The 72,089-nt window shown below is 40.3% G+C and overlaps 1 long non-coding RNA gene across 2 annotated transcripts; it reads left to right on the top strand.

The window, feature by feature from the left end:
- Positions 1-21,436: 21,436 nt before the first annotated feature.
- On the top strand, positions 21,437-37,266 carry LOC123652671. 2 transcript variants are annotated; one of them, XR_006742125.1, is made up of 3 exons: positions 21,437-23,509; positions 33,071-33,073; positions 37,253-37,266. It is a non-coding gene; the product is annotated as an uncharacterized LOC123652671 (long non-coding RNA). The 2 variants fall into 2 exon arrangements; XR_006742126.1 differs by lacking the exon at positions 33,071-33,073 and adding an exon at positions 27,864-27,867.
- Positions 37,267-72,089: the final 34,823 nt, after the last annotated feature.

The following is a 72,089-nucleotide window of genomic DNA, read 5'->3' as shown; positions in this document are numbered from 1 at the left end:
GAACTATATTAACCATCAATTCCACTTCCAGATATTTGTCCAAAGAAATCCAAAATACTAAATTGAAAATATATATGTACCCCTATGTTTATCGCAGCATCATTTACAATAGCCAAAATATGGAAAAAACCTAAGGGTCCATCAATAGACAAATGGATACAGAAGAGGAGGTACATACCCTGTTTCCCCGAAAATAAGACAGTGTCTTATATTAATTTTTGCTCCAAAGATGCACTAGGTCTTATTTTCAGGGGATGTCTTATTTTTTCCATGAAGAAGAATATGGTACACATTTATTGTTAAATGAAAATAAAGGAAATTTATTACCTGTATATGGTATGGTAGTACGGTAGTTGTCAACACAAACCAGACAAACTGTGAATCCTACAGTAACAAGGATTTACTCATTTATTCAATGACAATCATGTCATCATCTTCTGGAACATCATCATAACAATCCAATTCCTGAATTTTCTGGTGAATTTCTTGTGACTCCATTTCTTTCAGAATCAGTGGACCAAATCTCTTAAATTTAGCAATAGCATTCTGAGACAGAGTGTAGAGGGGGTCTTATTTTCGGGGGGCATGTCTTATATTTCACTCAGAAGGAAACTTGTAAGTTGGTCTTATTTTCGGAGGATGTCTTATTTTCGGGAAAGCACAGTATATACAATGGAATAATACTCAACTTTAAAAAAGGATGAAATCTTGCTATTTGTAAAAACACAGGTGGACCTAGAAGGTATTGTGCTAAGTGAAATGTCAGACAGAGAAAGACAAATACTATCTGCTTTTATTATATGTGAAATCTAAAAAACAAAATAAATGACCGAACAAAATAGACTCATAGATACAGTGAACAAATTGACACTTGTCAGATGGGAGGGTAGTTAGTGGGGGATGAGTGAAAATGGTGAAAAGGATTAAGAAGTACAAATTGCCAATTATTAAAAATAGTCATAGAATGTACAGTGTAGGAAATACAGTCAATAATCTATATGTATATAAAAGCCTAAGTGACCATGTTCTTGTGGACTTCACTGCATGTCATTTGCGGAATGATCTGAATGACCAAAACGACTGGAACAACTGGTCGACCAGTCACTATGATGTGCACTAACCACCAGGGGGCAGATGCTCAATGCAGGAGCTGAGTCCTGGTGGTCAGTGTGCTCCCACAGGGGAAGCACCACTCATCCAGAAGCTGGGCTCAAGGTTGGTGAGTGCAGCTGCAGTGGGGGGAGCCTCTCTCAACTCCACAGCAGCACTACCAAGCAGCAGCAACAGGCCAGGATGAATGCAAGCAGCGCAGCACCTAACCCCAGTTCTGATTCCTCCTTGGCTGCCTGCCACTTGGTGCACTACTACATCCCTCTTGCAATCCAGGACCTGTTGGGGGCCTAAACCAACAGTCGGACATCCCCTAAGGAGTTCCAGATTGCAAGAGGGCACAGGCTGGGCTGAGGGACACCAACCCCATGCACAAATTTGATGCACCAGGCCTCTAGTATTATAATAACTGTGTGGTGTCATATGGGCACCAGACTTACAGGGGTGATCACTTTGTAAGGTATATAAATGTTTAATCACTATGTTATACACTTGAAACTAACATAATATTGTAGGTCAACTGTAATTGAAAAATAATTAAAAAAAAAAAAAAGAACCTACCACTAAATGAACACAGATTCAAAGGGTTAGATAAAGCATTGGAAACTAAAAGGAAGTTTCTTAAGGAGAATTATAAAAACAGAGGACACTTTTGACTATCTCTTCCTGACCTTTTAATTGAGACTTTTGGGGAATACCTTTGGGAAGGTTTGATATGGGTTCTCAAATATTTGGAAGTGTATGTGAATTTAGAAACATGAAAATCTATGCCTCTTTTTGGCAGCAGGAGTATGAAGGCTGGAGCTAGTGAAGAAACTTGAACATTAGGGAAGAGAAAGTACTAATTTTAGAAGCTGTACATCTGACAGTTGATAAACCAAAGATACATCAGATCCCCGCACATCAATCAGATGCCAGATAGTATTGAGTTTGAGGTGTCTCAAAGGGACTCTACTTAAGAAGCTCTATGATGTATCTTCAGGAGTTGAAAGATGAAGAAAGGTAGCAAGAGGTTATCCTGTACACTAGCTCACAAGAGGAAACAGAAATTTCACTTAAGGATGGATTAAACAGCTCAATCAAGAAAGACTTTTCTGTCTTTCCTCTAATGCCTGCTCTGCCACTGGCAGTGAAAAGAGCAGAGAGAGGAGTAAGAGAAGGAAGATAAGACCAATTATTGTAATTGTTTACCCCTGTGGGGGGAGCTGCCTTAATTGAAGGAAGAGAAGAAACTTGAACTTGAATAAGATGGATGTTTAATTTATGACACTATCATATTTATTAATTTCTGAGTGGTGTCTAAATTGTGGAATCTTCCTGAGATTACAGGGAGAATAGATCTAAAACAGTATATTTTACAAAATAAATAAATAAAAGATATAAAATGAAAAAGTGATATGGTGGGATGACAGGCAAGAGTGGCTTCACCCACTCTGACCTGTAAATATTTCACAGTGGCATTTCTGAGGACCAGCTGGGCCAGGAGTTGGCCTGGGCTCTTGCGGATAATCTACCTGGAATCAGATGTGACTTCTCTGGCTAAGTCTTTCACTGACTAATTGAACAAATGTTTACTGGACTCTAGACAGTGAGGTTCTTTGTGATATGTTGAGGACAACTTCTCTTCTTCAGGCTGGGTTTTCTCCACAATATCCTACATAACCTAGTTCTGATATCTCTATGAACCCATGGCCTGCACTAATTACCAAAATCCCAGGACAAGAAAGTGTAAATGTCCATCACTCCAGTGCAGAATTTAGTTAGACGAGGACATACTCTGAAAGGACATTGCAATTGCCACAGGGAAGCTTAGAGTCACTATTTTTGCAGTTTCTTCTCAACACAACTCATGCTGGAGTCAATCCTGTTCCCAGAGTCTGGTCTATACTCTTCAAAAGGGAGTTAAACTAGATCCCACCAAGAAAATGAGGGTTGTCTGCTGGAGAAGTCAATCATTCTAGCTCTCGGTAGACAGCCCCAGAGGAGCCCTCCATGCCAAGACACCAGACCCTCTGAGAAAAGCCTTCTTGGATTCTTCAGACCAGCTGACCTCAGTGTGACCTCAGCTGGCACCAGCTGGACAGTTTTCCAGATATCAGTTTGTAATTGCGTCACCTTTTCCCTTATAACATAATCAATCAGGCACCAGACTGTGAGCTTCATCACCTCAAGAAAAGCAGAAATAACCCATAAGTCTTCCTGACTTTTGCTTTCAAAAGCCTAAGGCACAGAGAATAGAGTTTGAAAGAGAGAAGCCTGAATCACACCAGAAAGACATTCCCTGAGCCAAGGAGAGGAGGAGAACCAGGTCTTGCTCCATACACATGTGCATACTGCCCAAACATGCAACTCACCCATGAAATTTATAAGTGAATTCACAGAATGGTCAAATTCCAATATATATCAAACCATTAAAATATATTTCATTGAAAACAAAAGAAAATGAGGTTGTCCTTGGTGGGGTACAATGTTCTATGTAAATCACCCAAGAATTCAACCTCCCCTGTCCTATCCCAACATTTTCATTCTTATGAAATCATGTTAATATAGATATCCAGATTTAGGAAGAAGAGAAAATTACTGCTTCTTTAGTCTTTAATTGGTATCTGAGTGGCCTTGAATGCAAGCCTCAAATATAACAAGAAAAGATTTTCTTGTTCTTCTCATTATATGACATAATAGCATACATATAAAAAAAGATTCATATTTTTATTTTTAGTACCAATTAAACAATGGGACTTTGCCTATAGTTACATAGCAAGTGTCAGACTCAGGACTCAAACCTGGATCTTCTCATTCTAAGCCTGATAGAAAGACTGACTTTTTGAAATAAAATAGGTCCGAATATCATGGGCAAATCTCACACCTTGCAAAAGAGGACAAGTACTTGTGGAGAGGAACAGTGTGGTTTCCTGTTCTAGTATGATGCAATGAGGCTCAGGAGGTTGTTATCTTTGTATATTCCTATTGTTTTTTTAGGCCTTTGGAACAGGGGATTTCTAGGACATGCATTGTCAAATGTCAGGAAAAATTGCCTCATTCCTCAAGGGCTCAAGTCTGAAATGCATTCAAGACCTCAGCAATAACAGCCAAACAATTGGGGAAAACACACACCCTCAAAAGGAATAGTTTATCTGACAAACATCTTAATTTTTCCATAAAAATTGAAAGTGGATTGATTACAGCCAAACTAAAAATTATTTCAGGGAATTTCTTACCTACCTATGATAATCTAAAGCAAACAGAAAGCTGCTTAAATGAAATTCAGTTACCCAGGGCCACACAGTGACATTGTGTTATGGAACCAGCTTCATTGGCTGAGAGATGGACCTTCAATAATGCATTGTTTAAGCTAAATGCATCTGAAGGCCCTATTAAATTCTTGACAAATTTTTAATTGAGTGTGGAGATGATTAAATGGAAATTTGAAGTGGTCTAGAAATTATGATGCAGGGAAAATAGGACAGAACACATTGAGGTGCCCTCTTATTTCTGAAGCTGTTATTATCAGAACATACATAAGACTGTTAAGAGGAGACTAATTATCTTTGAAAGGATAAACAAGATTGATGAACCTTTCATCAGGCTCACCAAGAAGCAAAGAGAGAGAACCCAAATAAACAAAATCAGAAATGAAAGAAGAAAAATAATAACAGACCCCACAGAAATACAAAGGATTGTTTAAAAATATTATGAAAAACTCTATTCCAACAAACTGGAGAACCTGAAAGAAATGGACATATTCCTAGAAAAATACAACTTTCTAAAACTCAATCAGGAAAAACCTAAAAATCTCAATAGGCTAATAACTATGGAAGCAGTCATCAAAAGCCTCCAGCAAACAAAAGCCTGGTGCCACACTGCTTCACAGGGGAGTTTTACCAAACATTCAAGGAAGAACTAAAACCTATCCTCCTCAGACTATTCCAAAAAATTCATGAGGAAGGAACACTTCCAAGTTCATTCTATGAAGCTAGCATCTCCCTAATACCAAAACCAGACAAAGACAGCACAATGAAAGACAATTACAGGCCAATATCCCTCATGAACATAGATGCCAAAATCCTCAACAAAATTCTAGCAAAAAATCATCAATACATCATAAAGATCATACAACATAACCAAGTAGGATTTATCCCAGGGATGCAAGGATGGTACAATATCTGCAAATCAATAAATGTGATACAACACATAAACAAATTGAGAGATAAAAACCACAGTCATATCAATTGATGCAGAAAAGGCATTTGACAAAATCCAATATCCATTTTTTATTTTTAAAAAATTTCAACAAGATGGAAATAGAAGAATCATACCTTAATATAATAAAAGCCTTATATGACAAACCCACAGCCAACATTATACTCAATGGGCAAAAACTAAAATCATTTTCCTTAAGAACAGGAACAAAACAGGGATGCCCACTCTCACCACTCCTATTTGACATAGTTCTAGAAGTATTAGCCATTGTGATTAGACAAGAAGAAGAAATAAAAGGCACCCAAATTGGAAAAGAAGTAAAATTGTCCTTATTTGTACATGACATGATACTGTACATAGAAAACCCTAAAGACTCCATCAAAAAACTATTAGACTTAATAAATGAATTCAGCAATGTAGCAAGATACAAAATCAATGCCAAGAAATCATTGGCCTTTCTATATACCAATAGTGAACTTACAGAAAGAGAGACTAAAAAAGCAATACAATTTACCATCACACCAAAAAAATTAAGATACCTAGGAATAAGCTTAACTAAGAAAGTAAAAGACCTAGTCACGGAAAACTAGAGGACACTGAAAATAGAGATAGAGGAAGACATAAACAGGTGGAAGAATATACCATGTTCATGGATTGGTAGAATCAGTATCATTAAAATGTCCATACTACCCAAAGCAATCTATAGATTCAATGAACTCTCCATTAAAATACCAATAGCATATTTCACAGACCTAGAAAGAACTCTCCAAAAATTCTTCCAGAATAAAAAAAAAAATACCCCGAATAGCAGCAATAATCTTGAGAAAGAAGAACGAAGTAGATGGGACTTCAATACCCTATTTCAAGCTGTATTACAAAGCCACTATTCTCAAAACAAACTGATACTGACACAAGAACAGACATATAGACCAATGGAATAGAACAGAAAATCCAGATATCAACCCAATCAACTATGCTCAATTACTATTTGAGAAAGGAGGCATGAACATACAATGGAGACAAGACAGTCTCTTCAATAAATGGTGCTGGGAAAATTGGACAGATACATGCAAAAAAAATGGAACTAGACCATCAACTTACACCATACACAAAAATAAACTAAAAATGGATACAGGACTTAAACATAAAACAGGAAACCATAAAAATACTAGAGGAATTCACAGGCAGCAAAATCTCAGACATATGCCGAAGCAGTTTCTTCACCATTCTGAGGGCAATGAAAACTAAAGAGAAAATAAACAAATAGGACTACATCAAAATAAAAAGCTTTTGCACAGCAAAATAAACTGTCAACAAAACAATAAGAAAACCCACTATATGGGAGAACATATTTGCAAATGTTATCACTGATATTTAATCTTCAACATTTACAGGGAACTCATACAACTTAATGAAAGGAAGATAAACGAGCCAATCAAAAAGAGGCAATGGACCTAAATAGACCCACTTTTCAAAAAGAAGACATAAGGAAGGCCAAGAGACATATGAAAACATGCTCAAAATGACTAATTATTCCAGAGATACAAATCAAAATGACAATGCAGTACCATCTCACACCTGTCAGAATGGAAATCATCAACAAATCAACAAAGGACAAATGCTGGTGAGGATGTGGAGAAAAAGGAACCCTAGTGCACTGCTGGTAGGAATGCAGACTGGTGCAGCCATTGTGGAGAACAGTATGGAGCTTCTTCAAAAAACTAAAAATAGAACTCACATTTGACCCAGTAATTCTACTTCTAGGAATATGTCCCAAGGAACTAGAAACACAAATCAGAAAGGATATATACACCCCTATGTTCATAGCAACACAATTTACAATAGCTAAGATTTGGAAACAGCCTAAATGCCCATCAACAGATGAGTGGATTAGAAAACTATGGTACATCAACACAATGGAATACTACGCTGCTATAAAAAAGAAGAAGAAGAAGAAGAAGAAGAAGAAGAAGAAGAAGAAGAAGAAGGAGGAGGAGGAGGAGGAGGAGGAGGAGGAGGAGGAGGAGGAGAAGGAATTCTTACCATTTGCAGCAAAATGGATAGAATTGGAGAGCATTTTGCTAAGTAAAATAAACCAGGCAGTGAAATAAAAATACCACATGATCTCACTCATTTATGGAAAATAAAGAATATTATAACCTAATGAACAAAAAGATAGATACAGAGGCAGTAAAGCATCGAACAAACTGTAAATTACAGCAGGAAGGTTGAGAAGTGTTGGAGGTGAGGGGGGAAGAGATCAACTGAAGGACTTGTATGCATGCATATAAGTACAACCAATGGACACAGGACACTATGGGGGTGGGATGAGGGCATGTGACAAAGGCTAAGGGAGGCTGGGGGAAGGTCAATGGGGGGGGGGAGGAGATATATGTACTACTGTGTGTAATACTTTAAACAACAAAATAAAATTAAAAAAAATAAAAAAATAGAGGAGACTAATTAGTTTTTCCCCTGGAGAAAGAAGTGATAGCTATAAGCCAAATAGTGATACCTAAATCAAGACATTTAATTTTTTGTTTAATTTTACCTTCCCACAGCTAAGTTTAAAAAATATATATTATCTGAGAAAGATCAGAAGGCACAAAAATGGGGTGGGGGAGTAAGTTCCCAAATACACTGTTTTCACCATTTTTAATGTAAATATCTCTGTTCTATTTCCAGTTTTTCTTTTTTTTTAAATAAGTTTTTATTGTTCATATTATTACAAATGTTCCTCTCCAGCCCACCACCATTGCTCTCCACCACCAGGTTCCCACCCCACCCTCTGCCCTTTCCCCACTCCCCATTGTCCTCATCCATAGGTGCACAGTTTATGTTCAGTCTCTTCCCACATCCCTCTCTCCCCTTTTCCCCAAGAATCGTCAGTTCACTCCCCTTCCATACCTCTGATTCTATTATATTCAACAGTTAATATTGTTCATCAGATTTTTTTTTTAATTTCCTTGGTTTTTAGATTCACTTGTTGATAGTTACGTATTTGTTGTTCATAATTTTTATCTTTATTTACTTTCTCTTCTGAAAGAGCCCCCTTCAGCACTTCATATAATTCTGGTTTGGTGTTGATGAACTCCTTTAGCTTTTTTTTTTTATTATTAGTGAAGCTCTTTATCTGACCTTCGATTCTGAGTGATAGCTTTGTTGGATAGATTATCTTGGCTGTAGGTTCTTACTATTCATCACTTTGAATATTTCTTGCCATTCCCTTCTGGCCTGCATGGTTTCTGTTGAGAAGTCAGCTGACAATCGTATAGGTGCTCCTTTATAGGTAACTACCTTCTTTGCTCTTGCTGCTTTTAATATTTTCTCTTTGTCTTTTGCTCTTGGAATTTTAATTATGATTTGTCTTGGTGTGGTCCTCTTTGGATTCCTTTTGTTTGGAGTTCTGTGTGCTTCCTGGATTTGTAAGTCTAATTCTTTCACCAGGTGGGGGAAGTTTTCTGTCAGTATTTTTCAGTATGTTTTGCTCTCTCTCATTTTTTGGGACCCTCATAATTCTGATGTTGGTTTGCTTGAAGTTGTCCCAGAGGTTTCTTACATTATCTTCAATTTTCTGGATTCTCTTGCCTTCTAGCTTCTGTGGAGGAGTGTCTTCTAGCTCTTTATGTTCCAAATCTTTGTCTTGATTCTTGCGATCTTCCATTCTGTTTTTAGGACTCTGTATAATATTTTTTATTTCAGAGAATGTATTCTTTATTTCTTGTAGATCCCTTATCATTTCTTGTTGATCCCTTATCATTTCTTGTTGATTCCTTATTAATTCTAGTTGATCTCTTTTCAAATCCTCATAGGTCTTATCAATCTTTTCTAGGAAATTCTTGAAAAATCTTATAAGCGTAGATTTGAACTTTATATCCAGCCACTTTTTGTCCTCCATTTCTTTTGTTTGTGATCTATTTCATTGTCGCATTTCGCAGCTACAGATGGGGCAGAGTTTCATGGTGGAGCCTACAGCCTTGGCTTCCGTCAGCCCCGCCCTGTGTGGTCTCAGTAATCCCCAGGGTCCTTCAGTACTGGCTGCAAGCACCTCTGAGAGAAAGGTGCCTTCGATTTTCACCTGCTACCAAACAGTCTATGCTCTCCCCCAATGAGCCCGGTATTGGGGTTCAGTTCAGTTGGAAGTGGAGTTGGAGGTGGTGTTCAGAGCAGTCTGGAGCCCCAGTCTCCTTCCCCCCAGGGCAATTCCTTGGCACAGCCGACCGTCCCTTCCCTGCGCGTAATGTGTGCACCGCTGGGACCTCCTTTCGTCGCTTCCCCAGGGTTCCGCCTTACAGCCCAGCTCCCTATGGATGAGCCTGGGTCCCCGGGGTCTGGCCTAGAACTGGTGTTCAGAGCAGTCACAACTGGGGCCCAACGCAGTTGGAGTGTTTATCTCTTTCCCGCTAGGGAACGCCAGCCAGGCAATCAGCCGCCCTCCTCTCTGGCTCCGTCCTCTCCACGCGCCGCGTGTCTCTGTACTTCAGGCTTTTCCAGCTCCTCTGCGCTTCCTTCTGGTTTTCTCCTTGCTTCTCATTGTAGAATCTCCAGTCAGTGGACTTTCCTGTAGTTCTTGGTAATGTCCATTTTATATTTTAGTTGTATTTTATTGAAATTGTTGTCTGCGCTGCGGATAGGTGTTTACTTGGGCGCAGCCATCTTGGATTCTCCCTATTTCCAGTTTTTCTATCATGTCAATATAAGAGCATAGATATACTTTAACCCTTTTTTGACATCAGAGAGTCCTTATTAAAATAAGGACTTATTAAAATACTGAATTTGGGCACAAATGGGGAGGCAGCAGCCTTTCATTCTCAGGGCTGCATGCTGAAACCTGTTTGTGCCTTACAGATATTTTCCAAGTTTAAGCTAACCATCTATCTACACAGTATCCTCTCTTTTCTCTCTATGTCGTACATTTGCTTTGAAATATAATTGATTCTGTGTCCTGATATATCACATTGAACACATTACAAACACATGACCCAGAATCAGTGTTCAATTAATATCTGTTGAATGAATGAATGGTGGGTGTCCCCAGAGGGAGCTGAACCACCCAGGCCAGTGTCCAGCCTGCTCTTGGTCTCACCATCCAACTTCTACTCCCAGCTATGTTCCAGAAGTCACTCCAGTAGTGTTGTGTGGGCTCCAGAAGAATATATTCTTCCACTTTTATCATATTCTCATTACCCCCATCCCTGCTCATTCACTTTCTAGGGGAAGCTGCTCAAGGTGAATTAAAAACACAGCTCTCATTATCACACTAGCCACACCCCTGCTAAACCCCTCTGGTAATCAAATTCAGATTTCCATCTTGGGAGCTCCTTCCCCAGACAAATCACAAGGTGTGCCAGATCATCCCCCCAAATATCTTCCAAGCATCAGACTCACCTAGAGGACTTGTTAAAATATAAATTGCTTGTCCCCACCCCCAGAATTTTTGGGGTTGATCGGGGTGGTACAGGTTCTGAGGTGACACTGCTATTCTAGGATCCCACTAGAGAACCTCTACTCTAACTTGGCCCCAGGGACCCAGTGTTGAAGTCTTAGCTGTCTCTACCAAGTTCTCTCCACTCCTTTTATAAGTCACTTTCCTACTTTAGCCCATTTAAATGCCTTAACCTACAGCAAAGCAGACCCCTCTGTCCTATAAGCTTTTCCTGGCTGGTAACTAAACAGCTATGGAAACTGAGGTGGCCCTTTCATGAGCTGTAAGATCTGATCCATCACTCTGAAAGCCCTCATTATTCTTTTTTATCATTAAGAGTTTCAATTGAAATCACAAAATATGTACATGACCGATAATATGAAGAATGGCCAATTAAAAGATATCAAGACTGCATTGCAGGATTTCCAAAAGCCTCTTAATATTTAAAACAAAAAAGTGAAGGGGATATAGCAGAGAAATATCCTGTAAGTAAATTACATCAAGCCTTAATTACTTAAATTTTTTATTTTTAAATTATTTTTTACTTGTAATGCTAATGGCAAGACACACATGGTGTCAGAATAAGCCAAAGGAAAATTGTTTGGGCAAAAAAATGAAAAGATCTTGAGTCTAGTTTATAGAAGGTTTCCTTTATTAACCTTTGGTTGAAATATGCTTGTATATTTCCAGAAATCTCCTCCAAGCCCATGTGGATTCCTGAAACAATGGGTCCGAGAAAGGGACTGACCAGACTACTCCAGACCCAGATAGAGGAGACAGAGGAGAAACAGTCCAGAGAGGGAGGATAGTGAAGGCGCCTTGTCATGCTAGCAATTAGCAGCTGTGCATTGCTGCAGGTTGCCCAGGACCAGGCCAAAGAAGGTCAGACCTGCATTGACATTGCTCACTTTTGTCCACCATCCAGAACTAGAGTATAATTGCTGTCATGTCACAGGGAAACCATGGAAAAACTGTTGGACAGTGATTGGAAAGAGAACCCATAAAAAACTGTTGGACATTGGAAAGAGGACTCAAAGAACTATTGGCCCAGAAAGGAGCATACTTCAGACTGATTCCTTTGATACCTAGCAGCAATTTAAAAGACATGAATGTGATTGATTTTTAAATTTATTAAAACAAGAAGGGGGACATTCTGGAGGCTAATTCCAGCATGTCATAATAAATGCAAGAAGTCCTCAAAAGGTTGAATGGACAGTTCAGCAAGGCTGAAAATCTGCATATTATTGCCAGCTGCTAGAACAGCCAAAGGTAGTTCCCTGAACCTGGTAATCTTTTTATTTTATTTTTTTTTACCAAACTTTACCTTTGATATGTACATCTGCTTTGCTAGAGGAGAAAACGTGTGAATAAAAACCTATGGGTGCAGAGATTTAAGCTACTTAGCTTTCTCTGGCTGGGGTCCCCCAGGTATTTCAAATTTATATTGTCTAGTCTCTTTATTAATTTACTTGCAGCCCTTCTCCAGTTTCCTGAACCCTTTTAGATGCAGGAGAACCACCCTGGCACCAGCTCTCAGGTTCTGACTCACATCTTTCTCACTGAGGCAGGAACTGAAAGGGCAGCAGAGTTCTGAAGGTGGTTTTGGACAGAAACCACCCTCCTAGGCACACAACTCCTCTGTCATTGTTTTCCATCAGACTTACCTAGGAAGTCTCTGTAAGTACAGAGTATTGGCCTCTCCCTCACTGGATCACATTTCTGGGAGTGGGATCTGAGATTCTGTACTTTAAAGAAGGCAGCTAGGTTTGGAAATTCTTACATACTGCCATACCCATGCCTACAAGTGAAAGGGAATGGGGCCTGGGTTGGGGCCTTGGGCAGTCTAATGAAATTCTCTGAGTCTCAGCCTCCTCATCTATAAAATTAAAGTAATAAAAACTAAAAATAAAAAATAGAAGGAAAGTGATACCATTTACTGCCTCATTGTGCTGTATAAAACTAAAGACAAACTTCATGCACAGCACAGAGCAGGGTGCCCAGCACTAGTAACACTCATTAGAATTTCACTATTATATTGTTACCCATGAAGAAGTAGATGTGACATTTACAATGCCTAATCTTAAGGTCACACTTCTCCTTGATATCAGAGGCCCTGCTTTTTCCTGTTATTTTTTTCCCTCTAATAAGATCGTAAGTGCATGCTGTTCTTTCTGCCTGGATATCTTTCTCTACTTGTCAAAAGCCTTCTAACTCTTCAAGGTCAAGTGGCACCTCCTCTTGACACCTTCCTTACTCCCCAGAGTCAAGTGATGCCCAGCCCCTTGTTGGAGCCTCCATAGACCTTCTCACAGGCTGAGTTGTGATGTTACTTGTTCCAGATCTGTCCCCATCACTACTCTGGCCCAACAGTGAGCACTGTGCCTGATGCTTCGATGCTCAAGGAACATCCCCTGAAATGAGTGAAATATGAATGCTCATTCCAATCCCAGCAAGGGCCTGCTGACTTTTCTGTGGACCATCATTCAGGATTCCGGGTGATGGTGATTCATCCACTGCACCTTTTATAAGAGGACAAAGGATGACCAGAGGAAATGTTCTGGTCAAGAGTGGCACTTGACATTGAATGTAGTTATCAGGGAATGGCAAAAGGGTTCCAGCCACGGGTTTCTGAAGGAGTCTTTCAGAATCTGCATCAGGCTGCAGTGGGCATCTCATGTGATCTCCAGGGAGCCCACATGGCAGAGCCTGACACTAACAGAGTGGAGCAGACTCATTTCCAAAGGCACAAGTTGCTGATTAAAGTTACTGGTGGGCCCGGAGTGGCTGGGCCCAGAGCAGCTGGGTCGGGAGCAGCCAGGCCCAGAGCAGCAGCAGCCAGGCCAGGAGCGGCCAGGCCCCGAGCGGCCGGGCCCAGAACAGCCGAGTCGGGAGCAGCCAGGTTCGGAGCAGCAGCAATCAGGCCGGGAGCAGCAGTGGCTAGACCCAGAGCAGCTGGTTGTGGAATGGACCAAAGCAACAGAGGCCAGGCCCGGAGCAGCCAGGCCTGAAACAGCTCACTCCTTGCCTGCCCCTGCCCCAAGGCTGCCTCTCAGACATGGCTGGAAACTTTTGGGGGAACTTGAGGGTCTGCTGATTCAAGTGATGAAGACTTAGATCTGGATGTGTTGAGTTAGTATAGCGCTGGGGTGTTGATCTGTGAGTGCCTTGTGTGGGGCCTGGATGAGGCTGGTTGATCTATTTGGAAATGTCTTTTGTGTGAAGTGTATCCTTGGGCATGTGGAGGTATTATTGACTTGAGAAAATGCTAAGTAACTGATTTACTATCTGAAAAATTTAAAGTTCTGAAAGTTTAAGGTCTCTTGCCAAAAATAGGTTTTGAAGCTAACACCTTAATTTTAATGGAGAAAGGGGAAGACAAGCCCTTCCCACCCAGAAGAGGTAATCCAATTCCAACCAACAGCTATCTTTAAACAATGTGTCCATTTACACTTGAATGGCTACACCTTTTGATAGCCTAAGGGCAAGTTTACATGTAAACAAGTTTGCTTCTCAATTCCCAGGGCAGAAAAAAAACTCAAGGTTTAAAATTATTAGATTTTAAAATTTATTCTTAGAAGTGTAAAAGTTTATTAATTAAAAAAAAACAACAACAAAACAAAAAAGGAGATTGAAAAGCCTGATGAACAATAATAGCTGATCATTTTAGTAGAGTCGGAGATATGGGAGGGGAGTGGACTAACTGTTCTCAGGGAAAGGGGGAGTGGTGGAGGGGGGAAGAGACAACATAAAATGTGCACCTATGGATGAGGACAATGAGGGGTGGGGAGGGGGTGGAGGGGGGGGTGGGAACCTGGTGGAGGGGGGAAGAAATGAGGAACCTTTGTAATAATATGAACAATAAAGATTGATTAAAAAAATAATAAAAAAATAAAGTTACGGGGGGGGGGGGGGACCTTTATTTTCGCTGTACCTCCTCTTTCTCTTCTGTTATCACATCATGACCTAATAGGAAATTTCTATCACTTTTTCCTCTTAGTGACACATGGTTGCATAGCTCTGAGGGAAATGATGTCATGTGTGTGAACCACTGTGAACAAAAATAGAGACAGCTCCCAGGGGACGCAGAGATGGAAGACCCCAATGATTAAAAACCCACTGAAAATCTCCAAGCTTCTAACTTACCATACCTTTTTTACTGTTCTCCCTCTTCTCCCAGGTTTACCAACACTGCTAACAATTTGGCAAATGCTTACGCACTCAGCCACTTGAAATTTTTCTGCCACTGTGCAGAAATCAGTGTTTGTTACAGAAAAAGAGGCTTACATTTCTTTCTAGAGATCCTCTTTCTCCAGAAACTCAGTCTCTAAACTTTGCCTCCTGCAGACCTTCTTTTTACTCTAGAAATCTATCATTAATAATTGCCTGTTTCCTGCCCCAGCTGGTGAAGCTCAGATAGTTGGAGCATCAACCTGAGAGGTCACTGGTTGGATTCCTGGTCAGGGCACATACCCAGGTTGCCATTTGATCTCAGGTTGGGACACATGTGGGAGGCAACCAATTGATGTTTCACTCTCACATTGATGTTTCTCTCTCTCCCTCTCTGTTTCTCTCTAAAATCAATAAATGAATTAGAAATAATAATAATAGTAATTACTTGTTCCTCCTCTGTGTTGTCTCTTAAATTTATTTATTTCTCTCTCTTCCCACACCCCACTTTAGCCTAGAATTTCATCACTTCATACCTGTTTCACTGGAACCTCCTTCCTGCTCCCAAACTTCTCTCATACAGCCTCAGCTATGAATCTACACTCAGATACCAAAAATCTATTTATGTTGACATTTAAAGCCCTCCTATCCTAATCCCTCTGGGCTTCTCTAATATTTTTCTCTTTCTCCATCATCCATCCATTCATCTACCCATTCATCTATCATCTGTCTGTCTCCCTCTATTCTTATACATAAACCTTTATTTGATCAGAATCATGTTCCCTCTGCCCCTAGATCATTTCTGTTCATTCCTAAAGCCATGTCTGTTTTCTAAGTCCTACAAGATGTTCCTCTAATAAACCAGAGATCTGTGTCAACAAGTTTGGTGAATACTGTATGCCTCAGCTACACTTGGGGTTCACAATGCACAGTTATACTTTTAAAGCTCTTGGAATACCTATAGCAAAAATGTGCTATTCTCTCTGCATAGAACATTCCCCTCTAGCTCCTCGACAACTGACTAATTAAATTTTTTTAAGTATTACAAATAGTATTACATATGTCTCCTTTTTTGCTCCCATTGACATTCCTCCGACCTCCCATACCCACCAGCACATGCCCTCACCACCCACACCCAGTGTCTTGTGTCCCTTGGTTATGCTTATATGCATGCATACAAATCCTTCAGTTGATCTCTTTCCTCTCCCCTCAGTCCTCCTCAGCCTTCCCACTATAATTTGACAGTTATTTTGCTATTTCTCTGACTCTGTATCTATCTTTTTGTTCATCAGGTTATAATGTTCTTTATCATCCATAAATGAGTGAGATCATGTGGTATTTTTCTTTCACTGACTGGCTTATTTCACTTAGAATAATGCTCTCCAGTTCCATCCATGCTGCTGCAAATGGTAAGAATTTCTTCTTTTTTATAGCAGTGCAGTATTCCATTGTGTAGATGTACCATAGTTTTCTAATCCACTCATCTGCTGATGGGAATTTAGGTTGTTTCCAAATCTTAGCTATTGTAAATTGTGCTGCTATGAACATTGGGGTGCATATATCCTTTCTGATTGGTGTTTCTAGCTTCTTGGGATATATTCCTAGAAGTGGGATTACTGGGTCAAATGGAAGTTTCATTTTTAAATTTTTGAGGAAATTTCATACTGTTCTCCACAGTGGCTTCACCAGTCTGCATTCCTACCAGCAGTGCACTAGGGTTCATTTTTCTCCACATCCTCGCCAGAATTTGTCATTTGTTGATTTGTTGATGACAGCCATTCTGACAGGTGTGAGGTGGCACCTCCTTGTTGTTTTGATTTGCATCTCTAAGATGATTAGTGACTTTGAGCATATTTTCATGTGTCTCTTGGCTTTCTGAATGTCCTCTTTTGAAAAGTGTCTATTTCTATTTAGGTCCTTTGCCCATTTTTTGATTTGATTGTTTATCTTCCTTTTGTTAAGTTGTATGAGTTCTCTGTAAATGTTGGAGATTAAACCCTTATTGGAGATAACATGGGTAAATATGTTCTCCCATGCAGTGGGCTTTCTTGTTTTGTTGATAGTTTCTTTTGCTGTGCAAAAGCTTTTTATTTTTATGTAGTCCCATTTGTTTATTTTTTCTTTAGTCTCTCTTGCCATAGGATTTGTTTCTGTAAAGATATGTCTGCAATTTTGCTGCCTATGGAGTCTTGTAGGATTTTTATGGTTTCCCATCTTACAATCAAGTCCTTTAGCCATTTGGGGTTTGTTTTTGTATATGATGTAAATTGGTGAGCTTTCTTTTTTTTTTTTTTTTTTTTTTTTTTTTTCATTTATCTGACCAAATTTCCAAGTACCATTTAAAAAAGAGATTGTTTGGATTCCATTGTATGTTCTTGCCTCATTTGTCAAACATTAATTGAATATAATGGCTTGGATCAACTTCTGGATTCTCTATTCTGTTCCATTGGTTTATATGTCTGTCTTGTGCCAGTACCAAGCAGTTTTGAGAACCGTGGCTTCGTAATATAGCTTGATGTCTGGTATTGTGATCCCTCCAATTTTGTTCTTCTTTCTCAGGATTGCTGCAGCTATTCAGGGTCTTTTTATATTTCATATGAATTTTTGGAGACCTTACTCTAGGTCTTTGAAGTATGCTATTGGTATTTTAATGGAGATTGCATTGAATTAATAGATTGCTTTGGGTAGTATAAACATTTTAATGATGTTGATTCTACCAATCCATGAACATGGTATATTCTTCCATTTGTTCATGTCATCCTCTAGCTCTTTTTTCAGCATCCTGTAATTTTCTGAGTATGGGTCCTTTATCTCTGGTGAAATTTATTCCTAGGTATTTTATTTTTTTGTTGTTGTTGTTGTTGCAATGGTAAATGAGATTGGGTTATTTTTACTCTCTTTTTGTGAGTTCATTATTGGTGTATAGAAAAGCCATAGATTGCTGGGTGTTAATTTTGTACCCTGCTACATTGCCAAATTCATTTCTAAGTCTAATAGTTTTTTGATGGAGTCTTCAGGGTGCTCTATGTACAATATCATTCATCTGTGAATGAGAACAGTTTCACTTCTTCTTTTCCAATTTGGATGCTTTTTATTTCTTCTTCTTGTCTGATCACAATGGCTAGTTCTTCCATTACTATGTCAAACAGGAGTGGTGAGAGTGAGCATCTCTGTCTTGTTCCTGTTCTTTGGGGAAATGGTTTTAGTTTTTGCCCATTGAGTATGATGTTGGCTGTGGGTTTGTCATGTAAGGCTTTTATTATGTTGTGGTATGATCCTTCTATACCAACCTTGCTGAGAGTTTTTATCAAGAAAGGGTGTTGGGAAGCATGCAGGGAGTGGTGAAGAGGAAAACCAAGATGGCGACCTAGGTAAGTGCATAAACTGCCGCCTCGCACAACATCTCAAAATAACAACTAAAAGACAGAACAGACTCCATCAAAACCAAAGGAAAGCTGGCTAAGTGGGAAATCTACAACTAGAAAGAATAAGAGAGGTTCATGGATCAGGGGAGCTGCAAAGCACTGAGATAGGGAGATGTGTGCTCAGAGAGTAAGGACAGCCAAGTGCCTGGCTGATGGGTGGGGAAAAGAAGCCCCCGACTTCACTGAACCCTAGCCCCAGCCGAAACCCAGGCTCATAAGGGTGGAGTCTGGACTGTAGAGAAAGGCACCCAGAGACTAAGTGACTGGGAAACTCAGGGGAGCCAGGAGCCTCAGCAGGCAGGGTCTAGCATCAAGCACAAGTGAGTGTACTCAGAGAGGTCTGACCACGGAGGTGACCGCAGTCTCTCCATAGTGAAAGAAGTCAGAAGCTCCTGACTGCACTAAACCCCAGTTCTGACTGCACTTAGCACTGAAACCCAGTTCCAGGTGAGCCCCTGGAGCACCTACACTCTTACAAGGGGAATCTGGTCTGTCATGTGGAAACTCAGGGGATCCATGGAAGGCAGAGGTCTGAGGCATATGCACAAGGGCAGGACTGACAGGAAGCCAAGACTGTTGGCTCAGGCCTGAGACTCTGCCCCATCCAATCTGTGCTCAGAGGCTTTTGCAATTTTGCAAGTCTGATCCTATAAGACTGTCTCCAATACAGAAGGTATTCCAGCATAGATGCAGCTGATACATCCAATTGGCCTGGAGATCAATTCCTCCCAGTGATACCAACAACAATCAAGACTTAACTACAACAAGGCTGTACACGCAGTACACAAAGGGGAGTACCAAGAGTGTTTACCTCAGGTAACTTGGGAGGCTGACCCACCAGGTCATGAAGGGCACCAAGCACATAAAGCCACCCTACCAACTCAGGGAAACAGTGAAAATGCCTAGACAAAGAAACAGATCTCAAACAAAAGAAATGGAGGCGAATAAAAGACTGAATATAGAGTTCAAAACCACAGTTATAAAGTTTTTCAAGAATTTTCTAGAAAAGGCCAATAAATTTAATGAGACCCTCGAGGATATGAAAAAGAACCAACTATAAATTAAACATACACTGATGGAAATAAAAAATATTATACAGAGACCCAACAGCAAACTAGAGGATCATAAGAATCAAGTCAAAGATTTAGAATACAAAGAGGCAAAGGACACTCTTCCGGAGAAGCAAGAAGAGAAGAGAATCCAGAAAGTTGAAGATAGTGTAAGGAGCCTCTGGGACAACTTCAAGAGTACCCACATCAGAATTATGGGGATGTCAGAAGAAGAGAGAGAGCAAGACACTGAAAACGCGTTTCACATAACGAACTTTTCGCATAACAAACTTGCTCCTGGAACGAATTAAGTTCATTGTGTGAGGCACCACTGTATTCAGAATTGAAGAGCAGATAAAGAGCTATACAGATAAGAAAAAGCTAAAGGAGTTCATCACCCACCAAACCAGTATTATATGAAATGCTGAAAGGGATTCTTTAAGAAGAGGAAGAAGGAGGATCCAAGATGGCTGCGCCCAGGTGAACACCTAGCTGCAGCCGCACACAACAATTTCAATAAAATACAACTAAAATATAAAACGGACATTGCCCAGAACTACAGGAAGGTTGACTGACTGGAAATTCTACAGCGAGAAGCAAGGAGAAAACCAGAAGGAGGTGCGGAGGAGCTGGAAAAGCCCAAGGTACAGAGACGCCGCGCGCGGAGAGGACGGAGCCAGAGAGGAGGGGGAGGCCGTGTGCCTGGTGGGCGTTCCCTAGCGGGAAGGAGATAAAACTCCGACTGTGCTGGGCCCCTGACTGCTCTGAACCCCAGTTCTAGGCCAGACCCCGGGGACCCAGGCTCAGCCATAGGGAGCCGGGCTGTAAGGCGAAACCCCGGGGAGCAGCGAAAGGAGGTCCCGGCGGCGCGCACACTGCGCGCAGAGAAGGGACGGTTGGCTGTGCCGCGGGATTGCCCTGATGGGAAGGAGACTGGGGCTCCAGACTGCTCTGAACACCACTTCCAACTGAACTGAACCCCAATTCCGGGCTCATTGGGGGAGAGCATAGACTGTTTGGCAGCAGGCGAAAATCGAGGGCACCTTTCTTTCAGAGGTGCTGGCAGCGAGCACTGAAGGACCCGGGGCTGACGGAAGCCAAAGCTGCAGGCTCCACCCTGAAACCCCGTCCCATCTGTAACTGCAAAATGAGACAACAAAATAGATCACAAACGAAAGAAATGGAGGACAAAAAGCGTCTGGATATAGAGTTCAAATCTACGCTTATAAGGTTTTTCAAGAATTTCCTAGAAAAGATGGATAAGACCTATGAGGATATGAAAAGAGATCAACTAGAATTAATAAGGAGTCATCAAGAAATGATAAGGGATCAACAAGAAATAAAGAATACATTGTCTGAAATAAAAAATATTTTACAGAGTCCTAAAAACAGTAGCGAAGATCGCAAGAATCAAGTCAAAGATTTGGAACATAAAGAGCCAGAAGACACTCCTCCACAGAAGCAAGAAGGCAAGAGAATCCAGAAAATTGAAGATAATGTAAGAAACCTCTGGGACAACTTCAAGCGAACCAACATCAGAATTATGAGGGTCCCAGAAGATGAGAGAGAGCAAGATATGGAAAACATACTGAAAGAAATAGTGACAGAAAACTTCCCCCACCTGGCAAAAGAAATAGACTTACAAATCCAGGAAGCACACAGAACTCCAAACAAAAGGAATCCAAAGAGGACCACTCCAAGACAAATCATAATTAAAATCCCAAGAGCAAAAGACAAAGAGAGAATATTAAAAGCAGCAAGAGAAAAGAAGGTAGTTACCTATAAAGGAACACCTATACGAATGTCAGCTGACTTCTCAACAGAAACCATGCAGGCCAGAAGGGAATGGCAAGAAATATTCAAGGTGATGAATAGTAAGAACTTACAGCCAAAGATAATCTATCCAGCAAAGCTATCACTCAGAATCGAAGGTCAGATAAAGAGCTTCACTAATAAAAAAAAAGCTAAAGGAGTTCATCAACACCAAACCAGAATTATATGAATTGCTGAAGGGGGTTCTTTCAGAAGAGAAAGTAAACAAAGATAAAAATTATGGAGGAGGTAGCCAGGGAGGGCCGCGCGGGCTAGTGGCGTGGGGCGGAGTGGCCAGCTTAGGGCCTGAGGGGGCCTTAGGGGAGCTTTAGGGAGCCTTAGGGTTAGGGCAGCTTTAGGGGGAGCCTTAGGGTTAGGGGAGCCTTAGAGGGAAGCTCTAGGGAAGCCTTAGGGTTAGGGCAGCTTTAGGGGGAACTTTAGGGGAGCCTTAGGGTTAGGGGGGCCTTAGGGAGCAGAGGAGGGCGATGGCAGAGTTAGACGAGGCTGGGGCCCTCGGGGTCCCAGGGGGAGGAAGGCTGAGGGGGAGGGTAGATCTGGGGAAAGCTTCGTTGACAGGAGCCGCAGCCACGGGGGAGGCCAGGCCTCGCCGCTGCCTGCGGGCGAGGGGCCCGGCCTCCAGGAGAGAGAGGCCCCGTGGGCCGAGCCGCAGTGCCCGGCCGGAGGGAGGCAGAGGATGAGCTGGAGGAGACGGTCTCGCCACCCCGCTGGAGGCCCGGGTGCCCTGAGTGCTGAGGAAGGGAGGAAGGCCGGGGGGCCGGGAGGGCTGACCTTGACCTTGTCACCAGCAGCCCCTTTTCTTCCAGACCAGGGTGTGAGCTCGCCCGGGCGCAGAGGAGGCCTGGTCTTGTGGAAATTGAACTTGGCCTCGCGGGGCTGACGGCTGGGGCCCAGGGTGGTATGTAACGGGCCCGGCCGGCGGAGCCCGGTCTGGGTGAGGCAGGCCCAGTCCAGTGAGGGTGGTGCAGGAGTGAGATGGAGGAGTAGGTGCGGCGGCTGGTAAGGTGCCTCACGGCTGCTGAGCAGAGGCCGCGTGTGTGGACAGCGCTGACCCCGCTTTGTTTTCCAGGTGGCAGAGCTCCCCTCTGGACTCCCTCTAGGTTCTCCTGTGACTCCTCTGCCCCTCCTCCTCCTCCCTTTAACTCTCAAGGTTATCCCTTCACTTAGGCCTTGCTTCTGGTAATCTGGTAAGCCCGGGACGTCGTCACGTCCCTGTTGGAGTCGGTATTGCTGGTAACCTTGACCGAGAGGTTGGGGTGGGGCGAGTGGGTTGCTTGCCGGTGGAGAGGGTGGGGTTGAACGTGCACCCTTGGCTGGGCCCGCAGCGCTGGTACCAGCTGAGAGGCACACAGGGGCCTCATGGACCGTGGTTTGTAACCAGAGTGTTCATCTCGGCGACCAGATGGCACCAGGAGACATGGAGGCCCTGGCCAGTGTGAGGCGAGGCAGAGCCGCAGGGGAGGCCCTGGAGGAGAGAGCGCGCCTAAGTTGATGGCTGCAGATTGCATTTCCAGTCTTAGGAGGAGGAAGTTCTCCGCTGGCATGTCTCCAGGCCTTGCTCGGGAAGCCCCGTGTGCAGGAGGCCATCCTTTAAGGGTTTCAGATGAGCTGCTGAGGGTGGCAATCGTAAAGTCCGAGTCAGATGCATCCAGGCCACCAGCAGATGCGTTTATTTGCTTTTTGATCTTGGAGCACCAATCCCGGGCACGTGAGTGCCAGCAGGCACCCCTCCTTTTTTGGGGTGGTTTTCAGATGCTGCATCTTCTATATTGAGCCTCCTTGTCATGCTAGTTCTCTGCTACGAACCTTGCTTCCAGAAGATTCTTAAGCTCTAGAACATGTTGATGTTGATGTCGAAACGCAGAGTGATGCCTTGTAGATGGAACTTGCAGATGGAGCCCAGTGATCCTCTCGCCTACCCACCCACCCACCCACCTGTGCTTTGGTCGGAGGAATTAGTGTGATGATGGAACTGTGGGGAATGTTCAAGTTTGAATGCCTTAGGCAAAGGCCTGGAAGAAGCAAGCTGGGGTGGGTGATTGGGTTGTGCTGCAGTCTGGTGGGTTACAAGTCGGTCATGCCCAAATTCTGTCAGAAATGGCAGGTGTAGTTTGGGCATTTCCATTGCCTCACAGGGTACCAAGGGGAATGGGCGGGTACTGGAGGTGGTATTTGGTTCATCTTGCTGTTTTTTAACTTGAATTCTACCTGATTGGATTTCACAATAATCTTGGTATTCAAATGGGAGGAGCCTGAGGGGGAGAGGGTTGTAAGGGTAGGGGCACTGGTATTGGGGGAGAGGGGTTATTAGGCTCTATGGGGGGGGGGGGGGGCTGTGGGGGAAAGGGAGGACAGCTTGGTACTAGGAGGGGTGGATGGGAAAACAGAGAAGAGTGGTTATATTGCAGAGGGTGAGGGTGGTAGGGAACGTGGGTTGAAGGGGGTTTTCTGGAGAAAACATCAGAGGGGAGGGCTCTGGAGAACTTACGTAATAGCTCCGGGGTAAAGAAAATACTAAATATTGTAAATTGTTCATGCTGGTTGAACTGTTGCTTGGAAAGCACAAAAGTTCATTGGGAACTTTCTAAAGCACTTTGAGCTCAGTGCAGAGGAAAAAGCAAAATTGTTTTGCATTGCTGCGAGGTGAGCAAGGCCCAAGGCCCGTCAGTCACTTGAAAGACGGGTGTCAGAACCGTGCAGCAGGTTTCTCTGAAACTGAGGGCGAGTCTGAGAAAAGACTTTCCGTGCCCAAATTGTGGGCTTTTAAATTGTTTAAATTTGAAAAAAATTATTGAGATTTTGTTGTACACTTGAGATTAGATACACGCTTTTGGGGTTACTCCTCTGGGCTTTTCTGATAGGAAATCCTGAGCAAAGTGAAAAAAGATTTCTAAAGGAATTTTGTGTGTTAACATTGTATCTTATAAACAACTCGCTTTTCTTTTGTAGTCGGTATTAACCATTTTTGCTTACTGTTATCTTTACATTGTAATGGGAACCAAATAACCTTTTGTGGACACTGTAAAATTACTGTGGTTTTTGGTAACAATTCATGTGCCAAGGTTAGGTAATCGATCATATCCTTAGTTTGAAAGTTTGTGCTTTTTAAATGATCCAGCACTACTGGGGAAACTCGGCCAAAACCAGTCGGGGGAGCAAGAACAAAAACGAGGCGGCAGGCCTCGCTAGGTGTGGCACATCACGTGTTTGAGGTGCATCTGCTGGCAAAGTATGCTGGTGGCTTTTGTTATCATGTCTCTTCCCCTTAAATTTCACCTTAGATACTTTAAATCCCAGTGCTTCTGCCTTTGGGATTCTATGTCTTCTGGGTTTAAAAAGTGTTAAAAAATATGTTGGCATGATAGCTGCGTTCTTAACCAGAGACTTGGGCATGACACAGTTACTGACTGTCCTTGGCATTTAGAGTATTATGCATGTATGGGGAATAAGTTGGGTAAGACCTGGTACTGTTGCCTCATGTATGTGACTAATAGTTTTTTCTTCCCCATTTCAGCACAAATAAAGGTTTGAGCTCTAAACTCAAAAAAAAAAAAAAAAAAAAAACAAAGATAAAAATTATGAACAACAAATACGTAACTATCAACAAGTGAATCTAAAAATCAAGGAAATTAAAAAAAATCTGATGAACAATAGTAACTGTTGAATATAATAGAATCAGAGATATGGAGGGGAGTGAACTGAAGATTCTTGGGGAAAAGGGGAGAGGGGTGCGTAGGAAGAGACTGAACATAAACTGTGCACCTATGGATGAGGACAATGGGGAGTGGGGAAAGGGCAGAGGGTGGGGTGGGAACCTGGTGGAGGAGAGCAATGGTGGGGGGGAAAAAAGGAACATTTGTAATAATATGAACAATAAAAACTTATTTAAAAAAAAGAAGAGGAAGAAGAAAAAAGTAAAGATAAAAATTATGATCAACAAATACATATATATCAACAAGTGAATCTAAAAATCAAATAAATTAAAAATCTGAGAAACAGAATAAACTGGTGAATCAGGGCAAAAAAAAAAAGGAGTGTATTGATAATTATCAGGTGGAAAGAGGTATGAGGGGTGCAGAAAGAGACTGAACTAAAATCATACACCTATGGATGAGGACAATGGGTGGGGGGGTAAAAGTAGAGGGAGGGGTCGGAACCGGGAGGAAGGAAGCTATGGGGGAGAAAAGGAGAAACAATTGTACTAATCTGAGCAAAAAAGATTTATTACATTTAAAGAAAATTTTTAAAAAATTTTAAAAATGGTATTGGATTTTGTCAAATGCTTTTTATGTATCAATGATATTATTATATGGTTTTTATCTCTCAGTTTGTTTATGTGGTGTATCCATCTTATTGGTTTACAGATATTGTACCATCCTTGCACCGCCAGAATAAATCCCACTTAATCATTGGGTATGATTTTTCTATGTAAGGCTAAATTTGATTTGCTAGAATTTTGTTGAGAATTTGGTGTCTATGCTCATGAAGGATATTGGCCTGTAATTGTCTCTTTTTTTTTTTTTTTTTTTTGTCTTTATCTGGTTTTGGGATTAGGGTAATGATGGCTTCATAGAAAGAGCTTGGAATAGTCTAAGGGAGATATCATTTATTTCTTTGAATGTTTTATAAAACTCCCCTGTGAAGCCTTCTCGTCCAAGGCTTTTGTTTTTGGAAGTTTTTTTATTTACTGCTTCAATTTCCTCGATAGTTATCAGCCTTTTCAGATATTTTTATTTCTCCTGGTTGAGTTTTGGAATGTCGTGTTTTTTAGGAATGTGTCCATTTCCTCTAGATTGACCAGTTCGTTGGAATAGAGTTGTTTGTAGTATTTTTTGTCTTGTTTTGTTTTGTTTTGTTTTACAATCCTTTTTATTTCTGTGGGATCTGTTATTATTTTGCCTCTTTCATTTCTGATTTTGCTTATTTGGGTCCTCTCTCTTTGCTTCTTGGTGAGCCTACCTAGAGGTTCATCAATCTTGTCTATCCTTTCAAAGAACCAGCTCTTGATTTCATTGATCTTTTATATTGTTTTTGCTTGTTCATTTGTTTGTTTTTTGTCTCTATGTCATTTATTTCTGTTCTGATCCTCATTATTTCATTCCTTTTGCTCACTCTGTTTTCTTGTTGCTATCTTTCTAATTCGTTTTTGTAATAAATCTTTATTGTTCATATTACTACAAATGTATTACTCTTCCTCTCCCCCCTCCCCCAATTGCGCACCTCCACCCTCTGTCCTTTCCCCATCACAAATTGTCCTCATTCATAGGTTTTTGTTCAGTCTCTTCCCGCACCCCCACTCCCTTTTTCCCAAGAATCATCAGTCCACTCCCCTTCCATACCTCTGATTCTATTATATTCAACAGTAAATATTTGTTCATCAGATTTTTAAATTCCCTTGGTTTTTAGTTTCACTTGTTGATAGTTACCTGTTTGTTGTTCATAATTTTTATCTGTATTTTCTTCCTCTTCCTAAATAACCCCTTTCAGCAATTCATATAATTCTGGTTTGGTGGTGATGAACTCCTTTAGCTTTTTTTTTATTTGTGAAGCTCTTTATCTGACCTTCGATTCTGAGTGATAACTTTGCTGGGGAGAGTATTTTTGGCTGTAGGTTCTTGCTATTCATCACCTTGAATATTTCTTGCCATTCCCATCTGGCCTGCATGGTTTCAGTTGAGAAATCAGCTGACAATCGTATGGGTGCTCCTTTATAGGTAACTACCTGCTTTGCTCTTGCTGCTTTTAATAGTCTCTCTTTGTCTTTTGCTCTTGGGATTTTAATTATGATGTGTCTTGGTGTGGTCCTCTCTGGATTCCTTTTGTTTGGGGTTCTGCAGGCTTCCTGGACTTGTAAGTTTATTTCTTTCTCCAGGTGGGGGAAGTTTTCTGTCACTATTTCTTCCAGTATGTTTTCAGTATCTTGCTCTCCCTCTTCTTCTGGAATCCCCATAATTCTGATGTTGGTTTGCTTGAAATTGTCACAGAGGTTTCTTACACTATCTTCAACTTTCTGGGTTCTCTTATCTTCTTGCTTCTGCAGAGAAGTGTCTGGCTCTTTATGTTCTAAATCTTTGTCTTGATTCTTGTGATCTTCCAGTCTGTTTTTAGGACTCTGTGTAATATTTTTTATTTCAGACAATGTTTTCTTTATTTCTAGTTGATCCCTTTTTATTTCTAGTTGATCCCTTATTATTTCTAGTTGATCCCTTTTCATATCCTCATAGGTCTCATTTATTTTATCAGCCTTCTTTAGGATATTATTGAAAAGCCTTATAACAGTGGTTTTGAACTCAATGTCCATTCTTTTCTTTTCCTCCATCTCCTTCCTTTGTGTCCTGCCTCTTGTCTGCATTTTAGTTGTTTCCCTGATTTAATGGAATAGTTTTGTGTGTTAGATGTTCTGGTAGAGCCCAGTAGCACAGCCTTCCCAGTTACCTGCGGTGGACAATCTTGCTGTAGCCCTTTGTGGGCTATGTGTGCAGTCTTGTTGTTAAGCCTTGCTTATCACTGGGAAGCGTTGATTTCCAAGCCAATTGGCTGTGAGGATCAGCAGTGTCTCAGCTAGGAAGGCTTCTGTACTCCACTTGGATGGAGCAGAGTCTCGGGTAGCGCAGGCAATCTTTGGTTCAGTCTCACCTTAGAAAAGTCCTGTTCGAGGTGAGTCTCACCAGATTAGTTGCAGCTTGCGCACCTTTTGATAAAGATGCAGACAAGCTTTGGATTCTGGCCAGTCCCTTCTAAGAGAAAGCCAGCCTCTAGAAGAGCTTCTGTGCTCAGCTTGGATGGGGCAGAGTCTTTGGGTGGTACAGACAAGCTTTGTTTTCCCGTCAGCTCCTCCCCAAGTGGCTCCTCCCCAAGTCCCACAGTAATGGCCTCTGGCTTCACACATCTCTGAGAGATCTCTGTCCACTGCCTGACAGTCTGGCCTCTCCCTGACTGGGGCCATCTATCAGAGCAATAGGGTGATTCTGTTTTCCTCTCGAACAAGAAAGCCAGCCACGTATTAGCTGTCCGCCCTCTCTGTGCGCCCGGAGTAAGCTAGTAGCAAATTCAGCCTGGCTTGGCCTCTTTGCGTGCCGAGAGTACGCCAGCGTCTTTTCACGCACACAGTTCTCTGTACCTTCACAGTTTCTGAGAGTCGTCACGCCTTCTCTCTTCTTCCCAGATGGCAGAGCCTCCTCTCAGCTAGCCGTCTGGTGCTTCAGGGCAATGCCCCCCCTGTTTTCCAGTTCTAAATTCAAATTTGTTGTGGTAGGCTGCATTCGGGTGTCTACCCTATGCCGCCATCTTGGTTTCTCCTATCTTTCTAATTCTTAAAGTTGCAGAGTTAGATGGTTTATGACCAATTTTTCTTGTTTTTTGTTTTTGTTTTTGTTTTTTCAGGTAGGCCTGTAATGCTATGAACATTCCGCTCAGGATTGCTTTCACTATGTCCCAAATATTTTGGATTATTGTGTTTAGTTGTTGTTTGTTTCAGGGTGTTTTTTATTTCTTCTTTAATCTCTTTGGCAACCCACTCATTGTTTAATAGTATGCTATTCAGCCTGAAAGTGTTTGAATTTTTATAATTGCTTTTATTATAGTTGATTTCTAATATTATGCCATTGTGATCTGAGAAGATACTTGATATGATTCCAATCTTCTTGAATTTGAAGAGACTTTGTCTGTGTCCCAATATGTTGTCTATCTTTGAAAATGTCCCATGTGCCCTTGAGAAGAATGTATATTCTGTAGTTTTGGGGTGGAATGTTCTAAAGATGTTAAGTCCATCTAATCTAATGAGTCATTTAGAACTGTTTCTTTGCTAATTTTTTTGTCTAGAGGATTTATCCAGTGATGTTAATGGGATAGTAAAGTCTCCTACTATGATTGTATTGCTGTCAATATCTCCTCTGATATCTTCCAGAATTTTTTTTTAATTTTTTATGTACTGGTATTTGGATGCTCCTGCACTAGGTACATATATGTTAACCAGAGTTATATTCTCTTGTTGTATCAATCCCTTTGGAATTATGAAGTGGCCTTCCTTGTCTCTTGTTATGGTCTTCACTTTTAGGTCTATTTTGTCAGATATAAGTATTGCTACCCCAGTTTTTTGTGGGTTTTTTTTTTTTCATTTCCATTTTCCTGAAAGATATTTTCCATTCCTTCACTTTCAATCTGTGTGAGTCTCTTGTTCTGAGGTGGGTCTCTTGTAGACAGCATATATATGGGTCATATTTTCTTTTTTATTTAATTTTTTTTAAATTTTTTATTGATTTTTTTGCCCCCCCTCCCTCCCATACATCCCCTCCCTCCCCAGAGTTTTATGTCCATTGGTTGTACTTATATGCATGTATACAAGTCCTTCGGTTGATCTATTATCTCCGCCAGATCCTCCTCCCCTCCCCACTGTAATTTGACAGTCTGCTTGTTGCTTTACTGTCTCTATATCTATCTTTTGGTTCATCAGTTTATAATGTTCTTTATTATCCACAAATGAGTGGGGTCATGTGGTGTTTCTCTTTCATGGCTTATTTCACTCAGCATGATGTTCTCCAATTCCATCCAGGTTGCTGCAAATGATGAGAATTCCTTCTTTTTTAGGACAGCATAGTATTCCATTGTGTAGAAGTACCATGGTTTTTGGATCCAATCATCTGCTGACGGGCACCTAGGCTGTTTCCAAATTCTGGCTATTGTAGATTGTGCTGCTATGAACATAGGGGTGCATATATCCTTTCTGATTGGTGTTTCTAGTTTCTTGGGATATATTCCTAGGAGTGGGATTACTAGGTCAAATGGGAGTTCCATTTTCAGTTTTTTGAGGAAACTCCACATTGTTCTCCACAGTGGTTGCACCAGTCTGCATTCCCACCAGCAGTGCACGAGGCTTCCTTTTTCTCTGCAACCTCGCCAACACTTGTCGTTTGTCGATTTCTTGATGTTGGCCATTCTGACAGGTGTGAGATGATACCGCAGTGAGATGGTACCGTGTGAGATGGTTTTATTTTTGATTATGTTGATTCTACCAATCCATGAACATGGTATGTTCTTGATTTGCATCTCTCGGATAATTAGTGACTTTGAGCATGTTTTCATGTGCCTTTTGGCCTTCCTTCTGTCTTCTTTTGAAAATATTCTATTTAGGTCCATGGCCCATTTCTTAATTGGATCATTCATCTTCCTTTTATTTAGTTGTATCAGCTGTCTGTAGATGTTGGAGATTAAACCTTTATCAGTGGTGTTATTTACAAATATGTTCTCCCACACCGTGGGCTTTCTTGTTGTTTTGTTGATGATTTCTTTTGCTGTAAAAAAGCTTTTTATTTTGATATAGTCCCATTTGTTTATTTTCTCTTTAGCTTCCATTGCCCTAGGGGCAGTATCAGTGAAGAAGTTCTTTTGGCATATGTCTGAGATTTTGCTGCCTGTGGATGCTTCTAGTATTTTTATGGTTTCCCGTCTGATATTTAAGTCCTGTATCCATTTTGAGTTTATTTTTGTGTATGGTGTAAGTTGGTGATCTAGTTTCATTCTTTTGCATATGTCTGCCCAATTTTCCCAACACCATTTATTGAAGAAACTGTCTTGACTCCATTGTATATTCATGCCTCCTTTGTTAAATATTAATTGAGCATAGTGATTTGTGTTGATATCTGGGTTCTCAATTCTATTCCATTGATCTATATGTCTGTTCTTGTGCCAGTACCAAGCTGTTTTGAGAACCGTGGCTTTGTAATACAGTTTGAAGTCTGGTATTGAGATCCCTCCTACTTTACCCTTCTTTCTCAGGATTGCTGTGGCTATTCAGGGTCTTTTATTTTTCCAAATAAACTTTTGGAGAGTTCTTTCTAGGTCGGTGAAATATGTCATTGGTATTTTAATGGGGAGTGCATTGAACCTATAGATTGCTTTAGGAAGTATGGACATTTTGATTATGTTGATTCTACCAATCCATGAACATGGTATGTTCTTCCATCTCCTTACATCTTCCTCTATCACTTTTTTCAGTGTTGTGTAGTTTTCTGCATATAGGTCCTTTACTTCATTAGTTAAATTTATTCCTAGGTATCTTAATTTTTTTGGTGCTATGGTAAATGGAATTGCTTTTTTAGTCTCGGTTTCTGTAGTTTCACTGTTGGTGTATAGAAATGCCATGGATTTCTTGGCATTAATTTTGTATTCTGCTACATTGCCAAATTCATTTATTAAGTCATTTAGTTTTTTAATTGAGTCTTTTGGGTTTTTTATGTACAATATCATGTCATCTGCAAATAAGGATAACTTTACTTCTTCTTTTCCAATTTGAATGCCTTTTATTTCCTCTTCTTGTCTAATTGCAATGGCTAGTACTTCCAGTACTATGTCAAACAGGAGTGGCGATAGTGGGCATCCCTGTCTTGTTCCTGTTCTTAGAGGGAATGGTTTTATTTTCTGCCCATTGAGTATAATGTTGGCTGTGGGTTTATCATATATAGCTTTTATTATTTTGAGGTATGATCCTTGTACTCCCACCTTGCTGAGAGTTTTTATCAGGAAAGGGTGTTGGATTTTATCAAATGCTTTTTCTGCATCAATTGATATGACTATATGATTTTTATCTTTCAATTTGTTTATGTGATGTATCATGTTTATTGATTTGCAGATATTGTACCATCCTTGCATTCCTGGAATAAATCCTACTTGATCATGGTGTATGATCTTTGTGATGTTCTTCTGGAGTCGATTTGCTAGAAGTTTGTTGAGGATTTTGGCGTCTATGTTCATGAGGGATATTGGCCTGTAATTCTCTTTCATTGAGTTGTCGTTATCTGGTTTTGGTATTAGGGTGATGCTGGCTTCATAGAAGGAGTTTGGAAGTGTTCCTTCCTCTTGAATTTTTGAAATAGTCTGAGGAGGATAGGTTTTAGTTCTTCCTTGAATGTTTGGTAAAACTCTCCTGTGAAGCCATCTGGCCCTGGGCTTTTGTTTGCTGGAAGCTTTTTGATGACTGTTTCAATTTCTTCCCAAGTCACTGGTCTATTGAGATTTTTAGATTCTTCCTGATTGAGTTTTGGAAGTTTGTATTTTTCTAGGAATATGTCCATTTCCTCCAGGTTGTTCAGTTTGTTGGAATAGAGTTGTTCGTAGTATTTTGTAACAATCCATTGTATTTCTGTGGGGTCTGTTGTTATTTCACCTCTTTCATTTCTGATTTTGTTTATTTGGGTCCTCTCTCTTTGTTTCTTGGTTAGCCTGGCTAGAGATTCATCTATCTTGTTATTCTTTCAAAGAACCAGCTCTTGGTTTTTCTGATCTTATGTATTGTGTTTTTTTTTTTTTTTTTTTTTTTTTTTTTTTGGTCTCTATGTCATTTATCTGTGCTCTGATTTTTGTTATTTCCTTCCTTCTGCTTACACTGGGCTTTTCTTGTTGCTCCTTTTCTAACTCTTTGAGTTGTAGAGTTAGATCATCTGTTACCCTTTTTTATAGTTTTTTGCAATAGGCTTGTAAGGATATGAACTTCCCTCTCAAAACTGCTTTTGCTGTGTCCCATAGATTTTGGATTGTTGTGTTTTCATTGTCATTTGTTTCCAAGATGTTTTTAATTTCTTCCTTGATTTCTTGGTAACCCAGTCCTTGTTTAATAGCATGCTGTTAAGTCTCCATGTGTTTGATTTCTTTGGATTATTTTTATTGTAGTTAATTTCCAGTTTTATGCCATTATGGTCTGAGAAGATACTTGATATGATTTCTATCTTCTTGAATTTGAAGAGACTTTGCCTATGACCCAAAATGTGGTCTATCTTTGAGAATGTCTCATGTGCACTTGAGAAGAATGTATATTCTGTGGCTTTGGGGTGGAGTGTTCTGAAGATGTCAATTAATTCCATCTGGTCTAGTGAGTCATTTAGGATTGATATTTCTTTGTTGATTTTTTGTTTAGATGATTTGTCGAAGGGTGACAGTGGGGTATTAATATCTCCTACTATGATTGTATTGCTATTAATCTCTCTCTTAATGTCCTCCAGCAGTTTTTTTATTCATTTGGTTGCTCCTATATTGGGTGCATATATATTTACCAGGGTTATTTCTTCTTGTTGGATTGTTCCCTTTAGTATTATGAAGTGGCCTTCACTATCTCTTATTATGTCCTTCACTCTGAGATCTAATTTGTCAGATATAAGTATTGTTACCCTAGTAGCTTTTTTTTCATTTCCATTTGCCTGGAAATTTTTTTTCCATCCCTTCACCCTCAGTCTGTGTGCATCTTTTTTTTTCTGAGGTGGGTTTCTTGTAGACAACAGATGTATGGGTCTTTTTTTCTTATCCAATCTGTTACCCTATGTCTTTTGATTGGAGCATTTAATCCATTTACATTTAAGGTTATTATTGATAGGTACTCATTTGACGCCGTTTTTATTCTATACCCCTGTTCCTTCTTCACTTCCTATTTCTTTATTTTTACAGTAGACCCTTTAGCATTTCTTGCATTGCTGGTTTGGTGGAGATAAATTCCTTCAGTCTTTTTTTGTCTGTGAAGCTCCTGATTTCCCCTTCAATTTTGATTGATAGCCTTGCTGGGTACAGTATTCTTGGATTCAGACCCTTCCTTTGCATGACTTTGTATATTTCATCCCATTCCCTTCTGGCCTGATAAGTTTCTGTTGAGAAATCAGTTGCTAGTCTGATGGGGTTTCCTTTGTATGTTACTTTCTGTCTCTCTCTGGCTGCTTTTAAGATTCTTACTTTGTCGTTGTTGTTTGCCAATTTAATTATAATGTGCCTTGGAGTCTGTCTTCTGGGATTCATTTTGCTTGGGACTCTGCGAGCATCTTGGATTTGTGTGGGTTTTTTCTTCTCTATTTCAGGAAAGTTTTCTGTCATTATTTCTTGAAATACTTTTTCCATGTCTACCTCAGTTTCCTTTTCTTCTGGAACCCCTATTATTTGAATATTATTTTGTTTTGTATTGTCCCAAAGCTCCCGTAGGCTCTCCTCCTGCTTTTCCATCTTTTTTCCTAGAAGCTGTTCTACTTGGGTATTTTTTTTCCATCTTATCTTTTAGCTCACTGATGTGGTCCTCTGCTTCATCTAGTCTACTCTTGATGCTTTCTATTGAGTTCTTCATGGTAGCTATGTCATTTTTCTTTTCTTCTTGGTTCTTCTTCAATTCCTCATGGTTCTTCTTCAATTCCTCATGGTTCTTCCTCATTTCTTCTTGGTTATTGTCAAATTTCTCTTCCATTCTTTTTAGCCATCCTATGATCATTATTCTGAATTCTTGCTCTGGTAGGCTGCTTGTCTCTGACTCGTTTACTTCCTTTTCTGGTGATGCCTGCTTTTCTTTCATGTGCAGACTATGTTTTTGTCTCCCCATGGCCTCTCTTTTCAGGATGTCTGGTTATGTGGTGTTCCTTCTCCTTTCTGTGGGTGACTGAAGAACTCCCTTGAATCCACGTGTTTGCGCCGATTCAGGCATCTCAACTGCTCAATGGACTTCTCTGCTGTGGGTTTTTCAGCCCTCAGAGAAGCTCCTCCTTTCCTGGTAAGATGGCGCAGCCTTCCCTCTGGGAGAGCTCGCTGCGGCCACGGCAGTGCTGGCCACTTGGTCAGGAAATCCTGTCCAGTGGACTTTCCTCACCTTCCTTGAGAATTCTGCTGCCCCTTAGCTACCAATCAACATTCCCTGAGCGACTCAGACGCTGCTTCTATCTGTTCTGGGACGGGAGTCAGAACATGTCCAACTCTTCGGTCGCCATCTTGGGGACATGTTTTCTTTATCCATTCAGTTACTTAATATCTTTTGATTGGAGGATTTAATCCATTTATGTTTAATGTTATTATTGATAGGTACTTGTTTGTAGCCATTTCTGTACTTTATGCCTATGTTCCTTCCTCCCTTCCTATTTCACAGCATTCCCTTTAACATTTCTTGCATTGCTGGCTTGGTAGTGATAAATTCCCTTATCCTTTTTTTTGTCTGTAAAGCTCCTGATTTCTCCTTCAATTTTGATTGATAGTCTTGCTGGATACAGTATTCTTGGATTCAGTCCTTTGCTTTGCATCACTCTTATACTTCATTCCATTCCTTTCTAGCTTGATGTGCTTCTGTTGAGAAATTATTTGATAATATCTGATGAGGGATCCTTTCTTCCAATGTTTTCTTTATTAGTGCTATGTCATTCTTCATTTCTGACTGTGTTTTCTTCCCCCATAGTTTCTGTATCTTTTTTCATGCTGTTGAGGATCGTTGCAATCATTATGCTGAACTCTATCTGATAACTTTCTTATCTCCATTTCCTTTAGCTCTTCTTCTGTAGAATTATCTTGTTCTTTCTCTTGGGGTTTGTTCTTCAGTTTCTCCATTTTGGCTGCTTGTTTGGGTTTTTGTCTATGTATTAGGTAGATCTCCTATGATTCTCAATCACGAGGGTGCAGGACATTGTCAGAACTCTGTTTATGACTGGCCCTGAGCACCCTGTTTGAAACTATCAGCAATCCATAGCTTGTGGCTCCCTCTGCTGGGGTTGTGTTCCTTTGAAAAGAACCAAGATGTGTACTGGGGTCTACTTTTCCTAGTCCCAGGCCCAGAAGGATATCAGGCAAATACTCAAAACCTCCAGGGATCTACTTCTGCCTGTAGTCTGGTTGTTATTCAGTCTTGATTAGCCTCAGGCTAACAAGCAAGTGTGGACTCCACAGAGTAGGGCAATTGCTTCTCCTCCTTTTCCCCAGGCAAAAGCTGCCTGGATAGTAAAGATCTGCCAAAGAAAGTGTGAGGGAATGACTCATCCCAGGGAACTGGTGCGACTTCCTTCTGAGATCTAACTCCAGAGCCCCCCAGCCCTGGATTCTTTTTGCAAAGCTCTAGTCCTTGCTGCCCTCCTACTAGAACCCAAGGTTAGTGGTTGCACAAGAAATTTTCTGCATTGGCCCTTTAAGAGGGTGCCTGCATTTCCAGCTATCTCTCTTGGCAGACAGCAGCCCTGTTGATTTTCACAGCCAGATGGTATGTGGGCACCTTTCTCAGTTCTGGTATTCTGAGCACCAACTTGGGGTTTAGACCTTAGAGTTCTCAGTGTGAACCTTCTGCAGCTGAGATATTCCTCTGAAACTTCAGCTGTTGCCTGTGGGTATCTGGCCAACCCTTTAGGGGCTCCACACTTTGTACCAGTCCCTATGTGGTCTCCACTGTCCATCCTTGGTTATCGGTTCTCTTTAGCTAGTCTTCAGTTGATTATTCAGGATGGTTTTTCTGTATTTTAGTTGCAATTCCACTCTGGTCCTGGGTGAGTGTCAGTATAGCTTCCATTTACTCTGCTGCCATTTTGGATTCTCCCTCCCATTACAAAATTTTAGTATCTTAAGGTCAGGGCTTTTTATAAATACGTCTTGAACCTACGTATTGAATCTAGGAACATAAATAATTTGCCAATTATATGTTAATTTAATATGTAACAACATCTAATAAATCTTTGTCAGATTTTCTAATTAGAATGCTTAAAAAGTTATGTATATAAGTAATGGTTACATGCAAGATTAAAATAGAGAGGAAGATGTTAGGACTTTAAATAATAATTTAAAGTAGATTAGTCTTGGGAAGAAAATATCCTTAGGAACTGTCCAGTTTTCTAAGTTCTTTATCATCCAGCCCCTCCTGCAACATACTCACCTTGAAATCTATAATCCGCATATATATCTATATATCTATATCTATATCTATATATATATATATATATATATATATATATATATATATATATTTATAATTTGAGACAAATTTATCATAGGGTCTCAAAATTTGCCACAAATTCACTCTCCTCAGAACCTTTGTACATGCTATTCCTCTCAACTGGCAATATTTCCAGTTCAGTTCAGGTCTAGATTAGATGCTACCTTCTCTAGGATGTCTTCCCTAGCACACTTATGTTTTCTACCATCACAAAGTACCTCAGATTTCGAGGTACTTACAGCAATGTCTAGGAAGCTGTAAGCTCTGTGAAGACAGACAAAATCCACCTCAGTAACTTGCACACAGGAAGTCTTTTTAAAAAAATATATTTTATTGATATTTTACAGAGAGGAAGGGAAGAGGAATAGAGAGCTAGAAACATTGATGAGAGAAACATCAACCAGCTGCCTCCTGCGCACCCCTACTGGGGATGTGCCTGCAACCAATGTACATGTCCTTGACCGAAATCGAACCTAGGACCTCCCCAGTCTACAGACCAATGGTCTATCCACTGAGCCAAACTGGTTTTGGCCATAGGAAGTCTTTAAAGACTATGTAGCAAATGCTATCATTTCCCTACCCATAGCCTCTTGTCCTTATCATTTTAGTCTGGACCAGACCCACTTCCAGCTGCCAGCACCTGAACTCCCTTGGCCAAACACTTTCTCTGGCCACTTAAGCCTGTTTTGCCCGCTCTAGAAGCAGAGCAGAAGTCCCAGGGAATTTGAGCTCCCTGAAAGCAATCCTCAATCAATAATTGATGGGATTTGGTATATAAATATCCCAGCTTCCTTACCTCTTGGATGGGATAACTCTGAGACATGTATCCTACCCTGGATCCCAAAGTTTCCCAGCATGCTGAAGCCCCACAGGGCAACTGATTTGACAATGCAATCTTTATAGGCTGCCTTTCTCTGACTTAACAACCAGTATTTTTGCCAGCTTCTCAATAAAGGACTTGGTCTCAAATCCTTGCCTCACTATCTGTTTCCCCAAGAACCTGAACTAGGAAAGAATGCTTGCTGAATGAATGAGTGAGCCTCTGCCTACCCACTCAACATACTACCGCTGGACATGAAAACTGATTGTCAACAGCCATGCATGTCTGAGCCAGGGAGAGCAAATACCTGGCAGGAAATCTCAAACCTTGAATTCTTTTTCTACTGACATTTGGAACCGAGACACATATATGGGAATATTATTTTACTTAAAAGTGCAATGTTGAGAAGTGGCACTGAAAGAGATGATTAAAGCAGTAAATAATATGGCACCTGTGAATGAAATTAGTTCTAGCAATAGAGAGAAAGGATGGCTACATCAATTGCCAAACAAATAACATTATTACTTTTCATCTGCTTGGCACTTGATTGGCATTATGTAATCTTTCTGCCATCCTGCTATAGAAATGAAGACCAAGAGCCACTTCAGGTGGGTCACCCAGCAGTGGAGGGGAGCAGCTGTGGGAGGTAGGAATGGAATTCAGAGTTTCTCTTTTTCTCTTCTCTACAAGCCGTTGTTATAATTTGGAAAAAGATTTGCAGTGGGTTCCATCTGGCTGCAGGGTCAGTGAGGATACCTATTTTTTTTTTATTCCCCCCACCACACATCCCCATACAACTCTCTGATTTTGTTTTGTTTTCTTTCCAGTTAATTAATAGGTGTTTGTTGGGCATGGGAAGAATATGGCACAGTTCTACAGGGGATGAACACAAGATCAGTAAGTCAATAGTCCAGGATTTGATGTTCACCTCAGGCCACAACCCAGCTCAATCTGAGAGAGGAGAGGACGACTGAAGGGAGGAGTAAGTCCTAGGGAAAATGATATGTGTGCCTTTCTCTCCCTATCCCACAAAAAATAAATAACCTTTAAATTGAAAATAAATTTGACAAAGTAAAGAAATCTAAGAACTCAAAGTATTGAGGAAGAGGAGGCCATTTTACCATTTTTAAGTGTGCATGTGTGTACCTGGACATGGGTGCATGGGGCGCTTGTTTCTGACCTGTCTTGTTCCCTCCTAACACTGACTGATGTGTCATCCTCTCAAATCCAGTCACCTACCAGTTTTACCCTCTCGAATGCCAACATTGGACACTCTCCTACCTAAAAGCCAATGGTTCCCTGTTGCCTCCCCAGAGCGGGAGCGGGTTGAAATGTGGCAGGAAGGTCCTTGGGGAGGCAGAAGGGAATGGCCCACACCATCTCTAAAGGAGGCAATTATAAGCCAGCACCAGCTCATTGCAGGGTCAGTATGTCAGATTTTTTATTCTTCCAAGAGATGCTAGAAAGAAGCTGACTTTTAAAACTACATAAGAGTAAAACCAAACAAGTCCCTAAGATTTTTTTTTTTTTTTTTTTTTTTCATTTAACTCACGGCCACCAGCTTGCAAGCTCCCGTCTACAGGATAAAGTTTAAGGCCTTTAGCATGACATTCAACACCCTTTAAGATCTTCCCTATTCTTGTTTCTGTCCCAGACATCTGGATCTACCTGTCAATCCATTTGTCCCCATGCCCCACACCTCCCAGTGGCAGCTCCAGTTAATACACAGGATTGAAAGGGGACAACAGACTGGTTCTGAAGTGGTGTCCACGCAGCAAACTCGCCATTTTTATTATTTTTTGCTTAGATTGCTAATTTATGGTGCCTGTGAAGGAGACTAGCGGGGGCACCAAGCCCATGGGGTTCCTTTTTGGTCACATTCCCCTGTAGGTCACCTTTTGCAAGTTTACGGGATGCTCTTCTACGCTCTTATCCACCAGCAAACTTGTATTCATTTTTTTAAAACTCAGCTTCCACTGAACCTCCCTGCAGACTCTCCAGAAAGTAGGACTTCCTTTTACTTCTGAGCCTTGCACGCATTCTCACTAGTATACAAGTCACAATGTCGTGTGTCTATTGCTCCGCATTCCCTCGTGGACTGTGAACTGAGTTGGGGTCCGTGCCTGTGGTGTTTGTGATCTCAGGGCTTGATTCACGGAGCCCTCTTCCCATTTCCGCAGTCCGACAGCTAGAATCCTCTGCCACACTTCCGCGGACACCCCTGACAGCCAACAACCTCGCTGAAATGAAACCAAAATGAGCACCGAGAATCCCCGTGGCCCTGCTGCTGACTCACACTTCCTCACAGGACGTAGGGCCAGGCCACCTGCCTAACCACTTACGTAACCCCGTTTGGCATCGGAGCCCTCACTCTAGGGGGAAGGGGGGGACGCGGCCGCAGGGAACCCCACCTGCGGGGAGGGGAGGCGCAATTACGCAGAGCCACGCGGCCAGGTCAGAAAAGGCTCAGCACCGTCAGCCCGGAGGAGCACTGAGCCCAGACATGAGCTGAAGGAAAGAGGAGGAGCTGGCTCCCTCCCCGGGTGGGCGCCGGAGCTGCGCTGAGAACTGGGAGGGCTGGCCAGCCGGGTGGAGGGGGGAGATGAGCTCAGTAACAGCCCTGGGGACTTCTGGGGAGGAGTCCTGGGAAAGGCCTAGCGCAGGGGGAAGGGGGGGTGGGTGGAGATGAAACAGCTTCTATTTTTGGTTGGGGGGGGGGGGGGGGCCTTATGGGCAGGAGAATGCGCTTCCTCTGCTCCTTCCTGTTCTGGGCAGAAACAAGGAGGAGGTGCTTCTCCCGTGCGTGGCATCCCCCTGGCCAAACCAGGTTGATGAACCCCCAAAGGGCCTGGCAGATGGGCAGAGGAGGAAAAGGGTATGAAGGTGAATCTGATCTGCTTCCTGGATTCGATGGGGCCATAAAAAGTTCATAGGAGGAGGGAGGGGAAGATGGTACCCTAGGAATTTTTCCTGGAATTACAGACCCTAGCAAATTTCCACTGGGGCAATGAGAAGTATTTAGAAAATGTACCTTTAACCAGAAAAGAGATATTGTCTGCTTTTATATTTTAAAACCCTGGGGGAAATGTCTTATTTGTTCCAGAGAGCTCCACCTCTCCCACCCCTAATATTTTATTTTTATTATTTTAATGTATTTTTATTTGCATTACTTCAATTAATCCTCATAATGCCTCTTGGGAATAGGTACCATTTTCAACCATCAGAAACTCACATTTCCCCCTTAAGCAGGTGCTCAGTTGCTGTTAGTGAGATGGCCTCTCCCTCCTTTTCTTGCATTCATTCAAGCTTCTGTTTGGAGACCTGGGAAGGAGGAGAAGGCTGGGGTGAGGTGGAGATCCTGAGAAGCAGAGAAGAGTGGTGTGCTTGGGACATTGTCTTTTCTTTCTCTGAGTGTTTCAATCCATTTGCAGTCTGGCTAGGAATAAAAGGACATGAGGCTTACTAGATTTTTCAAGAATGACACAGAGAAACCCAGGGACTGAGTTGCTTGCTGTGTTTAGAGTGGAGATCATTCTCTTTGTCTATATAGAAACACAATTGCTCTGGTGCCCACAGGATAGGGAGACTTAAATGAATCCCCAAACAGCACCCTTGCATGGTTTTGGCAATCCAAAGACTGGGAATGGGGTTTGGGTGCAGAAGAGGTAACAGGACAGATGGATCGAGCTGACAGACTGGCTCTGAGCAAATGAGGCACCCTCTAGGAATGCACAGAAACAAGTGAGGGACACTTTGAAGGGACTTGGTTTCTGGCAGCCAGACCTAAGTGTGGGAGTGGGAAGACTCAAGCAACTGCAATTTGTCATTATAAGTAGGTATGACCCAGACACAGACCCATGAGTTCACCAAAGCACCTGAATCACACTACTTTTCTTATTATAAAAAAAAATTTTCAGAGAAATTATGTATTCTTTTTTTAATTACACACAAAGAAGGGCAAAGGAATAGAGAGCAGTTGGGATAGGAAATCAGTTCTTGATAATACTTTGGGGGAGCACAGTAGTGTGAGAACCAAGAACCTTTCATTTTTATCACAGATCCATCCAGCCATCGTGTGTGTGTGTGTGTGTGTGTGTGTGTGTGTGTGTAAAGTTGGACAATGGTTTGAATGTTGGTTTTTTACCTTGGTTTTTCCATCTTTTGGGTAAATTTATATGGTATTTACCCCTAATAATTTTACTGAAACACACCACTAATGTCTAATAAGGAAATACACACATGTGAAGTTGGGTGGTAAAAGAAGAGAATTCATTTACAAGGCACAACATTTCATTTTAAAAAGTAGCTGGGGGAAATTGTAAGAGCTAGTTACTTTGCAGAAAAACTTAATAATTATTGATTATGTGGATTGAGCAATAGCTGAGGTTTGTGGTTTGTTTAAGAATGATATTGTGGCCCTAACTGGTTTGGCTCAGTGGGTAAGAGCATCAGCCTGTGGACTGAAAAGTTATGGGTTCAATTCAGACCAAGGCATGTACCTCAGTTGCAGGCTTGATCCCTGGCCCTGTCAGGGCACATGCAAGAGGCAACCAATTGATGTGTCTCTCTCACATCGATGTTTCTCTCTCTTTCTCTTCCCCTTCCTTCTACTCTCTCTAAAAATCAATGGGAAATATCCTTGGGTGAGGATTAACAAAACAAAACAAAAATAAAAGAATATCATTGTGGAGTCCTGGCAGGTGAAGCTCAGTCTATTGACATCATCCTGAGCAACAAGTTGTCCCTCGTTTCATTCCCCATCAGGATACATCTCCAGGATGTGGGCTCGATTTCCAGTAGGGGGTGTGCAGAAGGCAGAATCAATGTTTCTCTCTTTCTCTCAAATCTGTGGGAGACTAAGTAATGTTAAAATGGCAATACTTTCCAAATTGGTCTAAATATCCAACACAATCCCTACCAAAATACCAGCTGCATTTTTTGCATAAATTGGCAAATGGTTCCTAAATTCATGTAGAAATACCTTAGATCCAAAAGAACCAAAACAATATTGAAAAAAATAAAAAGCTAAAGACACAAATGCTTCAATTTCAAAATTTATGAGAAATCTACACTAATCATGACAGTGTAGTACCATGACAGGATAGATATATATGAGAGTACAGAAATATATTCATATATTTATAGGTGATTGATTTTAACAAGGGTGTTACGGTAACCCAATGAGGAAAGAATACAGTTTGCAACAAATGGTGTTGAGGCGATTGAATATCTATGCACAAAAGAATGAATTTGGACTTCTATCTCATTCCATATTCAAAATTAATTCAAAATGAATCAGACTTAACTATCAGTGCTAAAACTATGTAACTCTTAGAATAAAACAAAAGTAAATCTTTATGACCTTGATTTCTTTATGACAGGAAATCAAAATCACAAACAAAAAGAAAAACAAATAAATCAAACTTTATCAAAATTTAAAATGGATTAGACAGTCACAGGATGAGAAAAAAACTATTTGAAAATCTTATCTTATCTAATAAAAGAGTAATATGCAAATTGACCATACCTCAGCTACACCCACCAGCCACACCCACCAGCCAATCAGAGCAAATATGCAAATTAACCCCAGCCAAGATGGCTGCAGCCATAGAGAGCAGAAGGGAGGCTTGGGTTTCTCTTGCAATGGAAGAAGTCAAGCTTTCCCCCTGCCCTAGCTGACCTAGGCCTCCACTCAAGGCTACAAAGTTTCAATTGTAGAAGGTAAATAAACCCCAGATACCAGGGCCTCCACTTGGGTCACTGGGGGGCATGGCTGGCCTGCAAACCACCACAGGCCCCTCACCCAGGCCACCCCATGCCCCAAGGGAACTCCCACCCTGATCCAGGACACCCTTCAGGGCAAACCAGCTGGCCCCCACCCATGCACCAGACCTCTATCCTATTTAATAAGAGTAATATGCAGATTGACCATTACTCCAACACACAAGATCAAGATAGCTGCCCCCATGTGGTCAAAGATCCTGCCCCCATATGGACACAAGATGGCCACCACAAGATAGCCAGCAGGGTAGGGCAGTAGGTAGGAACCAGGCCTGCAAGAAAGGGTAGTTGGGGATGATCAACCCTGCAGGGGAAGGCAGTTAGGGGTGACCAGGCCAGCAGAGGAGGGAAGTTGGAAGCAAAAAGGCTGACAGGGGAGCAGTTAGGCATCAATCAGGTTGGCATGGGAGTGATTAGGGGGTGATCAGGCTGGCAGGCAGAAGTGGTTAGGGGCAATCAGGAAGGCAGGCAGGAGAGCAGTTGGGAGCCAGCAGTCTTGGATTGTGAGAGGGATGTCCCAGATTGGAGAGGGTGTAGGCTGGGCTTAGGGACACTACCACCCATCTCCCCCTCCCCCCTCATGCACAAATTTTGTACACAGGGCCTCTAGTATATAATAAGGATCTAGTATCCAGAATATATAGAGAAGTCTTACAGATTCAACAATAAGAAGACAACCTAAATTTTAAATGAGCAAAGAATTTGAATATACATTTTTCTAAAGAAGACATACAAAGAATATACAGTTCTCTAAAGAAAATATAAAGAGGTGTTCAACATCACTAATCACTAGAATAACGCAAATTAAAACTATAATGAGATACTACTTTACACCTACAGGATGGCTATAGTAAAAAAGATGGCCAACTGGTGTGGCTAGGCAATTGAGCATCAACCCAAGAACCAGGAAGTCACTGGTTCAATTCCCAGGCAGGCACATTCCTGGGTTGTGGGTTTGATCCCTGATAGGGGTATAAGGAAGGCAACCAATCAATGTCTCTCTCTCACATTGATGTGTTTGCCTCTCTCTCTCTCTCTCTTTTCTTTCTCTCTCCCTCTTTAAACATGTCCTCAGGTGAGAATTAAAAATAAATATAATTTTAAAAAAATATGCCATGATATTAATAATAAACTTGAGTGGGTAAGTATTTTTAGTCTAAATTTTCCACAGTAAATATATAATGATTTTTTTATGAGAAAAAAAAAAAACTTTTTGGGGTTCACAGAATGACCTGGAGAGGAAGGAGACTGAAGGCAAGCAGAAAGTTTCAGAGGCCAATGCAATGGTCCAAATGTGAGAAAAATCTAAATTAGGACTGCAGCAGAAAGAGGGAGATATCTTATAGGTATAAAATCCAAAAGATTTGTCAGAATAAAAAATATAAAAGATCTGGGACTCCAAGAACTTGGTCAGCAAATTGGTTTATTTCAATGTTTCAAAAGCTCCACAGATTTATCCACTCAATAAATATGGATCAGATTTGTGCTAAGGGCTTGGAATACAGCAAGGAGCAAGACAGACAAAATCCCTTATGAGAGGTGAAAAAGGCCCTAAACAGGTAACTCAGTATAAAAATGAGGGAGGAAGTAACAGGGTAATATGACAGAAACTCGGGAAGCAGGATTGGGAGTAGGGAAGTTACTCAGGTAGGAAAATGATGTTTTGGCTGAACTTTACATGATGAGAATAAGACAGCCAGGGGAAAGTCATGGGAAGAGCAATCTCCACAACTTTGAATCCAAGTAACTTTCAAGGAATTACTTTTTAGTGTTAAGACACTAAGGTACCTCTGTAATCTTTTTTAGAGCAGATGACCTCACTTGTCTCTTACGTGTAGTAGGTTCTCAACTTCTAATAATGTCTTCTTTCTCCCAAAGTGGCTATGGACCAATTTCACATTTCCTCTTCCAAATAGCTGACCTTTGGATGTCCAAATTAGTTTTTATTAAATTTCTCTAAAATACCAGCTTTATAGATAGCATTGAACATCAAACAGAAGTGTCCCAGAAATCCATATACATCAGATAATCAAGACTCATATATATCAGAGCCAGGGTCTGTAACATCCAAAACAACCAAAGGCTCGACTGCACACCAGAAGTCAGCACTGACTGCCACACTTCAGGAGCCTCAACAACCCAGCACTGACTGCTGAGGGGGCTGCGATCAGGCTCAGAGAGAAAAGCAGGGTCTGATCATAGACCCCGTGGCAGTCAGTGCTGGGTCGGTGTGGCAGAAGTCAGTCCTGCAGTCAGTCAACATAGGATCAATTAATAGTAAGTGAACATAGGGTCAATTAATATCTCTGAGAGGAGTTGAGAATAGAAAGTACAGTGTAGAGCAATTACTTATATTATTTCACATAAATCTCTTTTTAACTAAGATATTTTCCTTTATTTAAGATGTATCTTTATTGTTGAAAGTATTATAGATGTCCCTTTGTTTTAGTTTTTGTTTTTCCCATTGATCTCCTCCACCCTGAACCCACCCCTTCCAGGCCTTCACCAGACTATTGTCTGTGTCCATGGGTTATTCCTATCTAATACATAAAAATCTAGAAATATTTAGAGAAAATAAAATAAGAGATATGCCAGGTAAATACTGAACAGAAGTTGCTGCATGAATACTGGATATAGGCTTAAAGCCAAAACACAACTCATGAGATAAAGTTAGTCATTGTAACATAGCAAAAGGCTCCTTTCACTAAAGAGATAAGATGGTTCCCAATAATTATACACATAAGAGAACAGTGTTGGGGTTCAGAATGAGCTCACTAAGATGTGTCTCAGTGGTATGCAGATTTTTGAGTTAAGGGCAATTTTAGCTTCAGGCTCAAGTGAAAATTCTGTCCCTCTCTTTAACTACCAAAAAAAAAAAATTGAATTAGAGGCTTGCCCATAATAAGACATTATCATGTGTAATAAAAGACTAATATACAAATGGACAGAATAGCAGAATGACCGGTCGCTATGATACACACTGACTACCAGGGGGCAGATGCTCAATGAAGATGCTCAATGAAGAAGTTATCCCCTGGTAATCAGTGTGCTCCCACAGGGGGAGCCCCACTCAGCCAGAAGCCAGGCTCATGGCTGGTTAGCACAGCAGTGGTGGTGGAAGCCTCTCCTGCTTCCATGGCAAAACTACGGATGTCTGACTGATGGCTCCTGGACTTCAAGAGGGTGCAGTCCAGGTTGAGGAATCCCTTTTCTGAGTGCATGAATTTTGTGCACCAGGCCTCTAGTTGATATATAAGAAGTGTCCCTGTCTCCTTTAATAGACCACTAGGCAGTTTCCACAAAAAGACAGGTGAATTTTTCAGTCCAAAGAATGAGTCAACCCATCTGGTATGACAAATGCTGTTTCTGGCTTGATTCCTTCACTGAGACCATTTGCCAAAACCTTTCTCATGAATCAATAGTTAAAATAATCTAAGCTATTCCCAATAGATTCATGAATGCATTGGTCCCAAGAATAAGACATCAATTTAGTTTAGTTATAAAATTTAATATTCTGTAATTAACAGAGAATCTAATTTATGTACCATCTGGGTTTGGAAGAAAGGCCTCTGGAAAAATTCAGGGCTTTCAAGATGAACATTTCTCATCTTCCTCCTGATCTCATTCAAGACCTTTCCATTCACACAAAAAAATTAATAATCTTGAGGGGCCTTAACTGGCTGGTTTGGATCTGCTCCTTGGAACTCATGGATGAGCTTCAGAGAGATCAAGTACCCTGCCAGATGCATTTGGAATTTTATATGTGTGTGCTCATGTGAGTCTGTCTAGGGTTAAGAACCCAAAGTTCTCATCAGATTCTTTAAAGAAATCAATGTCATCCCTCCAAAAAATAATTAAAAATAATTTTATACATTGTTTTTCTTCCTCTGAATGTCCTCTCTACTCCTCTTGACCTATCTAATATTATGCTTCATAACTTCTATTTAAAATTTAAAATAAAAACAACTACTGACATTAGGGTTTTGCAGATTTCCCTTCCTAAAAGATTTAAATTGTTCTCTTTCTTTCCAGATAGCAATTCAAAGAAGAAGTCAAGTATTCCAAGGGTAGCCTTACATATGCAAATAATATGTGATAAATTACAGATAATTGATAGCACAATTGTCTGTAAACCTTAATCATTCCCTTCAGGGTTTATTTAAATCCCTCTATTAGTACAATCCTTCTTATGATATAAGATCATGAAGAGCTGAGGACACATTAATGTATTTAAGTACATTAATACAGATGTGATATCAACTATGAAAAGAAAACCATACTGACATCAGTAAGGACTACATAATAATATGCCAGATAAAAAAAATAAAATCAGTCAAAGTTCAGCCACTTCCCAGACTCCAAAACAAGCCAACCCCACCGCCTATGGGGACTTGAGGGCTTATAAAGCTTTGTAAGAACAGATTTGGTTTGGAAAGCTCTGAGTGAGAGACCAGGAACAGTGAGAGTAGAAAGGAGAGGGGACCCTGGCAGAAGCTGGTGAGGGTGCTAGCTATTGGTCCATGACTTCAACCCCCCAGACCTGACACTCATTCTCTGGCTCTATTTTCCTGAAAGCCCTTCTGCTCCTCCTCAATAGGCCATCTTTTGAATGTGGTACACACTGTTCCCAATCAGGGACCTGATATATTTTTAGTTGCCTCAGGCTACTCTCCTGCTCTTTCCGACTGAAGCCTGGCTTTCCTGTGAGCAATGCCTCCCTTGAAGCCCTCTGCCTCAGAAGTATAGATAGTCAACAACCTGTATGGCTGGTTTCTCATCAATAGTTATGAAAACCTTCTTCTTACAGGTCTATGTCATCTGCCTCTGCTTCCTTCTGCATTTTTCTAGGCAACTGGTGCTTCCAGCACATACATTGCAGACTTGGGCACACACATGGGCTGAATGGTGCCCCACCAAAAATATGTTTAGGTACTAAGCCTTGGAATGTGCTCTTACATGTATAATTAAGTTAAGGATCTTGGAATGAAGAGGTTATCTTGGTGGGCCCCCAAATCCTATGACAAGTTTTCTAATAAGAAACCTAAGGAGGAGAGACAGAAAAGGAGGAGGCAAAGCAACCATGAAGGCAGAGATTGGAATGGTGTGGCCCCAAGCCAAGGAATACTGGAGCCACCAGAAGGTGAAAGAGACAGGAAATAGAATCTTCCCTAGAGAACCTGGAGGAAGTGCAGCCCTGCTGACACCTTAATTTTGGATTTGTAGCATCCAGAACTATGAAAGAATAAATTTTTGTTGTTTAAAGCCAACCTGTTTGTGGTAATTTGTTACAACAGCCATAGGAAACTAATACAGGTACCTTACTCCCATCACCAACCCCAGGGACAATTGATCTGGAACTGGATGAGGGGCCAGGTGATCAAGTTCCACACCACAAAACTAGGTCACATAGGAAGCTTATCAGTATACCCAGCAGTGACTCTGAGACATCCTCCAGCTACTAATAGAACATTGGGCAGAGAGCTGGACAGGGGCTGGTCTGTGTACCTTCGGGGGGGAAAAAGTTGAACTTGCCCACCTCACTTCCAATCAAGCATAAGGATGACAGCCCACTCCAAACTGAAAAACTGCAAGGTCTGCCCCTTTCTGCTGTGATCTGAAAAAAAAAAAACAGTATGGGGCTAGAAATCTGTGCCCATACTGTTCAATCTGATGGCACGAGGGGCACACAAACATTTGGTCAGTCAGAACCTGAGTGGAGGCCTGCTCCCGAGGGTTGGCTTCAAGGAAAGATTGGAGTGGCAAGAGGGGGAGGGACTGATTTTTTTTTTTTTACCCCCTCCTACTAAGTGTCATGGTGAGGGGGTGCCAGAGAGCCAGGCAAGTTGAGGAATTACAACAGTGTCTCCTGGGTGGGTTTCAGTCCAGGAGATAGACAAGCGTGTGCTGGACCTTTCAGATCCAAGCCCCAGTGAGTGTAGCCGGCAGCCAGCACAGCTCTGGGAAGAAGAGGAAGTGTCTGCCCCAACTCCTACAAATTACAAGCATCACACCTAATGTGACTTTAAATCACCCTGGCCAGGTCCCAGATAGCCTCGCAGAGCATAGATCCACAGGGGAAGGAAAAGCAACTCAGAGCAAGGGCATTCAATGGGCAAGACGTGAGGCAAACCCAGTCTCTGGGCTTTGGAGGCCCCAACCACTAGACTGTTTGGGACTCTGTTCTACCCGGCATCAGACTGGTGGCCTAACACCAGGCAAGGAAAGTGAATGACACTGACTGCATCATAGAGTCTCGTGGGAGGCCTGTGAACAACACACCAAGGGTCTAAACTTGAACAATATCAGAGCAAAATTCAGCAAGTGTCACAAACAGCAGATCCAAAGGGTAAACTCAGTAGGCACAAAAATCTGTGGAGGCAAAACCCAGGTGTTTTTTTGTTTTGTTTTGTTTTTTTCTTTCTTTTTATTTATTTATTTTTAAATTATTTAAAAAATATATTTCATTGATTTTTTTTTTTTTACAGAGAGGCAGGGAAAGGTGGAGAGAGCTAGAAACAGATGAGAGAAACACCAATCAGCTGCCGTCGCACATTCTCCACTGGAGATGTGCCCACAATCAAGGCACATGCCCCTGAACAGAAACAAACCCAGGACCCCTGAGTCTGCAGGCCGATGCTCTATCCACTCAGCCAAACAGGTCAGGGCTTCTTTTTATTATTAATTTGTGAATAAGCTTTTCTTTATTTTTTTATATTTCATTTTAATTCTTCTCTTTTATTCTCTCATATCCCTTATTTCTTTTCATCCATTTTTTCTTTCTCTTTGCTTTTTAATTTTTTTCTTTTACATTTTTTTTATTAAATTATTATCTGTGTACATATTTTACATTGCCCCGCCCCTCCCATACATACCCTACCTCCCCAGAGATTTGTGTCCATTGGTTGTACTTATATGCATGTATACAAGTCCTTCGGTTGATCTACTATCTCCCCCAGGTCTCCCTCCCCTCCCCGCTGTAATTTGACAGTCTGCTTGTTGTTTTACTGTCTCTATATCTATCTTTTGGTTCATCAGTTTATAATGTTCTTTATTATCCATAAATGAATGAGGTCATTTGTTGTTTCTCTTTCATTGATTGGCTTATTTCACTCAGCATGATGTTCTCCAATTCCATCCAGGTTGCTGCAAATGATGAGAATTCCTTCTTTTTTATGGCAGCATAGTATTCCATTGTTTAGATGTACCAAAGTTTTTGGATCCAATCATCTGCTGACGGGCACCTAGGCTGTTTCCAAATTCTGGCTATTGTAGATTGTGCTGTTATGAACATAGGGGCGCATATATCCTTTCTGATTGGTGTTTCTAGTTTCTTGGGATATATTCCTAGGAGTGGGATTACTGGGTCAAATGGGAGTTCCATTTTCAATTTTTTGAAGAAACTCCATACTGTTCTCCATAGTGGTTGCACCAATCTGCATTCCCACCAGCAATGCACGAGGGTTCCTTTTTCTCCGCAACCTCGCCAACACTTGTCGTTTGTCGATTTGTTGATGTTGGCCATTCTGACAGGTGTGAGATGGTACCACATTGTTGTTTTGATTTGCATCTCTCGGATAATTAGTGACTTTGAGCATGTTTTCATGTGCCTTTTGGCCTTCCTTCTTTCTTCTTTTGAGAATATTCTATTTAAGTCCACTGCCCATTTTTTTTAATTGGATTATTCATCTTCCTTTTATTTAGTTGTATCAGCTGTCTGTAGATGTTGGAGATTAAACCTTTATCATTGGTAACATTTGCAAATATGTTCTCCCACACAGTGGGCTTTCTTGTTGTTTTGTTGATGGTTTCTTTTGCTGTAAAAAAGCTTTTTATTTTGATGTAGTCCCATTTGTTTATTTTCTCCTTTGCTTCCATTGCCCTAGGGGCAGTATCAGTGAAGAAGTTCTTTTGGCATATGTCTGAGATTTTGCTGCCTGTGGATGCTTCTAGTATTTTTATGGTTTCCTGTCTGATGTTTAATTCCTGTATCCATTTTGAGTTTATTTTTGTGTATAGTGTAAGTTGGTGATCTAGTTTCATTCTTTTGCATGTATCTGTCCAATTTTCCCAACACCATTTATTGAAGAGACTGTCTTGATTCCATTGTATATTCATGCCTCCTTTGTCAAATATTAATTGAGCATAGTGATTTGGGTTGATATCTAGGTTCTCGATTCGATTCCATTGATCTTTATGTCGGTTCTTGTGCCAGTACCAGGCTGTTTTGAGAACAGTGGCTTTGTAATACAGCTTGAAGTCTGGTATTGAGATCACTCCTACTTTACTCTTCTTTCTCAGAATTGCTGTGGCTATTCGGGGTCTTTTATTGTTCCAAACGAACTTTTGGAGAGTTCTTTCTAGGTCAGTGAAATATGCCTTTGGTACTTTAATGGGGAGTACATTGAACCTATAGATTGCTTTAGGAAGTATAGACATTCTGATGATGTTGATTCTACCAATCCATGAACATGGTATGTTCTTCCATCTGTTTACAACTTCCTCTATCTCTTTTTTCAGTGTCGTGTAGTTTTCTGCAAATAGATCCTTTCTTCCTTAGTTAAATTAATTCCTAGGTATCTTAATTTTTTTGGTGCAATGGTAAGTGGAATTGTTTTTTTAGTCTCTGTTTCTGTAATTTCACTGTTGGTGTATAGAAATGCCATGAATTTCTTGGCATTAATTTTGTATCCTGCTACATTGCCAAATTCATTTATTAAGTCAATTAGTTTTTTAATGGAGTCTTTTGGCTTTTTTATGTACAGTATCATGTCATCTGCAAATAAGGATAACTTTACTTCTTCTTTTCCAATTTGGATGCCTTTTATTTCCTCTTCTTGTCTAACTGCAATGGCTAGTACTTCTAGTACTATGTCAAACAGGAGTGGCGATAGTGGGCATCCCTGTCTTGTTCATGTTCTTAGAGGGAATGGTTTTAGTTTTTGCCCATTGAGTATGATGTTGGCTATGGGTTTATCATATATAGCTTTTATTATGTTGAGGTATGATCCTGGTACTCCCACCTTGTTGAGAGTTTTTATCAGGAAAGGGTGTTGGATTTTATCAAATGCTTTTTCTGCATCAATTGATATGACTATATGATTTTATCTTTCATTTTGTTTATGTTATGTATCATGTTTATTGATTTGCGGATATTGTACCATCCTTGCATTGTACCATCCTACACCATAAATCCTACTTGGTCATGGTGTATGATCTTTGTGATGCTCTGCTGGAGCCGATTTGCTAGAATTTTGTTGAGAATTTTGGCATCTTTGTTCATGAGGGATACTGGCCTATAATTCTCTTTCATTGAGTTGTCGTTATCTGGTTTTGGTATTAGGGTGATGCTGGCTTCATAGAAGGAGTTTGGAAATCTTCCTTCCTCTTGAATTTGTTGGAATAGTCTGAGGAGGATAGGTTTTAGTTCTTCCTTGAATATTTGGTAAAACTCTCCTGTGAAGCCATCTGGCCCTGGGCTTTTGTTTGCTGGAAGCTTTTTGATGACTGTTTCAATTTCTTCCCAAGTCACTGGTCTATTGAGATTTTTAGATTCTTCCTGATTGAGTTTTGGAAGTTTGTATTTTTCTAGGAATATGTCCATTTCCTCCAGGTTGTTCAGTTTGTTGGAATAGAGTTGTTCATAGTATTTTGTAACAATCCTTTGTATTTCAGCAGGGTCTGTTGTTATTTCACCTCTTTCATTTCTGATTTTGTTTATTTGAGTCCTCTCTCTTTGTTTCTTGGTTAGCCTGGCTAGAGGTCCATCTATCTTGTTTATCCTTTCAAAGAACCAGCTCTTGGTTTTTTTGATCTTATGTATTGTTTCTTTGGTCTCTATGTCATTTATCTCCGCTTTCATTTTTGTTATTTCCTTCCTTCTGCTTACACTGGGCTTTTCTTGTTGCTCTTTTTCTAACTCTTTGAGTTGTAGAGTTAGATAATTTGTTACCTTTTTTTTTTTTTTTTTTTTTTTTGCAATAGGCTTGTAGGGATATGAACTTCCCTCTCAAAACTGCTTTCTGTGTCCCATAAATTTTGGATTGTTGTGTTTTCATTGTCATTTGTTTCCAGGATGTTTTTAATTTCTTCCTTGATTTCTCTGGTAACCCAGTCCTTGTTTAATAACATGCTATTTAGTCTCCATGTGTTTGATTTCTTTGGATTATTTTTATTGTAGTTAATTTCCAGTTTTATGCCACCATGATCTGAGAAGATGCTTGATATGATTTCTATCTTCTTGAACTTGAAAGAGACTTTGCCTATGTCCCAAAATGTGGTCTATCTTTGAGGATGTCCCATGTGCATTTGAGAAGAATGTATGGCTTTGCGGTGGAGTGTTCTGAAGATGTCAATTAATTCCATCTGGTCTAGTGAGTCATTTAGGATTGATATTTCTTTGCTGATTTTTTGTTTAGATGATTTGTCGAAGGGTGACAGTGGGGTATTAATATCTCCTACTATGATTTTATTGCTATTAATCTCTCCCTTAATGTCTTCCAGCAGTTGTGTTTTGTTTTGTTTTTTTATGTATTTGGGTGCTCCCGTATTGGGTGCATATATATTTACCAGGGTTATTTCTTCTTGTTGGATTGCTCCCTTTAGTATTATGAAGTGGCCTTCATTATCTCTTGTTATGTCCTTCACTCTGAGATCTAATTTGTCAGATATAAGTATTCTACACCAGCTTTTTTTTCATTTCCATTAGCCTGGAAAACCCTTTTTCATTCCTTCACCCTCAGTCTGTGTGCATCTTTTTTTCTGAGGTTTTTTCTTGTAGACAACAGATGTATGGGTCTTGTTTTCTTATCCAGTCTGTTACCCTATGTCTTTTAATTGGAGCATTTAATCCATTTACATTTAAAGATATTATTGATAGGTACTCATTTGATGCCGTTTTTATTCTATACCTCTGTGTTCCGTCTTTGCTTCCTATTTCTTTATTTTTACAGTAGACCCTTTAGCATTTCTTGCATTGCTGGTTTGGTGGAGATAAATTCCTTTAGTCTTTTTTTTGTCTGTGAAGCTCCTGATTACACCTTCAATTTTGATTGATAGACTTGCTGGGTATAGTATTCTTGGATTCAGACCCTTCCTTTGCATGACTTTTTATATTTCATCCCATTCCTTTCTGGCCTGATGACTTTCTGTTGAGAAATAAGTTACTAGTCTGATGGGGGTTCCTTTATAGGTAACTTTCTGTCTCTCTCTGGCTGCTTTTAAGATTATTTTTTTGTCGTTGGTGTTTGCCAGTTTAATTATAATGTGCCTTGGGTTCGGTCTTCTGGAATTCATTTTGCTTGGGACTGTGAGCATCTTGGATTTGTCTGGGTTTTTTCTTCTCTATCTCAGGGAAGTTTTCTGTCAATATTTCTTGAAATACGTTTTCCATGTCTTCCTCAGTTTCCTTTCCTTTTGGAACCCCTATTATTTTAATATTGTTTTGTTTTGTATCATCCCAAAGTTCCCTTAGGCTCTCCTTCTGCTTTTTATTTTTTTTTTTCCAGAAGCCGCAGTGCTGGTTGCTTGGTCAGGAAAACCTGTCCAGCGGACCCTTCCTTTAGAGTTCTTCTACCCCTTAGCTGCCAATCAGTATTCCCTGAGCGACTCAGATGCTGCTTCTATCTGTTCTGGGACCAGGGTCAGAACAAGTTCGTCTGTTCGGCTGCCTTCTTGTCTCTATTTTTTGGCTGCTTTTTAAATTTTTACTTATTTTATTTTTTCTCCAATTTTCTTTTCCTATTCCATATATTATTTTATCCATATATTATTATTATCACCTTATTTTAACTATTACTTCAACACATATTTTTTCTTCTCTTTTATATCTTGTTTCTTTTCTTCATCTTCTTTTATTTTACATTTTCCTCTTTCATTTTTTTCTTTCTGCTATAATTTTTTGATCTCTTGATTTATAGTATTGTCTTTTTTTGTTATTCTTCTTTCTTTCTCTTCTTCTTCTTTTTCTTTTTTTTTTTTTGTGTGTGTGGTGGTGATGTTAGTTTTATTCTTGTTATTGATCTTTAAATGTGTGCGTGTAGGGTGGGGGTGTTGTTTCTGGTTTGTTCTTGTTTTGTCCTGTAAGCACCTGTGTAACAGTTATGAAGACATGATGAGGGAGCCAGCCCAATGGCCAAGTCCACTCACAAACAGAACAAGAGCAATCAAAAGCTAATTACAACAGGAGACCCACATAGTCCACAACAAGGTCATTCTTAGAGCATACAGCTCAGAAAGTCATGGAGACTAACCACTTGTTCCCACAAGTTACCCAGATAGATGTCCACCTCAATAGAATTGGGAGCAATAGATCAAACTAATAAATAGAAACAAGCATAAAGAGGCAATCTAAATGGGGAGACAAAGAAACAGACCCCAAATGAAGGAATAAGAGAATTCTCCAGAAGAAGAGCTAAATGAAATGGAGATGATAAATTTATCAGATATAGAGCACAGAGTAATGACAATAAAGATATTCAACAGCATTAAAAAGAAACCATAAAAAACAACCAATCAGAAATGATGAATGACATAACTGAAATAAAGAATATGATGAAAGAAATAAATAGCATATTAGAGGAAGCAGAAGATTAAATCAGCAAATGGGAAGACAAGGTAGAAAAAAATCACTCAATCAGAGCACCAGAATGAAAAAATAATTAAAAAGCAGAAGGATAGTTTAAAAGAGTTTGGTGACAACATGAAAAGTAACAACATATGCATCATAGGAGTACCAGAAGGAGAAGAAAGTAAGCAAGGAATAGAAAACCTATTTGAAGAAATAATGACAGAAAAATTCCCTAACCTGGTGAAAGAAAAAGTTACACAAGCTCAGAAATCACAGAATCCCAATAAAAGTGAACCCAAAGAGGTCTACACCAAGTCATATCATAATTAAAATGCCAAAAACTAAAGACAAAGAAAGAATCTTAAAGGCAGAAAGAGAAAAGGAATTAGTACCTACAGAGGAGCTCCCATAAGGCTTCCAGTTGATTTCTCATCAGAAACTCCACAGAACAGAAGAGAGTGGCATGAAGTATTCAAAGTAATGAAAAGCACAGTTCTAAAAGCAAGGCTACTTTAGCCATCAAAGATATAATTCAAAATTGAATGTGAAATAAAGAGCTCCCAGACAAAAAAAAAAAAGAAAGAAAGAAAAAAAAGGCTAATGGAGTTTATTACCACCAAATCAGCATTGCAGAAAATGTTAAATGATCTGCTTTAAGAAGAAATATATAAAGAGAGGAATATAGACACAAAGGGAAAAATGCCAATAAATAAATACCTATTAATAATAACCTTAAATGTAAATGGTAAAATGCTCTAATCAAAAGACATAGTAGCTTATGGATTAAAAAACATTACCCATACATATGCTGTCTACAAGACAATTACCTCAGAACAAAAGACACACATATTAAAACTGAAGGGTTGGAGAAATTTGAAGACTGGGCAGGAAGATGACAGGCACACCTGTCACTGGGCTGGGTTTTTCCCGAAGGGGAGGACGCTGGAACTGTGGCTGTCCCTGAACTGCTGAGAGGAGTTAGCGATGAGTCTTCGGCGCTGGGATGAGAAATGGTGGCATTCAACATCAGACTTGGACTCCTTGGGAAGCAGCGCTGACTGCAGTGACAGCCGCCTGCTGCCCTCAGAGCTGGTGTTGAGCCTGTCCCCCAGCCTGGGGCACAGCTGAAAGGACAGTGGTCACCCTGTGGCCGCAGCAGCAGCTCCTACAAGTGCTGGGGAGATTCTTGTTGCTGAATTACTTATTTTGAAGTGGGTTTTGGAAATTACTTGTTTTGAAGTGGGTTTTGTTTATTCTGCCTTTTATCTCTGTGGCTAAAGAGAAGAAGTACTACCTCCACAGTCTTTTTCAGGAAGTAGGAATAAAAGTAGATAGTTATATGGGCAGTACTTCTCCAAAAGGGCATTTCTCTTCTTTGGATTTTGCTGTCTGCACAATTGAGAGAGCCAATGGTCTGATCAATCACCTCATAGAAGGAAATAAAATGGATTTATTAGGAATTGTGGTTATGCATGAATTGCATATGCTAGGAGACTCACTGAAGGTATCTGCTGGAGCTTTTGCTGACCAAGATTTGCTATATTACTCAGAAATCAGCATCTCAGGAGATGAGGACCATGTTGTTAGTTTATGTTATGAGACCATTCATGAAAACTATTCAGTATTACTTTTCTGTCCATCAAAGAAATGGTGTCAGAAGCTGGCAGACATCATTGCTCATGAATTTTACAATCTACACCATCAAGCTGAAGGATTGCTGAAATCATCTGAACTTTAACCAGTGATACTATAAGTGATTGATCAGCTAAAACATTTGCCTTCAGGACTGGACTCTATATTACAAAAAACTGTACCATGGGGAATAGCATTTCATCATGTAGGTATCCATATTTATAATCTATTAAGAAGCCCCCTTCAAAAATCCTCAGTTTTTTCATTTTTTGTATTAACATGCTTTGATTTGATTTCTTATTAATGGCACTTTATACTCTTAGATTTCATTTTAATAAATTGTATGATTAAGATTGAGCAAGAGTAAAGCAGATATGTATAGGTTTACTTATCTGTGTAGTAACCCTTATTTGCAATAAAAAATAATAATAATAAAATAAAACTAAAGGAATGGTGGGGGGAATCCATGAAAATGAAAATGAAGAAAAAAGCAGGGAGAGAAATAAATATATCTGACAAAATAGACTTCAAAACAAAGGCCACAAAAGAGGCAAAGAAGGTCACTACATAATAATAAATATATTGATCCAACAAGAGAACATAACCCTGGTAAACATATATGCACCCAATGTTGGAGAGGGAAAAAAAAACATATATATATATATATATGTGTGTGTGTGTGTGTGTGTGTGTATGTTTTAAATATATATATATATATGTGTGTGTGTGTGTGTGTGTGTGTGTGTGTATGTATATATATATATTTAAAAGCTTTTAACTGTGGCCAGTATTGTTCATAGAATAAACCCATGCACCAAAGAGTTGCAGGTTTGATTCCATGTCAAGAGCACATATCTGGGTGCAGGTTTGATCCCCATCCTGGTCAAGGCACATGTAGGAGGCAACCAATGATGTCTCTCTCACACATTGATCTCTCTCTCTCTCTCTCTCTCTCTCTCTCTCCCTCCCTCTCTCCCTCCTTCTCTGCCACTATTTCTAAAAATAAATGAAAAAAATATCATCCATTGAAGATTAACAAAACAAAACAAAAAAATCTTGGAGAACTTTAAAAGAGAGATTATCAGTAACATAATCAAAATAGGGGACTTAACCACCCCACTGACATCACTGGATAAATCTTCCAGACAAAAAAAAAATCAACAAAGAAACAATAATAATAAGTGACTTACTAGATCAGATGGATTGAATTGATATTTACAGAACACTTCATCCCAAATCTGCAAAATATACATTCTTCTCAAGTGCATAGGGATCATTCTCAAAGATAGACTACATCTTAGGACACAAAATAAATATTAACAAATTCAAAATGATTCAAATAATATCAAGCACTTTTTAGATCACAATGGTATGAAACTGAATCAATTAAAAATTTAAAAATTCAAAAAATATTCTAATACATTGACGTTAAATAGATTGTTACTAAACTGTGAAAGGGTTATAAATTAGATAAAATAAATAAATAAAATAAATAAATAATCCTAGAAACAAATGAAAATGTACACACAACAACCAAAACTCTAGGAAACATTAAAAGCAGTCCTGAGAGGTAACCTCATAACATTACAACCCTACCTCCAGAAACATGAAAATTTTCAAATAAAAAAATCTAACCCTACAACTAAGAATTAGAAAGAGAACAACAAGAAAAAACAGAGTAAGTAGAAGGAAGAAAATAATAAAAAACCAGAGCAGAAATGTCATAGAGACTAAAAAACAAAACCAACAATAAAAAATATCAATGACCTCAAGAGCCAATACTTTGAAAAAATAAATAAGATTGATGAAACCTTTAGTCAGATTTATCAAGAAACAAAGAGAAAGCACCCAAATGAATAAAATCAAAAGTGAAAGAGATGAAGTAAGAAATAAAATTATTGAAATGTAAATTATAAGAAAATATTATGAATAATTATATGCCAACAAATTGGATAAACTGGGCAAAATGGATAAATTCCTAGAAAAATATAATCTTCTAAAACTCAATCATGAAGAATCAGAAAGCATGAGTAGACTAATAACAAGTAATGAAATTGAAGCGGTAATAAAAATAAAATAAAATAAAATAAAATAAAATATAAAATATAAAATACCTCCCAATAAACAAAAGCCTTGGACTATATGGCTTCAAAGGCAAGTTTTACATAACATTCCATGAAGAATTAATACCTAACCTCCTCAAATTATTCCAAAAATTCAAGTGGAAAAAAGTCTTCCAAGCAGTTGTTCCAAGACTAGAATTACCCTAATTCCAAAACACATAAAGACACTACAAAAAATAATAATATGCCAATATCCCTGATGCAAAAGTCCTAAACATAATATTAGCAAGTAGGATCCAGCAATACATTTATAAAAAATCATACACCAGGACCAGTGGGATTTATCCCAGGAATGCAAGCATGGTTTTATATTCACAAATCAATAAATGTAATACATCACATACACAAAATAAAGGCTAAAAATTACATGACTATATCAATAGACACAGAAAAGCATTTGACAAGAGAGTTTCTAACTCTCTATCTCTCTCCCTTTCTCTCTGTAAAAAACCAAATATATATATATATATCAGCAACCAATTCAATGCAATTCTGACCAAAGTTCCCATTATATTTTTCACAGAAATAGAAAAAAATCAATCCTAAAATTTGTATAGAACTCAAAAGATCTCAAATAATCAAAGAAATCTTGAGATAGAAGAGCAAAGCTGGAGACATAACACTTCCTGATATCAAATTATAATACAAGCCCATGTAATAAAATTAGCATGGTTCTGGCATTAAAACAGACATATAAGTCAATGGAAGAGAAAGGACAGACCAGAAATAATCCCCTACATATAAGTCAACTAACTTTTGAAAAGGGCACCAAAAATACACAATTTTTGGAAAAGATAATTTTTCAATAAATTATGTTGGAAACAGTAGATATCCACCTGCAAAAGAATAAAATTGAAATATTCCATCATACATAAAAATTAAATCAAAATGGAATAAAGTCTTCAATGCAAGACCTAAAACCATAAAACTCCTAGAAGAAAAAAACCACCTCTTTGGCACTCGTGTTGGCAATGTTTAGATATATCACCAAAACCATAGGCAACAAAAGCAAAAATAAACAAGCTATCAAACAAAAGTGTTTCTGTGCAACAAAGGAAAAAAGACACAAAATGAAAAGGCAACCTATGGCATAGGAGAAAATATTTGCAAATTATTTACTTAGTAGAAGTTAATAGCCAAAATACATAAGGCACTCATACAACTCAATAGCAAAAATAACAAATAACACAATTTTTAAATATGGTCAAAACATCTGAATAGGCTTTTTCCCAAAAGAAACATATGGATGACCAACATGTACATGAATAGATGCTCAATATCACTAATCATCATGAAAATGCAAATCAAAACCACAATGAGATATAACTTCACATCTGTTAGGATGTTTATTATCAAAATGACAAGAGATAACAAATGTTGGCAAGGATGTGGAGAAAAGGAAACCTTTATATATTATTGGGGGAATGTAAATTACTATAACTACTATGGAAAATATTATAGTATGGAGGTTCCTCAAGAAATTAAAACTAGAACTACCATCTGATTTAGGATACCCACACCAGGGTATCTATATAAAAAAAATTAAATCAGTATCTTTTTTTTAAATATATATTTTACTGATTTTTTTACAGAGGAAGGGAGAGGGATAGAGAGTTCAAAACAACGACAAGAGAGAAACATTGATCAGCTGCCTCTTGCATACCTCCTACTGGGGATGTACCTGCAACCAAGGTATGTGCCCTTGACCGGAATCAAACTCCGGACCCTTCAGTCCACAGGTTGACACTCTATCCACTGAGCCAAACCGGTTTTGGCTTAAATCAGTATCTTAAAGAGCCATCTGCACCTCCATGTTCATTTGCAGCATTATTCACAATAGTCAAGATAATGAAAAAAGCCTAACTCTCCGCCAAGGAATGAATGGATAAAATTTATATACAATGAAATATTATTTAGCCATAAAAAGAAGCCTGGAATTTGTGACACTATGGACAAATATAGAAGACATTATACTAAATAAAATAAGCCAGTCACCAAATAACAAATACTGAATAGCATCTTATATGTGCAATAAAAATAGAAAAAGAGTCTAACTCATAAAACAGAGTAGAGCCAAAACCGGTTTGGCTCAGCGGTAGAGCATCGGTCTTTGGACTGAGGGGTCCCAGGTTCAATTCCAGTCAAGGGCATGTAAATTGGTTGCAGGCACATCCCCAGTAGGGGGTGTGCAAGAGGCAGCTGGTCGATGTTTTTCTCTCATCAATGTTTGTAGCTCTCTATCTCTCTCCCTTCCTCTCTGTAAAAAAATCAATAAAATATATTTAATAAATAAATAAATAAATAAATAAATAAATAAATAAATAAATAAAAATGAGTAGAATGCTGGTTACCAAGGGATGGGATTGGAGAAAATGGGGAGATGTTGGTCAAAGACTTGAAACTTTCAGTTATAAAATGAATAACTTCTGAGGATCTAATGTACAGCATTGTGATAGTTAACAACATTGTAGTGTATACATGAAATTTGCTAAAAGAGTAGATCTCATATTCTTATCACAGAAAAAAAACCAACAACAATAAGGTAACTAAGGTGATGAATGTGTTGATGAACTTGATTGTGGTTATTATTTCACAATATACATATATAAGTCATCATGGTTTTGCCTAATAAAAACCATCACATTGTTCAACCTTAGAAAAAAAGAAAACCACTAACCACTATCAATCACAGCTTAATTTATCTCATTGATATTAGAAGACCGAAACTGGCAGAATCATGTGAAGATTTTTCATATTGAACCCAATCGTTAATTTCCATGGCAAAAACCCTTGCAAACAACTTTTTTCAGTCTTAGAACCTCTTTTAGCAGCAAAGATCCCCCGACTTCTTCTAAATAAAGGGTATTATTGTGTTGCCTTCATAGAAATCCCCATCATTGCTTTGACAACCAAATGTTCCTGAAGTTTTTATATTCTATATGCAAATAAAAATGAGAAACACAATCCCTGCACTTAGATTTGTGCTAGCAGGAAATCCGGTGATTTCCAGGTTAGAATTATTCTTCCTTCCAGAAAAGAATAAGTTCCTTCCCTTTAATCTGAACAATTTGCAGTCTGAAGTTGTCGTTTAGATTGGTGCAAAAATTTGTTCCTTAAGAATCATCAATTTCTGACTCAACCTGCTTTAGCAAGAAAATAACTTTCTTTAGGAATTTTTAAGATGTATCCTTCATAGAATATGATCTTTCTTTCTTCCTTCTTTCCTTCCTCCCTCCCTCCCTCCCTCTCTCCTTCCCTCCCTCCCTTCCTTGCTTCCTTCCTTTCTTTCTTTTCTTTCTTTTTTTTTCTTTCTTTTCCTCCCTTCCTTCCCTTCCTTCCTTCCTTTCTTTTTTTTTTTTTTTATCCTCAACTGAGGATATTTTCCATTAAATTTTTAGAGAGCATGGAAGAGAGAGGGAAAGACAGAGAGGAACATTAATGTGACAGGGACTCTTCAATTGGTTGCCTCCTGCATGAACCCTGACCTGGGCCCCAGCCAGGGAGTAGCCAGCACACTGACTACCAGGAGTCAGCACCTGCATTAAGCATCTGCCCCCAGGTGGTTAGTGCATGTCATGGCAACCGGTTGACTGGTCATTCAGTCATTCAGTCATTTGGTTGCTTAGGTTTTATATATATAGACTAGGGGCCCGGTGCACAAAAAATGTGCACTGGGGGGAGAGGTCCCTGAGCCCAGTCTTCCCCCTCTCACAGTCCTGGAGCCCTCAGAAAATGTCCTACTGACAGCTTAAGCCCACTCTCCTCTGCCGGCTGCTGCAGCCACCAAAGTGTTTTCATCAAACACAGACTCCAGTCCCTTCACAATGAAAAAAATGACAACTTTCTTTAGGCATTTTCAAGATATCTCCTTCATAGGATATGACCTTTCTTTATTTTATTTTTTTTCCTCACCTAAGGATATTTTTTCATTGATTTTTAGAGAGCACAGAAGAGAGAGGGAAAGACAGAGAGGAACGTCAATGTGAGAAGGACACTTCAATTGGTTGCCTCTTGCATGAACCCTGGCCTGGGTTCTGGCAGGGAGGAGCTTGCAACCTAGGATCATGCCCTTGATCAGAATCGAACCCAGATCCTGTGGTCTGCAAGCCGAGGCTCTATCTACTGAGCCAAACCGGCTAGGGCAGGATATGACATTTCTTAGCCCCTCTGGCAGCAGAGCTTTGTTTTTTCCTCCAGGAGTGAGGTGGAAAAACCCTAGATCACCTTCTTGCATTCTTTCAGTCCACAGACAGACGCTCTACCACTGAGCCAAACTGGTTTCGGCTACCTTCTTGAGTTCTTATTACCCAAGTTACCAAGAACACTGTGAGTGGAGTATAGGGAGCTTAGCCAATGAGCGGTTAGAAAAGGTGTTTCCTCTGCAGCTCATGCGCAGAGGCAGGACTGCTGGTGCACTGTCTCCCAAGAAGGCGGGTCCCTCTGTGTGTTGTGTCTCCACTCCAGGCCCAGCCTAGCCCCAGTGGCCACTGCGTGTGTTGTGTCTCTGCCTCAAGCCCATCTATGCATGCAGCCTCTTCCTGAGCCAGTCGTGACTGTTATGGCGTCCTAGCTAATTTGCATAATATATATATGAAATTGTTGATGTACTGGTCTAAGGAATGCCCAGATAGCTGATAAAATGCTATTTCTGGGTGTGTATGATGTTTTTGGAAGAAATTAACTTTTGGTTCAGTAAACTGAGTAATGGGATCTGCCCTTACAGATCTGAGTGGAAGCCTGAGTAGAGCAAGAAGGCAGAGGGAAGGAAAATCCAATCTCTTCTGGAGCTGAGACTCCCAGAGCTCTTGGTTCAAAGGCTTTGGATCCTAGGACTTAACCAGTGGTCCCCTGAGTCTCAGGCCCTTGACATGAGACTAGGAATTATATCATTGATTCATAGGCTTTCAAGCTCAGACTGAATTAAACCAGGAGCTTTCTTGGTTCTATAGATTGCAGACGGAAGACTGTGAGACTTCTCAGCCTCCTTAACGGTGTGAGCCAATTCCTATAATAAATCTCTCTCTCAAGATGATAGGTAGATAGATAGACAGATGATTGATAGATAGAATCTCATTCCTTTTCTCTGGAGAATCCTGACTAATAGAGTCACTATGAGGAATGGTTGGAAAAGGAGCCTTTGATAATGTGAATCTTAGTTCTGTCACAAGAGGAGGTTACTATTTTTACTGTGACCTATCCCCTCACCCCTTCAGCCAAAGCCTTTGACAATGGCACAAAGGAGCTACTGAGAGGCAACCACTGCAGCTTTGTGAGAATGAAGCTGTTGTTCTTTTGGCTGACAAAATATAACCCGCTAAACATTCCAACAAACAGGTGTCCTCCTCAAAGGTGCTAACCACTCTATTATCTAGGTTTCCACCTTCTGGATATTAAGGCCTCAAAAGCTAGTTTATATTTTATATCTCTTTCAATGAGATCTCTCATCAATTGCAACATGTCAGAAAATCCAATAAGAAGAGACACTGAAATTTATGTTTATTTAAAACTTGCTGCTAAACAATTATATTCATTTTATTTATAATCATCTACAGTTTATAAGTTATTAACCACAGCAGATTATGGGGGTTTTGAGATAAGAGAATAAATGAGTCCAAGGTAAGAAGCTATGTAAGCAGCATAACCAGGGGATGCACGACTTTCTGGTGTCACGTGTGTGTGAATGCGTGCATGTTTCTTTTTCACTTTAGCAAAAGGAGAGCATAGCTATGGAACAGGATGCTGCTGTTATTTACTGATAGCTACTTGTACAAGGCAGTCTGCTAGACACCCAAGGGCTGCACAGAAGCCCAAGGCGGCAGCACCCTTTCAGGAAGCTGAACATCCATCTGAAAATAACAGTAATATCACAAGACAGAAAGTGCTAATTTTTAAGGAAACATTAGGTAGTAGATGTTGTTGAAGTTCAGAGGAGAAAGATGTGTTCTGCTGGGTGACCAGGGAAGGCAACCTAGAGAGGATGGATTTAATGGATCTTGATTATGGGTAGCATTTGGGAGGCAAGGACAGGGAGAGAGAAGACATTTAGAAGAGGAACCACCTGAGCAAAGGCACAGAGCTGGGTGGGCCAAGGGTGTGCTGGGGAAGAGCGATGGCTCCCCAGGGGGCAGAGGGATGAGAGGATAGGCCAGAGGCCAGAATGTGAGGAATCAGAATGCTACTCTTTCTTGGAAATGATGTGCTAATTGGTGCTGAGCTGGAGTACCTGTCAAATAGCTTCGAGCTGGGAAGTGCTCTGGGGGATACTTCCTTCAGGAGCCTCCTTCAGGCTCCAGCTCCTGAGCGGCACTGGGCACCACACAGGCCCAGTATTGCTAATTGATTCCCTGGTGCCTTTAACGAGAGAAGGGGAAATTAAGATATCATCCACCCTAGCACAGGGATCTTAAATAGGAACGCCACTTTCCCCTTTCTTCTTCAGTACTATTTTCAAAAATAAAAACACCGAGAAGCCAAGAGAGGAAGCAACTTCAAAAAGTCTCCCTTCACAGAGATGTAAAGATGTAAAGAGAATATAGTCAGTAATATCGCAATAACTATGAATGGTGTCAGATAGGTACTAGAAATTTCGAGGGGACCACTCTGTAAAAAGGTGTCAGATAGGTACTAGAAATTTCGAGGGGACCACTTTTTTTACAGAGTAGTTGGAATGATTGTCCAACCACTACACTCTTCACCTGAAGCTAATACAGGATAATATTGAATGTAAATTACAGTGGTGCCTCACACAACGAACTTAATTCGTTCCAGGAGCAAGTTTGTTATGTGAAAAGTTCGTTATGTGAAACGCGTTTTCCCATAACAATACATGTTAAAAAAAATAATTCGTTCTGTAGCATAAAATATGCTAAGATGGCATAAAAAAGATAAATTTTTTGTTATTATTTTTATTTATTATAGATACATCTAAAAACATAATTTAAAAAAAAAAACACACATATTTTTTTAATTTTAAGACAGACTAAGTAGAGTCTACCGAATCTTGCACATCATCCATTTTCTGCTTTTTGGCCGATGGTTTCATGAAAAACCTGTCCAAAGTCGTTTGTTTTTCTCTTTTCTCCAACATCTGCCGGAAATAACGGACAAGAGTATCGGAGTAAAGATCGTTGATCCCGTTTGCTTCAGCTGAATCCGGATAGTGGGCATTGGTAAACTCCTGAACTGCTTTCCATTTGACCAGGATGTTCTTGATGTCAGCAGTTGGGATTGGTTGATTGTTTGATTGTTGCTCCTCGTTATCAGATGACGCTTCCCTTTGAGCATTGTCCTGTTGCTGGACCAGAAGTGCTTGGAGCTCTTCAGTTGTCAGCTCTTCTTCGTGTTCCTCAATAAGCTCCTCTACATCCTCTTCCTCTACCTCTAATTCCAACCTTTGGGCCACTGTGATGATGTCCTTCACCACTTCTGTGTCATCAACTACTGCTTCTTCCTGGGTCCACGAAGGCACAAGCATCTTCCAAGCAGAAATGAGGGTCCTTTGTGACACTTCTTCCCAGGCCTTCTGTATAAGTCGTATTGCCATAAGGACATCAAATTTCTCCTTCCAAAACTTTCAGACAGTCATATTGTCTCGACCAAACTCGCATTCTTCAAACACCTTATTAAAGAGGGCTCTAGTGTAGAGTTTTTAAAGTTCGCAATAACTTGCTGATCCATTGGCTGAAGAATGGATGTGGTGTTTGGTGGCAAATACTGCACCTTGATAAAAGGATAATTTTCCTGCAATATTTCCTCTAGGTCTTTTGGGTGAGAAGGGGCATTGTCAAGTATCAGAAGGGCTTTGAGCGGCAGTTCTTTTTCCAGCAAGAATTTCTTCACGGCAGGAGCAAAGGTTTCCAGAATCCATTCGTTGAAGATAACTTGGGTCACCCAGGCTTTTTGATTGGACTTCCAATGGACGGGCAGTTTGGACTTAATAACGTTATTTTTCTTGAAAATTCTTGGATTTTCAGAGTGATAAACCAATAGAGGTTTGATCTTGAGGTCTCCGCTGGCATTAGACGAAAACATAAGGGTAAGTCTGTCCTTCATGGCTTTGTGTCCTGGCAATTTCTTCTCCTCTTTTGTAATGAAGGTTCTGCTCGGCATTCTTTTCCAGAAAAGACCCGTTTCATCGGCATTGAACACTTGTTGTAGGCAGTATCCTTCATCCTTAATACATTTTTGAAAGTTAATAGAGAACTTTTCTGCTTCTTTCTTGTCAGCACTGCCAGCCTCACCATGCATAGTAACGCTGTGGATTCCACACCTTTTCTTAAATCTAAAAAACCACCCCCTGCTGGCTTTGAATTCTTCTTCATTATCTTGATTGCTGCTACTTCCAGGGACGTTTTTTCTTTAGATCGTCATAAATTCTCTTGGCTTTGTGACAGATAATATCTTGGGTTGTTATGTCACCTTTCACCTGCCTGTCCTTAATCCAAATCGCTAATAGCCTCTCCATTTCCTCGTGGATTGAAGACCTATGTTTTTCATGAAATACTAGTTTTGATACTCCTTTGGCTACTTTGGCTGATTTGATTGCATCCTTATTTGTCAAAATGGTGAAAATGGTGGTCTTGCTGAGGCCAAACTCTTTGACGAGGTCACACTGTTTTACCCCACATTCACTCCTTCTAATTATTTCCTGTTTCATTTCAACAGAAATCACCTTCCTGCTTTTTTTAGAAGCCATGATATAAAAAAAATATTGAGTTTAACTTAAAAGGACGACTGCCGTGATACATGCGTGATTTAATTCGTAATGAAGAACGATTGCCGCGATACGTGCTTAAGTTAAGCGCAGTGACTAACGACTGCCTGCAGTGCCTGCTCGGAAGGATGCAATACATCGGCAGCGATCGTGGAAGCTCGGGCGAAGCGGTTGTGGAAGCTCGGGCAAAGCGGTCGTGGAAGCTCGGGCGACTTCGTTGTGTGAAACGAAGTTCGTTGTATGAATCATGAAATGAAGTTCGTTGTGTGCAGCGTTCGCTGTGCGAGGCGTTCTTTATGCGAGGCACCACTGTATACTTAAAGAGAAAAAAGTCTCCCCTCATGCACAAGGGACAAACTAAAACAGTTTTGGCACTAGCACTGCAAGGAGAGACTTCATGTACTAAATTGAACTCCTGTTCTTTGCCAGGCATTTGTGTAGGCCCTGAAGACAGAGCAATGAACAAACCAGACAGGATCCTGTTAGGTTGAGGCAGAGGGGAAGTCCAGAGCCCATGCATGCATCTGCAAGGTTCATGGTGACAGAGATAACTGGCACCTTCCTAGACCCCTGGCTGGAGGCGGAAATAATTCCACACCTCTCATGCCCTCCGCCCTCCCCCCACTAAACAGCTGTATAAGAGAAGTACCTATGACCCCTTTTGGTGCGAACTTCCCAGGCAAACCCTCAGACCAGCGAATTTCGCCCTGGAACGCAAAATTAAAATCTCCCTCGTTTAATCTGCTGAACTCTCTGTGTTTTGTCTCCTGTGTTGCAAACCTTGCAGATCCAAGGCCTCATAGAACTAACAAGCCATTGAGAAAGGCAGATATTAAACAAGGAGAAATATGGAGGACAAATTTAGGGAGTATGAGAGACTACACCAAGGGTGTCCAGGGCGTGTGTGTCTGAGGAAGTGACACTGGCTGAGATCTGAAGGACCAGCTAGCATTGGCCAAATGAAGATGAAGGTAGAAGTGAAGGAGAGCTGTTGCCCTTCATTCATTCTTCACCCTCTATGTCCAGAACCCTCCTTTAGTTATCTGGACAACTTGTCTCAAAGTGACTAACGAATTCCCCGAAGGAGGATAAGCCTATGAAAATGAGATGAGTGCGTAAATATTTTTTTTCTTCTCATAATACATAGGCACTTTCCAGATCCCAAAGTGTAGCTCTATTGGTGAGTCTTGAGTATTTGCAGATGCTGTGAGGAAGCTTTACATATGGTTTTGTTTACAGTTAACTTGGGACAATGTTAACTTAAAACCACCAGTGACCCCTGAGTCATCAAATATAGTGTCTTTGTCCTCAGGCCTCATCCTCCACCACTGTGGGTCACATCCTCTCTGATGGGTTTCCATGGCACTGCATTCCTCCTGTTCAGTCCCTGACACTTCTTCCTCACCTGCTGTTCCTGTGCTGGGTCTTTTGGGATTAGGTTTGAATGCAAGCAACTGAGACCCACAATAACAGTGGCTTAAACAAGATAAAAGTTCATCTTTCCCCAGTATCAACAACCCAGGGACTGGAGTAGCAGATCTAGAGCCCTGCTCCCATGCCGCCTCTACTGCTCCATCCTTAGGGTGTGCACCCATACTCATGGCCCAAGGACACTGCTAGAACTCCAGCCCTTTTTATCAGAATTCTTGGGAGCAGGATGGAATGTGGGACAAAGAATAAGGGGACAAAGGGCAAATGCCAGATGCCTGTTAGGTTCCTGAAAGCAATAACATGACACTGATTCTTAAATCTCATGGCCAAACTTAGTCCTGTGGCCATGCCCAGTGACAAGAGAAGTTAGATACATAATTTTTATTTTGACAGCCCTGTGCCCAATTAAAAATGTGGCTTATTATGGGAAAGGTGAGAATGGATAACAATGGAAACCACTAATCTCTGCACACACCCATAGATGTAGACACCATGAGAGATTCTGACTGGCCCTCTTCCATAGCTCCATACTCGGCAGTCTCATCTAACTAAGACCTATGTGCCAATGATGCCCATATTCCTCATTTCTTTAACTTTTTCCCAAGCTTAACTACTGTATTTCTAGATATTGATTGTATGTCTAGATACTTAGAGACCGTAAGCTCAATACCTCCAAAATGTAAATATCTTTTTTCAATTAACAAAATATTTATTGAATACTTATGTGAAAAGCATAATACTTGACTGTATGAGACTAAAAGTTGGGTGACACACAATTCACAGTAGAGTAGGGCAATGCAATGAGGAGTACCTGAGAGGCAGAGAGAGAAAGGGCATGGATCCTGGTGCTAAATCCAGACTCTAATGTAGACATTGCACAATTCGCTTAGCCTCTTTCTTCTTCTGCATCATGGGAATAATTTAAAATATTTATCTTGGAGGCCAATTTTATATAATATCTTAGCAAAATACATGTGTATATTTTTAAACGTTATGTCAAGGATAGTTTTTTCTTAACTTTATTGAGGTAAAGTTGACAAATAAAATTGAATGTATTTAAAGTGAACAATGTAATGATTTTACATATATATACTAGAGGCCTGGTGCATGGATTCATGCACCAGGGGGGTCCCCCAGCCTGCCTGGGGGATTGGGCCAAAATTGGCTCTCCGATATCTCCCACGGGGTCCCAGATTGTGAGACCCCTCCTGCAGGCCCAGCCCCCAGGACTTGGATGCCCAATGGTCCCTCTTCCTTTCTCTCTGCTGCAAGTGAACCAGATTCGGGGCTGACAGCAACCTAACCCAAGGCAAATTCTGTGAGGAATTGGGTTCTCTCTTCTACTGGTCAGAGTGTCTGCCCCCTGGTGGTCATTGTGCATCATAGCTACCGAGCGAATAGTCAATGGTCAGACGGCCACTTAGGGATATATATATCATATATATATATATATATATATATATATATATATATATATATATGTTATCTATATATATGTTATGAAATGGGTACCACAGACCACATATCCATCACCTCACATAATTTCCTTGTTGTTTTCTTTTTTGAGGTGAAAACACTTAACATCTATACTCTTAGCCAATGGGGGGCAACGGGGCTGGGGTTCCGGGAGAGAGGGAAAATGGGAGGTTGACAGGCTGGCCCTGCTCCCAATTGGGGAGGGCCAACTGGGGCTGGGCCAGCCAGGGGGGGCTGTGGTAGATGAGCCAGCCAAACCCCTGATTAGGGTGAGAGGCAAATCAGGGGTGTGAATGGCCAAAGGGAAAGGCCATGAGCAGTTTGTTGGCCAGCCCCACCCCTGATCAGGCCTGTTGGCCGCTGCAGTGCACATCATAGCAACCGGTTGTTCCAGTCGTTCTGGTTATCCCATTATTCCGGTTATGTTACACTCGACATACATTGTTTCGTGGTTACGTCACCATCTCCCATTTATTTATTAAAAAAAAAAAGTTCCATCATTTTGACATATATATATATATGCGCACTTTATGGTTTTTATTATTTATTTACTACAAGTGAAGGTCAGAAAATATTATCTTTTTTTTTTTTTTTTTTTTTTTTTTTTTTTTTTTTTTTTTTTTACTGTTTCACTTCATTACTGCT

This window comes from Pipistrellus kuhlii, unplaced genomic scaffold (genome assembly GCF_014108245.1).
Source record: "Pipistrellus kuhlii isolate mPipKuh1 unplaced genomic scaffold, mPipKuh1.p scaffold_m20_p_2, whole genome shotgun sequence".
Taxonomy (NCBI): Eukaryota; Metazoa; Chordata; class Mammalia; order Chiroptera; family Vespertilionidae; genus Pipistrellus; species Pipistrellus kuhlii.
This window is presented reverse-complemented; position numbering and strand designations above follow the sequence as displayed.